The sequence below is a fragment of the Camellia sinensis genome, chromosome 9, assembly GCF_055761805.1.
Source record: "Camellia sinensis isolate YWXY chromosome 9, ASM5576180v1, whole genome shotgun sequence".
In the NCBI taxonomy this organism is placed as follows: Eukaryota; Viridiplantae; Streptophyta; class Magnoliopsida; order Ericales; family Theaceae; genus Camellia; species Camellia sinensis.
The window spans coordinates 12,228,092-12,288,605 of record NC_138969.1 but is presented as its reverse complement, the minus strand read 5'-3'; the positions used below and the strand labels follow the sequence as shown (position 1 = coordinate 12,288,605).

Genomic DNA, 60,514 nt, shown 5'->3' with positions numbered 1-60,514 from the left:
GGTACTCGATGATCGAAAAGTACCCCAAATGCACTCCTCCACTTAAGCCACCCCCCTTAATTCTATAGACCACATCTGCTCTAATCTCCTTAGCCGTTGTGATAATCAATCTTAAATAACGAAAACAATTGCACATGCATCAAGTTAACACATCAAAGAAATTTTTTTTGTATTTTTATCAGAGAATTTTTTTGTATTTTTTATTAATGTCTACACTCTCCCTAACTTCGCTACACATTCCATAGACGGTAATCAAAACAATTGCACTCATGAAATAGAATGAAGTTCTTAATAACAGTAGTATACAACACGACCGAGGGAAAAGGAAAAATGCAGAAGACAAAACTTAAACGACACCAGTTTCTCATTGCCTAGAACCGGAAAAATAGGCAGTTACAACTAAGCCAAAAATTACAATCACAGTAACAAAACTACTAAGATCTGCATTCATTACCTAGTGTATATCTGGTTCGGCAGGACTGCTACAAAAATTGTAAGGAACCTTCTTGCTACATCATTTGAATGTTGTATCAGCTGTACTTTATCCCATGAGCAAAGCAAACACCTGGAGAAGATTGAAAATATTATGTTTCTGGCAAAAGCAAACTCTTCTGAATACATTAATCAAGGAGAAATAATAACAGATAATAATAATAAGATCAAAGCCACTAAGCACAAGAGAGTAAAAGAAAAAGAAATTTATGTAATTGAAACTTAAATAAATTGATTAATAAGCACGACTCTAAACAAATGTGATAACTACTGTCAACACTGCCGTTGGTGCCAGAAACTAAGAAATAAATCTCACCAATACAAGTAAAGATTGACTCTGCATATCAAAACAATGCTCTAGCAATTAGTTCCAAGCAAAGTGTGTCAATTTTATTTTCACTTACCTTATCATTCATTAATATTAGACAATCTTTGAAACATTGTTTACATAATAAGATAGCGATATATGGCAACATTTACACCAAGAATGAAGTCACGTTGTGCTAAAAATAGTAACTGCTGTGTGAAGAGTTCCTCTCAACAACACCAGCTGTAGCTAATAAAAGCCAAATCTGAATTTGTGACATTGACAGAAAATGGAGTGTTAAAGGCTACGCAGATGGTGCCTAAAAAACTTGGTAAAATTAGTGGTATAAGGCACTGTTAAAGCCACTATGTAGTTACACAACTCAGTTCAAACTATGCATATCACTTTCTGTTTATCAATTTCAAAATTCAGGACATCTACTGCCATCCCCATGATATTCTTGAGGATCTGAAGAATGGGATGCACAAACTTCTATAGTGCATAGAAGACAGATTTAGCCCCTTAGGAATTAGTGTTAATATATTAGATTCTAAATTGTATATGCCCAAAAAGATATCAGCTTCAAAAGATCTCAAGTATCTTATTTACAGAAATAATTATTTAAATACAAACAAGGTGTTAGAAAATCTAGGTGTACACAAGCAGTAGCATGAACCACTCTTTATTAAAAATACACAAACTTTTTCTTTTTTTTTTTTTGTGTGTGTGCACACGCGCGCATCAGACTAAAAAAACTGCTAAAACAGCTAATAAATTATAAACTATCATTTAAAATCCCTAAGTTCGTCCTTTATGTTTTTCTTCTGCTTCAATTTATTTGTCCTTCTATGATTGATCCTTAATCAATAATCATTCATGCAGCTGAGAAAAGAAAAATAAATGTCGCAGTTCAAGATTATTGATACCTTGAATAGCTCTCTTTACTCTGGTTTCCTTAATTCAATCATATACAGTATAACACTTGTTGAAGATTGCTTCTGGTATCCCCACAATGTCTCCATCAAATCTGGTTGACTGTCATCAGAGATATAACCAATTTGCTACTTCACAATAAAGTTTATTCACCAGCTTCAGGACCAAATCTTTGCACCAATAATTCATCAAGTTGCCCCCAATTTGGGGTACCAGATCTCATATCATCACAAGGCAACAATCGAATGCATGCAAGAATGTGTTGAACATCCCGATGGAGCCTGGCAGACACAATCAGAAAGAAAATAAATAAGAACAAAAGAAAAATGAGTCCACAGAAACAAACAGAAGGTTTCAAAAAAAATTATGGCAAATTAAAAAGGTTATACCTGTTTCTTGCTTCTGGAGTGCTAATATCTAAGCGGGAAAATGCTTCAGAAATTTGTGAGTGGAAGATTATAACAACTTGCCTACAAGTAGCACAGCATGGAGGTCATTATGTAGAAACAAATGGAAACATAAAGCATGGACTCTTTTTAATAATCTAAAAAAGAACGATAACATTAAGAGGGAGACGTGAGGTTCTTGAAGTTAAGCTTAATCTTATAAGAGAACTCTCAAAGAGGTGGGACAGCTTTAGAATAAAACAAGAAATTATCCTTCATAAACTGAATGCAATTAGCAGACCTAATAAGCAAGCAAAGAAACAGTTTGGGTCTGATACTACTTCAAACTGACGAGTTCACAAATTCTTTAACTGCATATTTAAATAACTGTTTGGGGATGTTCTGTAATAAAAGAATTTAAAATAAGTAGGACAAAACTAAATAAATTGGATGTATCTTTATTAAAAGCCGAAATACGAATGAGGGGGGTAGTTAGTATTGAAGCCAAGAAATCCCCAAGAGTACACAATTTCAATACCTAGGCTCAATTAGTCACAAAGAGGGAGACATTGGTGATGATTTTACTCAAGGACAGCTACCAGACCAAACATTTGTGCCTTCCATCAAAATCCCAAGTCAATATTTTCAAATTAAACAGATATAAGGCCAGATTAGTGTTTTTAGATACATTTTTCCATGTCATTGTTCACTTCTCCAATGCCCTTTTTTTTTTTTTCTCCATGTTTCTTTCTCTTTTTCCACTTCCTTGTTTCATTCCCATAACTTTTTTTCTCCCATCAAAATCTGCCTCTCTTCTCTTAAACAAAATATATTTTCTACATAAATACGCATCGCATGTGCACCACCTCTAGTTTCTACAAAAACCAAAGCAGCCCAGCTCAAGCTTGTCTTTGCTAAAGCACTTGCAAGTGGGGATTGAACAGCTATATGAGAAGCTAGGAGACCCCAAACCCGAATGAGATGAGCCCAAAGAGCAAAAGATCTCAGCTCAGTTCAGTTCATTTATGGCATTATTTAAAAATATTAAGTGAAGAAGCACCGTGATGGATGCAATATATGTTTTATATGATCCCCAACATTCCGTCTTATAATATATGTTGCCTGTAAGTCCTCTCAAAAGAAATTAAGGGTACATATTACAGCAAAAAAAAAAGGATACATATTACAGCAAATAAGGGAAGCCTCCCAGCTTCCCTTTTGCTTTCTTCTTTTTATATTAGAGTTACCAGACCATTTGATTGCTATTTACAAGTCAACAAGTGTCAATAGTCTTCTTCTACATTCAATTTGATGCAATGATCTAAAATTGTAAACAAACAGCTTTGCTTTCCAAAACAAATACATAAATAAACAGCTCATTTGAAATCTCCAAGTCTACAGTGTGTTAAAATTAAAATGTTAGGCCACACCTCAAAATTACGTGAACGTCAAATTCATGCAGAGTTTTGGATAAGACACGTTGAAAATAGCCAACTTCCTGCAAATGAATAAAATCATATCCAATTAAAGTCGATGCAAATTTAACTATAGAGTTGCCTACAAAGGAAGTTCTCTCCAACATACCATTCTGACTAAAATATCCCAGATAGACTTAAATTTAATTAAGACACATTGAACAAGTGTAGGACATACTTTTAGGAGTGTCCAGAGAATGTTGATATCTGACACAAGTGTCTGACACAACATGCCTTTTCGACAAAAGTGTCTGTGCTTTTTAGCTAGCATATTATTTATGAGTGGATCATTTAGAAAAAAGTTGACAACTATTAATTTAATCAGTTTTTCAATTTGTAAGTATATTTAGATTAGGCCAATGGAAGGCATTCACATTACACTGCAGTACAATGACAAAAACTCCACAAAACAGTGTAAAAGAGCAACACAAGAATAACTATACTGGTGCACAAATAAAGACAATTTTATAATTTATTACCTTCGTAAGGGACCGAGCAAACTGACTGGGCAGTGAATCAGCATCTTCTGGTCTGTTCCAACCCTCAACAATTTGTGGTAAACCACGAAGATGAACAAATAACCTTTCTCTCATTATTTGAACCAGTTTTGTATGTATCTCATCTCTGTGGATTTTATAATCCTAAAAGTTCGAAAGAAATAAAACCATGAGATACCTTGTATGAAGTGAAGCACTAAAAAATTACAGTATTTGTCATTCACTGTCAAAAACATGACGCTCATATTATAAATGGCTCAAAAAAAAAAAAAAAATTAAAGCCCAATGCTAATGCCAGCAGAAGCATAAGACATTCAACTTGTAGTTGCATCGTTTTTCTTGTCGTTACTTTTATTGTGGCTAAAGCAATATATAGTGTATTCCTTCCAAAAAAATGTCCTTTATTGAAATGGAAAATAATCAACCAATTCCATAAGAAGCAGCTAGAGATTGCAAACTAATTCTTCTATTAACCTCCATAGACTTCACACTTCTCCAATCTTCTCCAAAGGACGCACTCCACCACATGCATGAGCTGAGCCAAGCTGGCTCTCCAATAAATACTGGGTATAAAAATGCTGCTCAAGCTTAGATCATTTGAAAGGGAAAGAACCTGAACAAGCTCATAAGCAAGCTACATATGAACTTTTTATCAATTGCTCGGTTCATGTGCAGCTTCAAATAATATAATATTTAAGTTATGCAGGAACAGATGTCATTTGAATATAAAAAGTGTTAAAATATAATGTATTATTGGTAGATTGATTGTGTATATAGTACAAATGTGAGAGGCTCCTTATATAGGAGATATAGGTGTAGTAGGTGAAGTGGAGGTGGTAGTGGTGTAGGTGAAGTGGAGGTGGTAGTGGTGTAGTGGGTTAGGTTTAGTGGAGTAGGTGAGGTGGTAGTGGTGTAGGTGAAGATAAATTCTAACAGCCCCCCGCAAACTCAAGGAGGATAGAAACGAACCAACTTGAGTTTGAAGAGAGGAACAAAACAAGAAAATACATAAAAAAAAAAAAAAGGATAGGAGACACTGTATGGTCGTGTCAGACCGTTGGTGAAGACACTGTATGGTGGTGTCATAACGTTGTAGAGGACACTGTATGGGGGTGTCATAACGTGGTAGAGGACACTATATGGTGGTGTCAGACCGATGTAGAAGACAGTTTATGGGGTCATGTCGGACCGTTGTAGCAGACAGTTTACGGGGTCATGTCGGACCGTTGTAGAAGACAGTTTACGGGGTCATGTCGGACCGTTGTAGAAACTAACCGGAATCAATGTCGGGACAGTTTACAGAGTCTTGTCGGACCCTTGTAGAAACTAACCGGAATCAATGTCGGGACAGTTTACAGAGTCTTGTCGGACCCTTGAAGGAGCTAACCGGAATCAATGTCGGGACAGTTTACAGAGTCTTGTCGGACCCTTGTAGAAACTAACCGGAATCAATGTCGGGACAGTTTACAGAGTCTTGTCGGACCCTTGTAGAAACTAACCGGAATCTATGTCGGGACAGTTTACAGAGTCTTGTCGGACCCTTGTAGAAACTAACCGGAATCTATGTCGGGACAGTTTACAGAGTCTTGTCGGACCCTTAAAAAGTCGCACCCTCAAAAGGTGTGCCCAATCTTTCAAAAGGCGTGCCCACTTTATCAAAAGATGTGCCATGAAAAGGCGTGCCAGTTTGTCGGGCGTCAAGAGGCGCGCGATGCGCGTGGCTGTCTCGACTATAAGACAGAGGCGGAGGCTGAGGCAAAAAACCTGCGAGAGATATTCTGAGAGAGATTTCTGAGAGAGATTCTGTATAACACTCTGTTGCCTAGAAAATGGCTTCATCGTCTTCCCGCGGGCTGCTCACCCTCTTTCCCGACCTCAATGAGTCAACGAGAGAGAGAACTGGTACGGTGGCACTGGAACCTCAACCAAGCGCCCCGGAGTTTGCTCCGTTGAACTTTCCGATGCGGTCGGTGGAGCAAAGAATGGCAGTGCAGTCGGATGTGGAGGCCAATCAGTATACTCTGAAGGCATGTGTGGAAAGCATGACGGCGGTCACAAACTTGTCGAACCGGCTGCAGAGTAGGACAAATGAGGTGCAGCATTTAAACTCCCAGCTGGCTCTGCTCCAACGCATGTATAAGGATGCGCGAGCAGAGATAAGCATGCTAAGGGCAGAAAACAAGGAGCTGAAGCGGAAGGCCACCGTGATGTTCCGATTTGGAGGGCCGCCATATGCGGCAGTGGAGGAGCAGGGAGGAGGCAACTTGCTTGGTGGACAAGGAAACACGGAGACCGGACTGGCACGGGACACCCAAGATAAAAGTAAGAAGAAGAGACCTGCAGTAGAATAGAGAAGGGAAAAGAAAAATCCCACTGTGGGTGTGGTTGTTTTTTTTTTTTTTTTTTTTTTGTGTAAAATGGTGATCGGGGTGAGGCCCGATATGAATAAAATGAGTTTGCAGTTTGTCTTTTTCCTCTTTGTTTTTTTTTTTTTTTTTTTAATAAAAGAAATAAATAAAATAAAAGAAAAGAAAGAAAGTGGAGCAACATGGGGGAGGTGCAAAAGTGATGATAATGTTTTGTGAGTGGAGAATAAAGAAAAGAAAAGAAAGGGGTTCTGTTGTGGGGGTTGTGTATGTGCTGGGGTTGGGCTCGGAGAATCATCTCCATTTCTTGAATTTTTTCTGTGGGTTTGCTAGTCAAGGCTGAGACCCAATATTCCGCTTCCATCTGAAGCAATGGCCACAGCTGCACCCCTGAATTGGGTAAGCAAGTCCTTGTTCTGTGAAGGATCTCCATAGTTCTCAGTTCATTACGATAAGATAATGGCCATCCCAATGGCGAGAAAGCACGCAGCAGCATCAAAAGGTGCTACAGGCCCAAGATTCAAGCTATCAACTAGCAGGTTTCCGAACAACCCAGCGACAATAGCAACTAGACCATTGCCAAGAAATATTGCCTTTGAGAATGTTAGTGACAACCATTGTTGATCAAACCCAACCCTCTGTTAAAGTGTTCTGCCACAAGCCAAGAACCCACAAAAAGCACTGAGTGTCCAGAAGAGTATTGCAGGGACACCAAACTCTTGAGCAGCTTTGAGAGTGAAGTAGAGCAGGGTGTGGATGAGTATGGATGCACCACTGGTGTGGAAGTTGCCGAATTCAACGGATCTGCTCCGCCCCGGGACTTGAAACAGCAGCCCCGGCGATAGCAGGACGAAGAGTACCACCGCCACGAACACCGGGCCCCAGTCCGACATCTCTCTCTCTCTCTCTCTCTCTCTCTCTATAAGTGGGTGTATATACGTTTGTGTGTGGGTATGTTTTTGTGAGGCTCGATCGGGCTAATTGAAGTTGATGATGGGAAGGGTATGAAGTGAAATGGGGTGAAAGGAGAGAGGAGGGATGTCTTGGGTGGAGTCGGCTTCTGAAGGAGGGAGGCCATTGGGGATGGTTTCGAACTGGAAGTCCGGCAACCCGTGGACCGCGTTGGTACCTCTGGACCTGAGTAGTTTGCATCTTTTCCAAGCTGAGTCCAGAAGCATCAGACTGGAAAGACGCTTGCAGAGCAGGAGGGTATTCTGAAGCAAGGTGACTAATCAGCTGGGTCTGTGGAAGAGTAAGTAAAGGTACACTATATTCTTCTTTTGGAGGTCTCAAATTGGTTGAGGTCCGGCGGGCGGTCAAGGCAAAGTTGCCGCCCGCCGGAAGGCGAAGAATATCAAGAGCTTAACCTATAGCTCTGATACCATGTTAAAATATAATGTATTATTGGTAGATTGATTGTGTATATAGTACAAATGTGAGAGGCTCCTTATATAGGAGATATAGGTGTAGTAGGTGAAGTGGAGGTGGTAGTGGTGCAGGTGAAGTGGAGGTGGTAGTGGTGTAGTGGGTTAGGTTTAGTGGAGTAGGTGAGGTGGTAGTGGTGTAGGTGAAGATAAATTCTAACAAAAAGAATAAAATAAAAAAAGTAGCAAGTTATTTTACCAGAGCTACTCGATCAATCTCAGACAGTAGCAATGCCTTTCGTGTCTCAAGTACTTTCATGAAGAGAATCCTCCGGATTTCTTAGTTCCACATGCAAAAACAAAATGTCAGCAAACTATTTTGGAAATTCAGCAATTACAAATCATACATGTAGAACACAGTTTCTATGTGCACTATATTTTGACTTTTTAATCAACATATATATAGCCTACATCAAGTAAAAGGATAGAAGATAGGAGAGTATGCAGAGCGACAACTAAAAAATGATACAAAAGATTCATGATGCCATCCCCAAGCAAACGAGAGAGAGAGAGAGGGGCCGGGGGGGGGGGGAGCACCTCAAATGAGGTCATTATTATTATGCTTTCTAGGTACAAAACTATCACTGACTGAATGATTTCAGGATTCATCGTATTCTGAGTCATAGCATTTCCATTATTGCACATGAAGTTTGTTCTAGGGGAAACCAATCCAAGAATGTTGATGTTTATTCAAGAGGCAATCAAAGTGTGGACGGTTGTTCCATGGGCCACCCAGGTGAAAAAGGTAAGTAGTAGTATCCAAGCTAACAAATGATAGGCGATAATACTCGTTACATGACAATTGTTCACATGGAAGGGAATTGCATGGCCTCTTTTTTTTTGCCAAAATTGCATGGCATCTTGAATGATGTTAAATTGTTCTAGTATTGAGATGCATTCTAAAAATTTTCAAAAAAAATAAATATAAAGAAAGAAATGATTGAGGCCAAGCATATGCGAGTACTAGAAAGATGAAAATATCAACCATAAATAGAAATCATTAAGAACTACTCTCAGAAAGAATATCCAATTTCAAATCCATCAATGACAAGCAAAACCAACCATAAACTTGTTCTACCATAATGACTATGTCCAAATTTGATAGGATTATAGCAAGACACTATAAAATAACTAACAATTACAAGACTAGAATTCAGAAAAAGTTGGAAATGAAAAAATAAAATCTGCAACTTGTCACATGGATGAACCGTGTTTAATGTTAAAGCTTAAAAGTAGTTAAGTCAGTATATTGTGATAGCATATTTACAAACATTCACATAAGACTACATGAAACAACTCTATGGCAATAGCAGAATTTTTATGTCTCGTCACCTACCAGGAATAATACCATCCATAAAACTGATAACCTGACTTGCCAATGCCAAGTGCTTAGAAGTAATGGATTTCAAACCAGCCACCTGCAGTTTCATGCAGACAACACATGACTAACAGATACTCATTCATAATTTTCTCTTTAAAATAAAAAACAAAATAAAAAAAATCCAACACAAAACAGAACAAAAATAAATAGAAGTATGGAGTAGAGTAACATTATGTACAAGAGGATGTTTGATTTGAATACTCATAAAACAGTTAACAGGTGTTCTTTCTCTAGGATTAATGAGTATCTCAGTGTTTTAGCATCAACTAACAACTTAAGAAGCATGTATCCATCAATTACAGTCTGAAAACAAATACCTGCAAGGCACCAGTACCAAGAACAAGCTGACAAGTCCTTGTATTGAAAAACTTCAAGATTTCAACAACACGATGCACAACTTCTGAAGACAGTGCTGGCAAATTATTATTAATATCAATGTACTCAGACAACATCTTCAGCAAAATCAAGCCACTGAAAAAAGCAAGAAACAGCCCCAAAATTAGTTTAGTTCAACTAACTCCCTTATTTCCAAGTGAAGCTAGAGTCATGGAGACAAATATTGGGTTAGAATTTCCAAGAGATGAGTCCGTAAACACCGTAACAGATAAGCCAATTATTAGATCATAAAAAAACTCTAATGAAAACCAAAAAGCTCTAAACATGGGAACAATCAATCAGGAAGAAAAAAAAAAAAAAGACCCATAAAAATCAAATTTTATGACCTAGAAGTACCAACTGCTCTGGAAATCAAGGTTTCCAGAGGAGAGCAAGGGAAGGTGGAGAGGACAGATAGGAAAAATAATGACTGAAATGAAACCCAAAAGAACAATAAAGTAATAAAAATAGAAAACTAACCAGTTTACCATGTGATAATGAACACCTGCGAACTTGAGTGTTTTAGTGGAAGCATTCCCGCGTTCATTATTGTTAGCATTGTTGCTCTGAGCTGGAGAAGTTATAGCATCAGATTTTTATTATCAATTGGTCATACCAAAGGTGAAGATTTTACATGTGCAGCACTACGCTTCATGGACTCAAGTACAGTTGTAGAGTGAGGGCATTTGTCTAAGTGTCAGATTCATCTAATCTCCTGCCCAAGGGACATTGGAACTCAGCCAAATTTCATATTTTTCAAATACATCTTTTATTAATATTTAAGGTAAACAATTTTTACAAATTAACATAGTGCTTTGTATGGCATATGATAGAAGACTTATGCAGAGTTTTGTAGGGTGTATATCCAACTCAACATGCCGGACACATATCTCATATTAGCTTCCATATCAAAGTAGCATTTGGTAACATTACCAATTTCCTATTTTCTATTTAAAAAATATGTTTTGCTTTTTGCTTTTATTATTTAAAAACAAACAGATACAAATAATATGTTTGGTACAAAACATATATATATTTTTTAAGTGTTTTGATGAGTTGGAGGAGGGGGCCCGAGGGTGGGGGTGGCCAGAGGTTTTGTCCAGAAGGTAGAGGTAGCCGGAGGGGAGGTGGTGGCCAAAATCTGTGGCTGGAGGGTGGGGATGGCCGCAGAGGTGGAGGGAGGGAGGGAGGGAGGGAGGGAGGGAGGAGGAAATGAAACCTTATTTTCCAAAAATGAGAAAACACCTTTTTCTTATTCCTCAAATTTTGAAAATTGTTGCCATTTTTTGAAAGTAAAAACAGTTGCCATTCGGTAGCATTGCCAATTTCATTATTTTTTATTTTTTACAAAAACATGGTAAGTGAAGGTGGTTGGAGAGGGAGGACGAATTGAAAGCCTATTTTGAAAACACCTTTTTCTTGTTTCCTCAAAATTTTACTGTGAATCTTTTTTTTTTTTTTTGGAAATGAAATAAATCCCCAATTGTTTTTTTATTTTTTAACTAACGTATTTTGTTTCCAATTTTCAATATTTTAAAAAACAAAAACATTAGCAAACAGGCTCAGTGTCCGACACAGGTACTTGACAGCCCACGTAAACTAGGACTGCACCATTATCTGCATATACTTTAACAGTATCAAATCGCTAAATATGCTACTCAGAGTTTGTTAGTACAGCATCTGCCATGAGTGAAGCATCACAGCTCGAGACCACTACACTGTAGCCTGTTGCAACATTACCTTGAGCGTCATCTGTATGCCCAGTAATTAATGGCTCAGAACAAAACAGAGAACTGACGATGGCCTGAAATTCCTCAGCCACGTGTACTTCAACCCAAGTTTCTCGGTCAAGCACTCCCCTGATTTTTGCCATCTACAAGAACCAGTAAAACACTAAGTCGAGTAACCAGATGTGTAGGCTGGTAAAAACAAGTTAAATACAGCAGAAAGGAAACTTACTTGGGATTCATGCTGGAAATCAACAAAGCCCTTGGCCTGTGATTGTAGTGTCCCCCGAATGCTGTATCCCAACCTTCCACCAATCTGTTTATGTTAGCATAGTTTGGCATCATAACCACAAAGGGAAAGTAATGTTTACAGGGAAAAATAAAAAATAAAAAGAAACAAATAATCCTATAATAAAAATAAAGGCAACAGCAACACCTATTGAAAACAAAAACCATAAAGACAACCTCTAACAACATCAGCAATAATACCTTCTCTGTAGCACTTATGAACTCCTGGGTGATGTTATATATCCGTAAAAACTCCTGAAATCTCAACCTAGGATGAAGTAGAGCACGCACCCCAAGAAGCTTTGCCCATCTTCCGTGAGCAGAATCACAAGCTGCGAAGACAGCTTCTGTATTTTCCCGCAATACATCCACTCTGTCAAGGAACACATTGTCAGATAGTTCCAAGTATTTGGCAGCACACAAAGATATTGCAAACAAGATGCTAGAACAATCCTGTGACATGAAAGCCATTAACCAAAAAAGAAACATTCGATGCAATTGGTCAATTTTCAAAAGGCATATTTACTAGCAAAATATAAAAAAGAAGACAAACTCTGTGGATAGTACATTTAGAAGTTCTGTTATCAATATTGTTAGAATTTACCATAATATATCATCACCTACCACCTCCACTCAACTCACCTACCACACACACTCACCTACTCCCCAATCCTCTCCTATATAATTAGTACCTCACCATCTGTAATTTACACCACAATCAATTGTAATATATCTACATCAATCAATAATACATACATAAATTACATAAATTCTTACATGGTATCAAAGCAAGGTTGAGAAGCTAATAATTCTGCTTCACCGGCGGGCGGCAGCCTCGCCTTGGCCGCCCGCCGGACCTCTACCCATACCTTCACTCCGCTGCTCTCTCTCTCTCTCTCAAAATTTCAAAACTTCAATTGATGAGTTCTGCTCCAATGCTCAGATCCGAATTGACGACGTCGTCTCGTTCCGGCGACGGAGATGTTAGATCAGCGCCGTCGGGTTCCCTGCGATTCCGCCACTGTCGTCTTGCTTCCTCATCTCTCTCTCTCGTTTCCGACGCCGCCTCAACTCTTTATACTCATCTGTTGGTGGCTCCGCTAGATCTAAGAAGATCTGACCACCGTAGGCCCACACACATCCGTCGCAATCCTCGATCTAATGTTTGTCCTCCACAATGGACGACAACCCCATGCCATCTCTCGCTCTTCTTCCCTCAACTCTCGCGCCCACATCGAGGAAGAACTCCAGCAAGTCTTCAACAAATTCGCCGTCAATGGTGACGGCAACCATTAATTTTCTTCTATCTTGAGTATTCCTTTTGGTTTCATAACCATGAAAAGGATGGACCTTTTCTGTGCATCTCCAGCCTCGGCTACTCCGCCACCGATGACGAACTCCAGACCATGATCCGTGAGGTCGATTCTGATGGCGATGGAGTCATCGATTTGGACGAGTTCATCGAGCTCAACACCAAGGACATCACTCAGAATGTGCTGAGTAGCATCACTCCAGAAAAGTGGAGACCCAAACACCACTCAAGAAAATCAACTTCTCTGTGGACCTCTCGGCATCAACCTCTCTCTCTATCCCTCTTTTTCTTATGACCCAAACATTTTTATGTTTTTATAAATATTTGCAAAGCTTTACCGGAAACCCTTTTTCTTTTATTTATTTAACCCCACACACACCCCACTTCTTCTCTCTCTCCTCTGTTTCAAACCCACAAATTCTTTTTGACAAAAGTGGGGCAGTGGCCAGACAAAAAAAAAAAAAAAGACAAAAAAAAAAAAAAAAGTGGGCTCTTAGATGCTTTGCTTCACGAGGCGCACACACATTTCATCATTACATTTCAAATTTTGCACACCAACCTGTTCCCCCATTGATTTTATAATTTCATTTATTTTATCACATATCTATTTAAACATTCATAAAAAAAAAAAAAAAAAAAAAAACAACCAAATCATAAACCAAAACACACCACACATCGTTTTATTCATGACCGGGTATTAACCCCCATCACATTTCTACAAAAAAAAAAAAAAAAAAAAAAAAACCACATCCACAGGTGGGATTTTTCTTCTCTACTCTGCCGCCGGTCTCTTCTTTTTGCCTCCGTCCTGGGCGGCCCTTGACGGTACTGCCTCCGTGCTTCCTCGACCACCAAGCCAGTTGCCTCCTCTCTGCTCCTCCACTCCCGCATCTGGTGGCCCTCCAAATCGGAACATCACGGTGGCCTTCCGCTTCAGCTCCTTGTTTTCTGCCCTTAGCACGCTTATCTCTGCTCGCGCATCCTTATACATGCGTTGGAGCAGAGCCAGCTGGGAGTTTAAATGCTGCACCTCATTTGTCCTACTCTGCAGCCGGTTCGACAAATTTGTGACCGCCGTCATGCTTTCCACACATGCCTTCAAAGTATACTGATTGGCCTCCACATCCGACTGCACCGCCATTTTTTGCTCCACCGACCGCATCGGAAAGTTCAACGGAGCAAACACCGAGGTGTTTGGTTGAGGTTCACTGGTCTCCGCCCCAGTTCTCTCTCTTGTTGACTCGTTCAGTTCGGGAAAGAGAGTAAGCAGACCACGGGAAGCAGAGGAAGAAGAGGCCATTGTCTGGGCAACTGAGTGTTACAGACTCTCTCTCTCAGCACAACGAAGAGTTTTTCAGAATCTCTCTCTCAGCCAAACGAAGAATTTTTCAGAGGTTTCTCTCAGTTTTTCTGTCTCAGCTTCTGCCTCAGCCTCAGCCTCAGCCTTCGTCTTATAGCCGAGGTAGCCACGCGCATCGCGCGCCTCTTGCCACCAGCCGACAAACGGGCACGCAAGCCAAGGCGCCCACGTGCCTCGCCATCATGTCCGGCACACCTTTTGATGAATTGGGCACGCCTTTTGATGGCACGCCTTTTGATAAAATTGGGCACGCCTTTTGAGGGTGCAACTTTTCCATCGGTCCGACATGACCCCATAAACTGTTCCGACATTTGATTCCGGTTAGCATCTCCAACGGTCCGACATGACCCCATAAACTGTCCCGACATTTGATTCCGGTTAGCATCTCCAACGGTCCGACATGACCCTATAAACTGTCCCGACATTGATTCCGGTTAGCATCCAGTGTCCTCTACACCGTTATGACACCCCCATACAGTGTCCTCTACACCGTTATGACACCCCCTTCAGTGTCCTCTACACCGTTATGGCACACCCATCCAGTGTCCTCTACTACGTTATGGCACCACCTTTCAGTGTCTTCACCAACGGTCTGACACGACCATACAGTGTCTCCTATCTTTGTTTTTATTTTATTTTTATTTTTATGTATTTTCTTGTTTTGTTCCTCTCTCCAAACTCAAGTTGGTTAGTTCCTATCCTCCTTGAGTTTGCGGGAGGCTGTTAGAATTTACCATAATATATCATCACCTACCACCTCCACTCAACTCACCTACCACACACACTCACCTACTCCCCAATCCTCTCCTATATAATTAGTACCTCACCATCTGTAATTTACACCACAATCAATTGTAATATATCTACATCAATCAATAATACATACATAAATTACATAAATTCTTACAAATATTGAATGTTTCTCAAATTGTGTCGTGTCTGTGCTTCTTAGCCAAGAAGGAACGAGAGATCACCTAAAATTTCTTGAAATATTTGATGAACTAGTCACATCATTTTCCTTTGCCTGCAACGAAGGCACCTTGAGAGTATTCCTATGAGAAGAATATGACAGAGGGGAAGCAGTTTGGTCATTAGCCTCTTCAGAAGTATGTGCAATAGCAGAAACAGAATCAGTAACATAGTGAATATCAAGGTTGCAAATAATCCACTCAATGGCCTTTTTTACTTCGGCAGCCCGAACCAAGTGTGCCTGCATTCACTAAAAGAAAATAATCAAATTACATCTTACCAAAATTCTAATTGAATTAATGGAAGTGCAAATGAAATCTACCATCGTACTAGTACAAGAATTATGCATCTGAATTCAGCAATAAAAGGTAAACTAATAAGTTGATGGCCCCAGACAGGGCTGAAAGACGTAATGATGTGGACGAGCCCAAAGAGGCTTTTGAGTTGTAGAAAACATACATTCAGAAGACCTTTTAGATCCTTGTAGTTTCCACTTTGCAGATATTGTTGTGGCCATTCATACCTAACCCTTTCATCGCAGATACAGAACTTTCCAAAAATAACTATCTACATAAAAGAGTGACTCGCACGACACTCAGCAGCCTTAAATTGGCAATTTATACCATTAGTAGCAGCTGCAGTACCAAAGTGGGTCATAAATTGGAGAATTAACTTCATAGAGGTTCTGTTTGGTGCAGAAGAACAAAATTATACTTTACATTACTTCTTCCCTTTTGAACGGTCCTCCCTCCCACTCTTTCTCTAAAACAAAGATGTATCGGGAGATGGAGAGAGCCAGTCCAACAATCATAAGTTACAAAATTTTTCATACTTTTAACCTTTTCGGGATTGCTGCATAGTTTATTGGAGGATCTCAACATTATATAAGGGATCCCCCACTCTTCAACAATGCACTTCTTTAAGAAGAGTTGGTATTCTATATAATTAGGAACCAGATCACCTAATATGTCAAGCGTGTAACTTTGTTCTAACCAGATAATCCTAAATGGGAAACCCTAGATGTTGGATACGCTTGATGTATTATACTACTGTCAAACTGTCAAGGCAAGGCCTTCTCCAAAGCATTTTCCATTTGAATCTGTGTTCAAATCACTTTTTATTTTTATTTTTTATTTTTTTACATCTGTTGCTAAATCACCAGCCAGATCAGTGGCAGACCAAGGCAGTCATTTGTCTAAGAAAATAACTCTTTTAAAGCATAATTCCTCAATTATGTGAGGCATCTTTCCTTCAATTTGGGTTACCTAGGTTCTCTCTCCTCTTTTTCTTCCTCTTTCTTCTTCTTCTCCTCATGACATCTTTTACTTTGAAATCATTTAAACCATCCAATGACCATACTATGCTTCCATCGATACCCTAAACGAACCTTAAAAAGGTTAGCCCACCCTCCTTAAAGCATCCACTCAAAATTCAAAACATACAAAATAATCCAAACCAAGCCAAGGTATTGTTCACAACCCCCAAAACTTCTTTTCTTTGTTTAATCAGATCCTCAATTCGTTATCCCTTCCATACACCATTACAAAACATTAAGACCTTACTGTTGTGCCTACTATTAACCACAAAAGATGACTGAAATCTGCCCCTAAAGGGCTACTGACTGACCTTAATTCTAATTTAGTGCTGAAATTCAACGAGACTCCACATCAGCCAGTAAAAAAATGGTGTACTTATAATGAATTGCAATCTAATTGCTGATAAGACACTTCTATTTATCCAAAAAAAAAAAAACTGATAAGACACTTTTCAAGAAAATGTTAAGGAAAAGGGTATAGTACATCAAACACTAAACTTAATCACGATAAAACTCTATTTTTCACATGGTTAGTTCCAACATAATAAATTTCAAAATATAAAAATAAAGTTTATCTATTTTAACAGTAATTTGTTTTATTACACCTAATTTGGAAAAAAATCACACCCATCTGTAGAGACATCTCAACAACATACAACACCATGCTAGCAATACAAGCCTATCCCTCAGGTTCGTGTGCAATCCAATTAACTTTGGTAAGTATCCAAAGAAACTTCAAGAAGTAAATTCAAGACGGTATAAAAGGAATATTGACATACGCATTACCCGTACAATACAGAAAATAGCCTCCAAAAGTCGAACAAAACTTTCAGATGACAAGCTTCTTAATTTGCTAGCAAGCGATGAGCCTCCTGTAGAAAAACAAAAAATAAATAATAAAAAGGACAAAAGCATAGCATTCATGCCGTATAAAATGTAATAAAGAGATTCACACTAGAAAACAAAAATAGTTGATTTGATATAATATTCGCGTCAAATACATGACTGCTGGAAATTTGTGTTAATGTATATAATAAGATAGTGGCATATGATAGTGGTGTTGGTGGCATGTATAGAATATGATAGTGGTAGATAGTGGTAATATATAATATGTAAGTGGCATATAATGGATTATAATGATGTTTGTAATATCTCCTATATAAGGAGTGTCATTTGATCTTGTAAGATAAGAAATTTTGAATATAACAGAAATATATTCCTTCTTCTTCATATTTTCGGAGTTCTTCTTCCTCATATTTTCTAAGTTGGTATCAGAGCAACAAAAAACACAGCAGCCCTAAAACCGTCATAGCCATGTCGGAAGTCACGTCCGAAACCATTTCAACCCCTGCCGCTGTCATTCCGGTGAAAACGTCCAACTCTCACTCTGTCCAAATCACCACCATCCGCCTAAATGGTGATAATTTTCTCCGCTAGTCACAATCTGTCCGGATGTATATCCGTGGGCAAGGAAAGATCGGTTACATCACTGGTGACAAGAAGGCTCCTGCTGTTAATGATCCGCTGTTCGACAGTTGGGACGCTGAAAACTCCATGGTTATAACATGGTTGGTCAATTCCATGGAGGAGGATATAAGCTCTAATTACATGTGCTATACTACTGCACAAGAATTGTGGGATAATGTTAGTCAGATGTATTCTGACCTAGGAAATCAATCTCAAGTTTTCGAATTAACTTTGAAGTTGGGAGAGATTCGTCAAGGAGATGATTCCGTCACCAAATATTTCAATTCGTTGAAAAGGTTGTGGCAGGATCTTGACATCTTCAACACATACGAATGGAAATCGGTTGACGACTGCAACCACCACAAGAAAACTGTGGAAGACAGCCGTATTTACAAGTTTCTTGCCGGCCTCAACATTGAGTTCGATGAAGTGCGAGGAAGAATTATTGGCAGACCTCCTCTCCCATCCATTGGCGAAGTATTTGCCGAAGTCAGAAGGGAAGAGAGCCGAAGGAGCGTCATTCTTAAGAAAAAAGGTACTGGTGAATCAATTGAAATTTCTGCTTTAATTAGCGATGCTGCGGCCAACAAGGCTGCAAATTACCAGCGCAGGTTTGATGATAAGCCACGGGTCTGGTGTGATTTTTTGCAACAAGCCTCGCCATACACGCGAAACGTGTTGGAAGATCCATGGCAAACCTGTCAACTGGAAAAGTAGCAAACAAGGAGAAAAGAATCGTGGCTTTCCTACCGCTAATGAAACCGATTCAGGTCCCTTCAACAAAGAGCAGATTGATCAACTCTTAAAGCTGATAAAATCCAACTCCTCATCCGGTACTCCTAGTGTTTTGTTGGCACAAACAGGTAGAAATCCTAAAGCCTTCTCTTGCCTAAACTTTTCTCCGTGGATCATAGATTCCGGTGCCTCCGATCACATGACTAGTTTTTCCCATTTATTTAGTACCTATTTCCCTTGTTCTGGTCATGACAAAATCAGAATATCCGATGGTAGTTTTTCACCTATTGCAGGAAAATGATTTATTAAACTAACTGAGAAAATTAATCTCAATGTTGTTCTTCACGTCCCCAACTTAGCCTGTAACCTTTTGTCTGTCAGTAAACTATCTAAGGATTCTAATTGTCGTGTTACATTTTTTGAATCCCATTGTGAATTTCAGGACCAGAACTCGGGGATGATGATTGGGCGTGCTAGGATGCTTGAAGGTCTTTACTACTTTGATGAAGTACCTGTTAGTAATAAAAAAGCTCAGAGCTTTAATAGTACTAGTTCAATCTCTGTTCGAGAAAAAATAATGCTATGGCACTATAGGCTAGGACATCCTAGTTTTCTTTATCTGAAACATTTATTTCCAGAATTATTTCAAGGGATTGATTGTTCTTCTTTTCATTGTGAAAGTTGCATTTTTGCAAAATTTCATCGCTCTAGTTATTTGCCAAAACCTTACCAGGCTTCCAAACCTTTTTATTTGATTCATAGTGATGTTTGGGGCCCTTCTAAAATCACTACTCTTTCTGGTAAAAGATGGTTTGTTACATTTATTGATGACCATACCCGCTTATGTTGGATTTATTTGATGAATAAAAAATCTGACGTGAAAAATTTATTCACAAATTTTTACAATATGATTGAAAACCAATTTCAAACCAAAATTGGTATTTTACATTTTGATAATGGAACAGAATATTTCAATGAGCAGTTGGGTGAGTTTTTGGAAAAAAAGGGGATTTTTCATCAATCTACATGTCGGGATACCCCTCAACAAAATGGCATTGCAGAACGAAAAAATAAACATCTATTTGAAGTAGCACGTGCTATAATGTTTTACATGCATGTTCCTAAATATTTATGGGGTGAAGCAATTTTAACAGCCTCTTATTTGATAAACAGGATGCCTACAAAGGTGTTAACATACAAAACACCTTTTGATTGTCTCAAAAAAAAATTTCCTGACACGAGGTTGTTTTCTGATTTACCCGCCAAAGTTTTTGGATGTACTGCCTATGTTCATGTTCCCAGTCAATTTCGTTCAAAACTTGACCCCCGTGCTATAAAATGTGTTTTTTTGGGTTATTTCTCAAACAAAAAGGGGTATAAGTGTTTCGATCCTCAAACCAAGAAATTTCATGTGAGTATGGATGTGTCATTTGTGGAAACAAAATCCTATTTCCCCAACACTTCTCTTCAGGGGGAGACAAGTGGAGTAGAAAATCGTTTTTGGGATATTTCTATCCCGCTCCCCAATGTCATTTATCCTACACAAACACCACATCTGTCTGATAATGATCACTTAGAAGAACCAAGTTCTATGGTGCCTAGTCAAGAAGATTCTTGTTTAGGGGGAGAAGTACTACAAAATGATCTAAATCCTGAGCTTCAGGTTTATACTAGGAAGCGATTTCATCTGAGGAATAATGACCCGAATGTCCATCCTAATGACCCGAATGTCCACCCGAGTTCTGGCATCGAAATTTTAGGTAATCCTATTCCTTCTATTTCCGACCTTAATGTTCCTATAGCAATTAGGAAAGGTGTCCGAAATTGCATTAAACATCCTATTGCAAATTACCTCTCCTATCAAAGACTGTCTAAAACCCATAGAGCTTTCACATCTAGGATTTCGCACTTGTTTGTTCCAAAGAATATACAGGAAGCATTGGATGATCCGAATTGAAAATTAGCAGTCATGGAGGAGATGAATGCTTTAAGGAGAAGTGGTACTTTGGAGATAGTTGATCTACCCAAAGACAAGAAAACAGTTGGGTGTAAATGGGTGTTTACGATAAAATGTAACGCAGATGGAAGCGTTGAGAGATACAAGGCGAGACTGGTGGCTAAAGGCTTCACTCAAACTTATGGGATCGACTATCAGGAGACGTTTGCTCCTGTTGCTAAAATAAATTCCATCCGAGTACTGTTATCTCTTGCAGTAAATTCAGATTGGCCTCTACATCAACTTGACATTAAAAATGCATTTCTCAATGGTGATCTTGAAGAGGAGGTGTTCATGAGCCTACCGCCGGGATTTGAGCAGAGACTTGGAAGCGACAGAGTATGCCGATTGAACAAGTCATTATACGGACTCAAACAATTACCAAGAGCGTGGTTTGAACGCTTTGGGAAGGCAGTTATCAGTTGTGGCTTCTCGCAGAGTCAAGCAGATCACACAATATTTTATAAACATTCAAAAAACAGTAAAATTGCAATTTTGATTGTTTATGTTGATGACATCATTTTAACTGGTAATGATGAAGTAGTGTTAGCAGCCCTCAAAGAGAAACTCGCAAAAGAATTTCACATTAAGGATTTGGGAGCCCTCAAGTATTTCCTCGAAATGGAATTTGCAAGATCCAAGGAAGGTATATTCGTTAATCAGAGAAAATATGTTCTTGATCTCCTTGGAGAAACAGGTATGCTTGGTTGTAAGATGATGGAGACTCCGATCGAGCCTAACTTGAAGTTACAAGCTGCTAAGGCTGAAGAAGTCAAAGAGAGGGAACAATATCAGCGCCTTGTAGGGCAATTGATTTACTTGTCTCATACGCGGCCTAATATTGCCTTTGCAGTCAGCATGGTAAGTCAGTTCATGCACTCACCAGGGGCAGAGCACTTTGAGACCGTTTATAAGATCTTAAGATATTTGAAAGGAACTCCAGGGAGAGGCTTACTGTTCAAGAAACATGGACATCTTCAAGTTGAAGTATACACAGATGCAGTCTGGGCAGGAAGTGTTACAGACAGGAGATCAACATCCGGATACTGCTCCTTTGTAGGTGGGAACCTAGTTACATGGCGGAGTAAAAAACAGAATGTGGTAGCTAGAAGTAGTGCAGAAGCAGAGTTCAGAGCTGTTGCCCATAGAATCTGTGAAGTAATGTGGATTAAAAGAATTCTTGAAGAATTAAAGCTTTCTCACCCGACACCTATGAAGGTCTATTGTGACAACAAAGCAGCTATATCTATAGCTCATAATCCAGTTCTACATGATCGCACAAAACATATAGAAGTGGATAAACATTTCATCAAGGAGAAAATCAATGCTGGCATAATCTGTATGACCTACCTTCCAACAGGTGAACAATTAGCTGATGTGCTAACGAAGAGACTACACAAGAAGCAATTTGATAAGCTGACTAGCAAGCTGGCTATGGAAGATATCTTCAAACCAGCTTGAGGGAGAGTGCTGGAAATTTGTGTTAATGTATATAATAAGATAGTGGCATATGATAGTGGTGTTGGTGGCATGTATATAATATGATAGTGGTGTTGGTGGCATGCATATAATATGATAGTGGTGTTGGTGGCATGTATAGAATATGATAGTGGTAGATAGTGGTAATATATAATATGTAAGTGGCATATAATGGGTTATAATGATGTTTGTAATATCTCCTATATAAGGAGTGTCATTTGATCTTGTAAGACAAGAAGTTTTGAATATAACAGAAATATATTCCTTCTTCCTCATATTTTCGGAGTTCTTCTTCCTCATATTTTCTAAGTATGACAAACAGATTACAACATTTAACCTACCATCTGCATCCACAATTCGTTCTCCTGGTGCATAATCTGACTCCAAAGGTTGGGTTAGAAGAACAGGAAGAATATCAGCAACTGCAGTCTTAATAGCAGTTTTCATATGAGCAGTAAGTGTATCGCGGTATATTCTCAACACAGAGGGGAGTTTTTCCTGAAAATAACCAGTATGCCAAGAAAAATTTCATAGCAACCTCAGATAGATCATCTGAAGCAGATCGAATAATGAAATAATTTAGAAAATAGAATTGAATTCAATAAGACAGCAAGCTGTGAGCAGCCATAACCAAACTTCAAACTAGAATGTTTCTTTTTTTCCCTTTTCATTTTTTTATCAGAAGTTTGTTATAGACTCTCTGTTCCTCCCAGTGTACCCATGTCAACTCCAAACAAGAAGGTTAAGGGTATGGGATGCGTCTGACCCCTGTACCAAATTAGACCCTTGAATTCTCATAATTTTTTACAATGTTTGAGAAATAAGAAACTCACATTCAATTGTAAAGAAAAATGCCCCGTCTCTCACATGGATGGAAGATAGAAATCCCCCTTCCCCCTTAAATCTCATTTAATTTCAAGTGCATTTCTAAATAAAAACAACATTTTTTGCAGAATATAGTACAAAAATATATTTAAATGCTCAGGATGAGTCCACTCACTCATATCCAACTTTTGGATACAATACCTATAACCTAAGATTAAGGGGTTGGGGAGGTCCGATGCCTGGACACATAGTCATGCCCAATAATCATATCCAACTCTATGAATGAAACATAGATCATTCATAAAGTTCAGATACATCGACAATTGGAAGTGTCAAATATGTAGACTTGACGTTTACTCACTGTTCTCAGCAATCCAATTGTAAGAGGTAGAATTTGATCTCGAAAAATGGATGTTTCTTCTTCATCCAATTTAACCTACAAACATGCCAACTCCGGTCATTAGTTTTACAGTTCAGCAAAGGACCTGCTTTGAAATCATACACCAACTTGCACAGATTGAAGCAAAATAAAAAATTGCACACAAAAGAAGTTAAGAATATCATTCTAAACATATCACAGTAGAGGCTAAAGCAATATGGATGAACTTTTGAAACATAGAAATATAAGAGACTTAACCACCTCAATATCTTTAATCAGGCATATCAAGGAACCAAACAATTTAAGCCCCAAAATATGAAGCCAACGGATATCAAAGAGAAAACAGGCCACACAAGCTGAAACAGAAATTGATGGCCATAACTTATACATTGCTAAGTCGTAGGGCATAAGGGAAAAGAAATAGTTTGAGGATATCACAGCAGTACCATGTAGATGTTCAACAAGAAAAGAGAACACATATCATGCTTACTTCATTCTCTTCACCATTTTTGGGTAGGCTTGCCCTTGCTTTTATTTTTGACAATATTACCGCATCCATATTGCGAACACCATGTATAGATGTACGCATAAATTCTGCTGAAAGAATGCTACAAGAATGAATTTAATAAGTCACAACATATATCTATACAATAGCATTTGAAAGAAATTTCTGTAACCAAAATAAGCACATATATTAATCAGAAATAAGTTCTATAGAAAAAATTATCCAAAAAAAAAATTCTCCAACGGTTTATAACAAAAATAGACACCAAATGAAACACAACAAAGTTATAAACTTGCAACTACTAGGTTCAAGGCCTTATGATATGAGAATAGTGGTGTTGTTCCCTCGTCATTATTACTAAGTAAAAAGTTTATTGCTGAAGGGCAAATGCAACAAGTGCATGTGCATGAACACACACACCCAAAAGGGGGGAAAATCCTTGTAACTTCTAGACAGGACAAGACCCCTTGGCCAAAGCAGTGAATAATTTGTTAAATTGAAGGCCAATTGGTAGGAAAGGGTTTAGAGTTGATTTGGGCATGATTGGATAGGGTTTGGGATTGCAAAGTACATTTTTTAGGGTTATGAATAATAATCCAAAAATAGTAACTTGGATATGTGTGCACAGAAGAAGAAAGAGAAATGAAAAAGACTGAGAGAATGAAAGAGGTGCTTCAGCCTCACAAGGGATAGGTCAATTCACACAAACACAATCTCAGTTTCTCATAACTCAACTCCATCTTGAGAAGAAAGATCACATGGTTATATAAGTTGCTAGTCTTTCCTTAGTCCTACAAGAACTAGACTCAAATTTAAGAGCTAAGAATACTTGGTAACTAAAAATATTCTAGACAAACTAATAAAATTCAAATGACATTACTTGGCCCATAAGAAACACACGAGAAACCCCCTACAGCCTACGTCTTAAAAATTACAATTCAATAAGCTTCAGCCAATGTTGAAAAATCTACCATCTGTCAGTGCCAACAGGATATTTTTGTGTGTGCATATTGGTTTTTTCAAAGTTTCAAGTTTTCTTTAGTGCTGGCAACAGCTAAACAAATCTCTTTCTCTATTGCAAATTCCACATCTATACTCTTCTACCCTCATCTCAATGTATCCCTTAAGAAAATTTTCAACTGAAATTTCACATACTGTAGTACGACAATCAATCATTCCAAAGTCCCACATCACACCGCTATTGGATAAGACTAACCTGTTTATAGTATCTACTGAAGCAGCTAGATGATTTCGAAGGTGACGAAAGCAGTGTAAACCAGTCAGCTCATCACCATCCTGTCAAACATCAATGAAAAAAGAAAGAAAGATGGTAAATACAATGAAAATGTAGTCAACAGACCTTTTTCTTTCTGCTGTTGTGCTTTGACTTTTTGTGTAGCATTATACTTTGCAATCTATCAAAAACTAAGTTTGTATGAAAACTGAAACTCTCAAGAACAATTTTGAAATACAAAAGTCAATAAATAGAACATTTTTATCCATAGTTGTGAATATACCAGCAAATGCTGCAAATCATCAGTGACATCTAAGGCTCCAGCACAATCTGCAGATGCAACAAGCTGTGCATAGCAAGAAAAAAGAAGATGATCAGTTTATATCCCAGGCATCAACAAGTAGCTACTTTAATAACTGTAGCCTCTATAAATTAATAGTACAATTCTCAAAGAGAAGTTTTTAAGCATTTATTTTTTTTGCTGACAAGTAAAGCTTTCGAGCATGTCTCAAGAATTTCTTTTGATTCACGCTACAATGAGTAATTCCACATGGAAGAATATTGAGATTACCAATGAAACAAAAACAAGTACTCCACTCAAGTCATTACCGTGGTTAAGGTAACAGGAAATCAAATGGTAAATGACAAAATAAAGAAAGAGCAACAAAAAAGGGACAAGCAATCTTGGAAGGCTGACAGAGAGGAATAACCACTCTTACCAAGGTTGAGATGTTTTTTTGATCAGCACCAAGGTTGAGATGTTGTCCATCAACTAAACTACAAAGCATACCATCTATATATATATCCATAGACTATATCTACCTTTTATACTATTATTATATTATATTATATTATATATTATATTATATTATATACTGTTATAAAGAGAAGGCTGAAGTTGGTGTTTATGTCTCATTTTTTGGGTTTTCCCAAAATACCTTACAGAAGGTACATGAGCAGTGATGCCCTAAATTCAGGGTTTTTTTTTTTTTTTCAACTTCTAATCTTTCCAAATTCACTTCAATTTTCATATTTTGAATTCAATCATATAGTTTACAATCTTATTTTTTGTAAAACAAAATGATCATATGTGTTACAACATTAAAAGCTCCTTTGTCTTGGAAATTACTAGATTATCTATAGTTAGAGTTTTACATGTGATTTGAGTTTCGTACTGGAGCTCATGGAACTCTACATATCAGCTCAGCATAAGATAAATAATCGAAAACGGCACACTATACAGCTAATAGGATCATTTTTTTTTTTTTTTTTTTTTTTTAAAGCAATGGGATTAAGAAGAATACCAATTTAAGAGCCGAAAGAGCTTGGTTGACATACAATATAAGCCTCAATTTCTGTTGCAAACCCAATAAATCATTTCTTGTCCCATTCAACTCTTGAATTTGTCGCCCCGAATCCACCAAATTTGAATCCACGAGCCTTATAATCTCCTTAAATTCCCGAATCCTACCACAACCTTCCACAATCTTCAAATTCAAATCTTCCAGTTGTCTCTGTGCCTCGAAAAACGAATTCGACCTCAGCGAAATCTCCTTCACCAAATGTAATTCAACCACATCCAAATTCTGAGAAAGCTTCTCTTGCAAAACCAAATTCTCATGAAACGTGGCTCTATCTTCCAAAGCAAAGTCCTCTTTGAAATACATTGCTGGTACTTCACGAAGACACAAGACCAATGCTTCACCTTGACCTCCATTGCTCTCCAAATCCTCCAAACTCTCTTTCTTGCTATGACTCCGAATGTCCTCGAATCTTCCATAGGGTTCCGAGATCGAAACCAAGTAGGGTTTAAAATCGGATCGTTTGAGTTCTGAACCGGCTTTGTTCCCCGCCAGTGGAGCGAATTCAGGGGGAGCCACGGCGGTGGACGAGGACCACCACCCGATCCACGAGGCGTCGCCGCCGTGAGGGTTGTTGAGGATGGAAGCTAAGCTTTGGCTACTAGAATTGGAGATTGATTTGGACAACCTTCCCAATTGGGAAGGCTGCGAATCCATTTTTTACGATCTAGGTAGCTTGAATTGTCATGAAAATGATCAAACTTTGATGTAATTGCTTAAACCCTGGAATTAGAGAAGTGGGTTTCGATGAGAAATCATAGAATTGTGATCTGCGATCCGTGGGAAAAAAAGCAGGGCAGAGAGAGATCGATCTACATGACGACGAAGAAAAAACGGTTGTGAATCGATCTAGACCAGCCAAAATCGTAACCGTTCAATCTGATTTGCTTTATAGTGACGGTTTGGTTTTCTTGAGGAACGGTGGAAGTGGGATGCTGCTGCGCGGCAAAATGGATCCATCTCCGAGTCCATTTTAATAATTCCAACAGTTTATATTTTAAAATATATTAAGTAGCATACATTTATAAAAAATTAAGTTAATCAATATTATTTACTTATTTATCTACTTACATTTATATTTTTAATACTTTAAATTATAATTATTATTTATTTTTGTAGATATAAATGTGTATCGATAAATAAGTAAGCAATATCCGATTAATTTAAATTTTTACAGACATATTCTATATAATATATTCTAAAATGTTAACGGTTGAGATTATTAAAATCAATCCCATTTCGTAGCTCGAAATGGCGTGGGTCGAAAGGCCCGAATTGCTTTGTACACCCACCCATTTTCTTTGTACACCCACCCTCCCTCTGTTCATCCCCTCCCTCTGGAAAACTCTCACACACACACACACAGAGCTCCGTTCATCCCCTCCCTTTGGTGTCATTTTTTTTTTTTTTCAGAAGAAGTAGAAAATCAGAGGAGGAGGAGGAGGAAGAAAGGAGGAGGAGGAGAAGGACTGGAGGGGGCCCAATTATTAGGGCTGGAGGCGGAGGCACGATCGGGGCTGAGGCAACGAGCTGCAACGGCAGGCGGAGGCGACGAACGAGCTGCGAGCTGCGACGAGGACGACGGGCGGAGGCGACGAGCTCCTCGCGGCGAAGGCACTGGCCATTCCTCTCCTCTCTCTTTCTCCCTCTCTCCTCCTCTTCCCCTCTATTCTTCTGTGTTCAACGAAGTTCAACGAAGAAAAAAAAGAAAATCGCAAAACGACGTGGTTTTCAAATTTTGGGCCATTCGACCCTCACCCATTTCAAGCTACCACCTATTTTTCTATTAAAATGAGCTCTGAAATGGACCTATATTTTTGCACAGCAACTTTTTTTTCTTGGTATGTTTTATTGAAGGAATGGTTATCCCAATAAAATGTAGGAATGTTTTTTCCTTAAACCAACCTAAAGAATGATTATTTTATTTTATTATTAAATTATTATAAATTTTACAATAATGCTTGAGGCCTCAAATTCGAGGCCTCAAATACCTTCTTCTTTTTTTTTCTTTTTTCTTTTTTTTGGCTGTGTTAGTTTGGTCTTCTTTTTTTAAAATAAATAAATAAAAAATTTCCACTCCTTTCTTTTTTTTTTGCAAAAGTGGTTATGTGTAAAAGTATACTAAAAATTAGACATCACGCACTAACTCAACTTGTATGGTTTGATAAGGTGAGTGAGTTGGGTCACTTACCTTATCAAACCACGTAGGTTGAGTTGTTTTGTTTTTCTTCTATTTGTTGGGCTGTGTTGGTTTGTTGTTTTTTTTTAATGTAATTTAATTTTATTTGTTGGGTTGTGTTGATTTGGTTTTTTTTTTTAAAAAAAATTTGGTTATGTGTAGGGATAAGCCAAAAAATTAGACATCCCGCACCAACTCATTGAATAAAATTATATAGAATTAACAAATTTTAATTAGCAACCTAACTGATCACTCAATTAGTTTGGACTGGTTGAGTGATAAAATTGACTGATCAGTTAGCTTGTTAGTTAAAGTTTGTTAATTTCATATAATTTTGTACGATGAATTGGTGCGAAATGTCTAATTTTTTGGCACAACACATAACCACCCTTAAAAAAAATAATAATAATAATAATTAACACAGACAAAAAAAATAAATAAATAAAGCCAAATTCGAGGCCTCAAGCATTGCAGTAAATTTTATAGTTATTTTTTTATTGACACCTAAAAAAAGTAGTATTTATTTTTTTTAATAAATAAGAAAATATATTAAAAATTTTATTATTCAGTTATTACTACCATTTCGTTCTCCTACCCTCATTCCACCGCCTTACTACCACTGTCACAGCCACCTTCACCTCATTGCCACCACTACCATCATTACCATGGTCACCGCCACAGCCACCACACCATCGTATTACTGATGTCACCACCACTACTACCATTATCACCATTACCATTGCAATCACAACGTCACTTTGCCTCTACCATTACAATCACAACAATCTACTACCACCATACTCCTATCATTGATATCACTACCACTGATGTTGCCACCACCACTACCATCACCACTATTACGACTTACATCATCACTTTCACAACTATCAATATTATCATGATAACACTTTAATGCATTAAAAACAAGCATAAAAAAATTCTTTGAAATCCAACACATGAATTTCTTGAAAAGTCCCAACACATATGATTATTATCCCTCATAATAACACTTTAATGCATTAAGAACATGCATAAAAAAAATTCTTAAAAATCCAACACATATGATTATTATCAAAATATTAAACTTTAATATAATATAAAAAAACGAAAAAAAAAAAGACATTTAGATATGCGTCAGGATCCTCTGAAGTGAAAATCCTGAAGTCATCTCCTAGAGTGATCCATCCAACGACTGAAATTAAATCTCACCAAAACGACGTCGTTTTGGTGAGTAATTTGAAAAGAAAAAAAAATTCAGCTTTTGTTCAAAAGATCAAGGTTCTGCAAATATGAAGCATTAGAGATAGAGATAGAGAGAGAGAGGCTGAGAGGAAGGAGGAACCCTACCCACCCCCGACGCGCCACCGCCGCCGCCGCTTAATTTTTGAAGCAGCTCCTTTTCTCCTCAATAGCATCATCTTCCAAGAATTTTCCCAATTTCTCAACAATCTCACCTACTTCAGTCAGCCATCTCTCAACATCTGATTCAATGAGTTCCCCATTTCTTTTGGCTACATACCCTTCTTCAACCCTAGATTTCTTATCTTGCAATTTCTCAAGTAATTTTCTGATGTTTTTCACATTTTTATTATAGTGAAGTAGATAACCAAATTGATTGGTGATGGGAGGGAATATGAAATCCAATAGTTTCGAAGCAACTGGAGCAATCATGGAAGTATAACTCATTTTTCTCTCTTATTTTCACTTTTCTTCAGATCATCAAAATGACAATATAAAGAGCAAAATCAAAGAGTATGTGATAGGAGCTTTTAAAGCTTACCTATCTCTCTTGCTTTGCTTTTGCTTTCCTTCCCAAATGAAAAAGTTTCAATCCGTTGGAGTATGGCGTGACAGCGGCGGCAGCAGTGGCGCGTCAGAAGTGGGAGGGGCTCCTCCTCTCAGCCCTTCTCTCTCTCTCTAATGCTTCATAGTTGCAGAACCCTTGACGTTTTGAACCAAAATTGATTTTTTTTTTTTTTTTTCAAATTACTTATCAAAACGACATTGTTTTGGTGAGGTTAATTTCAACCGTTAGATGGATCACTCTAGGAGATGACTTCAGGATTTTCACTTCAGAGGATCCTGACGTTTTAGATATATGATAGAATTATATGTTATGATATGTATGATTTGTTGATTTGTTATACAACCAATAATGTCGACTCCAATTTTGTTATCATATCATTTTGGGTGAATTTGTGAGTTTTAAATATTTCTTCCGAATTCATAAAAAAAAAAAAAAATTACAATGTGTAGTTGTTTTCAACAGATAAATATAAAACAAATACTAAGATAATTCTCTCATCTAAAAAAAATATTAAGATAAGTCACTGAACTAATGAAGAAGCAGAAGAAAATACCTATATATACAAATGACTAATTTTATTAATACATAAATCATACTCTCACAACAACTGATCAATTTTATTAATAAGTAAATCATTAAGTAAATTAATAATTTTTAATGATATGAAAAAAGATTTCAGTTAACCATTTTGTTAATAAATAAATTATTAAGTCAATTAATAATTTTTTAATGATATGAGAAATATTTTTCAATAAACAATTTTGATAATTTATTATTGCAAAAGAGAAATTTTTTCTTTCTTTCTTTATTTTCCTTGAGTATTGTTTTAAATTAAAATTTATCACAAATGATAGTTGTAATTTCTACTATTATATGACCAATTCATATTTTAAATAAATTTTATGGTATATTTGTAATTTGTTAAAAAATAAAAGATTTATATTTCATAATTAACCAAGAATATCTCAATCTAAATTTTCTGATTTTTTGATTTAAAAAAAAAAAACTTAGCATTTATTGACTTCTCCCAAACCCCAAGTCTTACCCTCATAATAACACTTTAATGCATTAAGAACAAGCATAATTTTTTTTTTTTTAAATCCAACACATATGAATTCCTTGAAAAGTCCCAACACATACGATTATTATCCCTCATAATAACACTTTAATGCATTAAGAACAAGCATAAAAAAAATTTCTTAAAAAGTCCAACACATATGATTATTATCAAAATATTAAACTTTAATATAATATAATAATAATAAAAAGGCATTTAATTCCTTGAAAAGTCTAACACATATGATTATTATCAAAATATTAAACTTTAATATAATATAAAAAAGGAAAAAAAAGAAGACATTTAAAATAAAATAAAAAAAGACTTTTAAAAATACCAATTCACATACATAGATAATTGTAAACACAATCCGTGCATAGCACGGGTGATATACTAGTATCTATACTATATATTAAGCAAAAGGAGGTTTTTAACCCCAAGGCCTGTGAGAGCTTCAATATTCCAATCTGAATTTTCTAAATTTTTTTTATTAAAATAAAAAAAATTAACATTTATTGATTTGGTCAAAATCCCCCGATCAGCATTTATTAACTTTTTTCAATCCACATGTCTTTTCACATGCCTGCATTTATTGATTTGGTCAAAATTCCCTTGATCAGTATTTAAAATCCCCTCATACAAATAATTATAGATACAATCTGTGTACAGTTACTACAGCACCCTTTTCAACTTCTCTCATACACTATGATTAGTAATAAGATTGTTAAATTATTTTTATAAAAAATCTTAAAAAACATAATTTATATATTAAAAAAAATATAAAACAAATGTAAATATCTATAATTATCCCGTGCATGGCACGGATGATAAGCTAGTCTATACTATATATTAAGCAAAAGGGGGTTTTTAACCCCAAGGTTTGTGGAAGCTCCAATCTCCTAATCCTAATTTTCTAAATTTTTGATTTAAAAAAAAAAATATCAGCATTTATTGACTTCTCCCAACCCACAATCCCTTTTAACTTCTCTCATAATTATTGCAACACCCTTTTCAATTTCTCCCCTACACTATGGTTACACACAAAAATAAAAAAAAATAAAAAGATAAGAATTTAGCTATAGATCTCAAAAAGATATAACATCTAAATTTGAATTATGATTTAATAATATAATTATGTATTTTTTATTATGTATATCTATCAAAATTTTAAATCACTTAATGGGACAAATTAATCAATTTTTCAAAATTATTGATTTTTAATTTACAAAATAAATTAAAAAAACTATTGACTGATTTATTTATTTAATAACAAAAATATTTCATAATCTCTCCCTCCTAATCTCTCTCACAAATTTTCAAAAAAAAATATTAAAACTTGCATTCCTTTTCTCTTCCCCAAAAAATCAGATAATATTTTTTGTTAAAGTTGTAGATATCTACCTATATTTTATATATTATATTATAACATAACAAAAAAAACTAAAAAACTAAAAAAAATCTTTAAAGTTTATCTAAATAAACTTTAAATAAATAAAACTCACATATCTATCACATATCTAACTCACATCATAATTTACCTAAAGAATAATAATTAAAAACAAATGGAAACCACTGATAAATTAAATTTAAAAAAAAAAAAGATACCCACAACTCCATCTTAAATAAATTGAAAAAAAAATATCCGAATAGAAACCACACAAAAATAAAAATAAAAAGATCTATTTATCTATCTATCTATATCTATACTATATATTAAGCAAAAGGGGATTTTTAACCCCAAGCATTGTGGGAGTTCCAATCTCTCAATCTAAATTTTTTGATTTTTTGATTTAAAAAAAAAAATTTAGAATTTGTTAACTTCTCCCAACTTCCAAGTCTTACCCTCATAATAACACTTTAATGCATTAAGAACAAGTATAAAAAAAATTCTTTGAAATCCAATACATACGAATTCCTTGAAAAGTCCAAACAGATATGATTATTATTCCTCATAATAACACTTTAATACATTAAAAACAAATATAAAAAAAAATTCTTGAAAAGTCCAACACATATGATTATTATCAAAATATTAAACTTTAATATAATATAAAAAAGGGAAAAAAAAGACATTTAAAATAAAATAAAAAAGAAAGCATTTAAAAATCACAATTCACATATATAGATAATTGTAAACACAATCCGTGCATAGCACAGGTGATATGCTAGTCTATACTATATATTAAGCAAAAGGGGGTTTTTAACCTCCAAGACTTGTGGGAGCTCCAATATCCCAATTCTAATTTTCTAATTTTTTGATTAAAAAAAAAACTTCAGCATTTATTAATTTCTCCCAATCCCCATGTCTTTTGGGAGATTTGGTCAAAACCCCCTCATAATTAAACTTTAATGCATTAAAGACTAGCATAAACAAAATTCCTTAAAAATATCAACACATCTGTCTATCTATATTATCTATATCTATATCTATATCTATATCTATACTATATGTTAAGCAAGAGGGGGTTTTTAACCCCCAAGGCCTGTGGGAATTTCAATATTCCAATCTGAATTTTTTAAATTTTTTATTAAAAAAAAAAACTCAGTATTTATTGATTTGGTCAAAATCCCCTGATCAGCTTTTATTAACTTTTTTCAATCCACATGTCTTTCCACATGCCTACATTTATTGATACAATCTCCTAATCAGCATTTAAAATCTCCTCATACAAATAATTATAGATATAATTTGTGTATAGTTACTGCAGTACCCTTTTTAACTTCTCTTATACACTATGGTTAGTGATAAGATTGTTAAATTATTTTTATAAAAAATCTTAAAAAACATAATTTATATATTAATTTTTTTTTAAATAACTATAAATATCCATAATTATCCCGTGCATAGTACGGGTGACAGGCTAGTCTATACTATATAAGGAGATTTTTAACCCCAAGCCTTGTGGGAGCTCCAATCTCCCAATCTAAATTTTTTGATTTTTTAATTTTTTTTTTTAAAAAAAACCTCATAATTTATTAACTTTTCCCAACCCCCAAGTCTTACCTTCATAATAACACTTTAATGTATCAAGAACAAGTATAAAAAAAATTCTTTGAAATCCAACACATATGAATTCCTTGAAAAGTCCCAACACATATGATTATTATCCCTCATAATAACACTTTAATGCATTAAGAACAAGCATAAAAAAAATTCTTGAAAAGTCCAACACATATAATTATTATCAAAATATTAAACTTTAATATAATATAATAAAAAAAGAAGACATTTAATTCCATGAAAAGTCCAACACATATGATTATTATCAAAATATTAAACTTTAATATAATATAAAAAAGGGAAAAAAAAGAAGATATTTAAAAAAAAAAAGACATTTAAAAATCGCAATTCACATATATAGATAATCTATACTATATATTAAGCAAAATGGGGTTTTTAACCCCAAGCCTTGTGGGAGCTTTAATCTCTTAATCTTAATTTTTAAAATTTTTGATTTAAAAAAAAAAACTCAGCATTTATTGATTTGGTCAAAATCCCCCAATCATTATTTATTAACTTTTTTCAATCCATATGCCTGCATTTATTGATTTGGTCAAAATCCCTGATTAGCATTTAAAATCCCCTCATACAAATAATTATAGATACGGCCCGTGCATAGTTACTGCAGTAGCCTTTTAATTTCTCCTGTACACTATGGTTAGTGATAAGATTGTTAAATTATTTTTATAAAAAATCTTAAAAAACATAATTATATATTAAAAAAATTAAAACAAATATAAATATTTATAATTATCTCATACATAACACGGATGATAAGTTAGTATATATTAAAGAAAATTAGGTTTTCAACCCATAAAGTTTCAAGAGTTCCAATATCCTAATTTTAATTTTCTAATTTTTTGATTAGAAAAAACTCCCACTCACCCTTCAATTTCAGTCTTTTTGAATTTAAAAAAATCCTAAACCCTATCCATCGATTTTTTCCTCTTGACCTGTACAGTAGCATTTTCTTTTTTTATTCTCACCTCTACTATCACAATCTTCAATTGAAACCTCCAGTGGCAATCTTCAATTGAACAACCTGTATGTAATTTTTTCATTTATTTTTTTAATGCTTGCTTTTCTTCTTTTTATTTATTTTTTTATTATGAGCAAAAATATGGTTGTGTTTTTTAATTTATTGTGTTTTTTTACACTCCATTTTAAATACACGATAATTGTATTTTTTAACTGATTGTATTTTTTTACACTCTATTTTGATCACATTGTGAGAAAAAAAATTTGTGATTGAGTTTTTTAACTCATTGCGTTTTTTAAAGAAAAAAATGATTGTATTTTTTAACTATAGACATTTAAAAAATAAAGACTATCTTTTTTTTTAACTATAGACATTTAAAATGATTGTATTTTTTTAACTGTCATTTTTATAAAAAAAAAGACATTTAAAAATTACAATTCACATATATAGATAATCTATACTATATATTAAGCAAAATAAGATTTTTAACTCCAAGCCTTGTGGGAGTTTCAATCTCTCAATCTTAATTTTCTAAATTTTTTATTTAAAAAAAAAACTCAGCATTTATTGATTTGGTCAAAATCCCTGATCAGTATTTATTAACTTTTTTCAATCCACATGCCTGCATTTATTGATTTGGTCAAAATCTCCGATTAGCATTTAAAATCCCCTCATACAAATAATTATAGATACAACTCGTGCGTAGTTACTGCAGTAGCCTTTTTAATTTCTTCTGTATATTATGGTTAGTGATAAGATTGTTAAATTATTTTTATAAAAAATCTAAAAAAACCATAATTTATATATTAAAAAAAATTAAAACAAATATAAATATTTATAATTATCCCGTGCATAACACAGGTAATAGGCTAATCTATACTATATATATTAAGTAAAAGGGGGTTTTTAACCCCAAGACATGTAGGAGCTTCAATATGTTAATCCTAATGTTCTAATTTTTTATTTTTTATTTTTAAAAAAAATTAACCTCAGCATTTATTAACTTCTCTCAATCTACAAGACTTTTTGACTTCTCTCATAATTACTGCAGTACCTTTTCCAAAACAAATCATTTGTATATTAAAAAAAATTAAAACAAATATAAATATTTATATCTATATCTATATCTATCTATTTATTTATATATATCTCTAATCCACAAGTTTTGTGGGAGTTCCAATATTTGAACCTTAATTTATTGATTTTTTTGAAAACGTAGCACTTATTAAATTCTTTCAAGTCTTTTTTACTTCTCCAATACGCACACTCTTTTTAACTTTTCACATACCTATTGCAAACAGTGAGTCTCCTTTTTGTTTTTTCCTTATTGACTTCTTACTTCTACACTTTCAATTTCAGTGACCACGTATACAAACAGTAAGTCTTCTTTTTGTTTTCTCCTTCTTGACTTTTCCTTTTGTTTACTGTTTTAATATTGTAGTTAGATAGCGCATAAAAATATTTGTGATTTGTCTAGCAAATAAAAAATTGTAATTTGATTTTTTAATATTATTGAAATTAGATAAGTATAAACCCTTACAAAGAGAAAAATATTATTATAATTAGTTGAATGATTTTTTTTTTTTTTTAATGTGATTGTAGTTAGTTTAATAGTTCTTTTTTTTTTTATTTATTTTATTATGTGAAGAATGTGATGTGATTGTAATTTGTTCAATGACTCTTTTTTTAATATGATTGTTGTAGTTAGTTCAATGATTTTATTTTTTAATGTTATATAATCTTCTTATTTACTATTTTAATTTAATTTTTGATTTTTTAATATGATTGAACTTAGATAAATATAAACCATCACAAAAAGAAAAATGTGATTATAATTAGTTGAATGATTCTTTTTTTTTTAATGTGATTGTAGTTAGTTTAATAGTTTTTTTTTTCATTTATTTATTTTATTATGGAAAAAATGTGATGTGATTGTAGTTTGTTCAAGGGCTTTTTTTTAATATGATTGTTGTAGTTAGTCCAATGATTTTTTTTATAATGTTATTTAATCTTTTTATTTACTATTTTAATTTTATTTTTAATATTATTGAAGGTAGACAAACATAAACACTCACAAAGAAAAAAATATGATTGTAGTTAGTTCAATGGGTTTTTTTTTTAATGTGATTGTAGTTAGTCAATGGTTCTTTTTTTCATTTATTTGTTTTTTTTATTATGAGAAAAATGTGATGTGATTGTAGTTTGTTCAATGGTTTTTTTTTAATGTGATTTAATCTTTTATTTACTATTTTAATGGTTTTTTTTTTACAATCTATCTATCTTTATCTATATCTATACTTCTATACTATATATTAAGTAAAAGGGGGTTTTTAACCCCAAGGTCTGTGGGAGTTTCAATATCCCAATCTGAATATTCTAAATTTTTTATTTTTTATTTTAAAAAAAACTCAGTATTTGTTAATTTGGTCAAAATTTCCTGATCAGCATTTATTAAATTTTTTAAATCCACATGTCTTTCCACATGCCTACATTTATTGATTTGGTCAAAATCCACTAATTAGCATTTAAAATCCCCTCATACAAATAATTATAGATACAATCTGTGTATAGTTACTACAGTACCCTTTTCAACTTTTCCCATATAGTTAGTGATAAGATTGTTAAATTATTTTTATAAACAATCTTAAAAAACATAATTTATATATTAAAAAAAATCTAAAACAAATATAAATATCTATAATTATCCCGTGCTATGCACGGGTGATAGGCTAGTTATTATATACGCAAAAAGGAGTTTCTAACCCACAAGCTTTGTGGGAACTCTAATATCCCAATTTTAATTTTTGAAATTTTTGATTTTTTTAAAAAAAAAAAAACCTCAACATTTATTAACTTTTTCCAATCCACATGTCTTTTAAGAGATTTGGTCAAAATCCCCTCATTAGTATCAAAATATATATACAAATAATTATAAATACGTGAAACACTAGTATATATCTATATCTATACCTATACTATATATTAAGCAAAATGGGGTTTTTAACCTGAAGCCTTGTAAGAGCTCCAATCTCCCAATCTAGATTTCCTGATTTTTTTATTTAAAAAAAAATAAAAATCTTAGTATTTATTAACTTCTCCCAACTCTCTAGTCTTACCATCATGATAACATTTTAATGCATTAAGAACAAGGATAAAAAAAATTCTTTAAAATCCAACACATATGAATTCCTTGAAAAGTCCCAACACATATGATTATTATCCCTTATAATAACATTTTAATGCATTAAGAACAAGTATAAAAAAAAAATTCTTGAAAAGTTCAACACATATGATTATTATCAAAATATTAAACTTTAATATGATATAATAACTAACCTATCACCCGTGCTATGCACGGAATAATTATAGATATTTATATTTATTTTTATTTTTTTAATATATAAATTATGTTTTTTAAGATTTTTTATAAAAATAATTTAACAATCTTATCACTAACCATAGTGTAGAGGAGAAATTAAAAAAACTACTGTAGTAACAATGCATGGGCTGTATCTATAATTATTTGTATGAGTAATCAGGGATTTTGACCAAATCAATAAATGCAGGCATGTGGATTCGAAAAAGTTAATAAATGCTGATCAAGAGATTTTGATCAAATCAATAAATACTGAGTTTTTTTTTTAAATCAAAAATTTAGAAAATTAAGATTGAGATATTGGAGCTCCCACAAGGCTTGGGGTTTAGAAACCCCCTTTTTCTTAATATATTTACAATTATCTATATATGTGAATTGCGATTTTTAAATGTCTTTTTTTATTTTATTTTTAAATGTCTTCTTTTTTTCCTTTTTTATATTATATTATAATTTAATATTTTGATAATAATTATATGTGTTGGACTTTTCAAGAAATATTTTTTATGCTTGTTCTTAATGAATTAAAATGTTATTATGAGGGATAATAATCATATGTGTTGGAACTTTTCAAGGAATTCATATGTGTTAAATTTCAAAGAATATTTTTTATGCTTGTTCTTAATGCATTAAAGTGTTATTATGAGGGTAAGACTTGGGGGTTGGGAGAAGTTAATAAATGTTAAGGTTTTTTTTTTTAAATTAAAAAATTAGAAAATTTAGATTGGGAGATTGGAGCTCTCACAAGACTTGGGGTTAAAAACCCTTTTTTGCTTAATATATAGTACTAGCCTATCACCCGTGCTATGCACGGGATAACTATAGATATTTATATTTGTTTTAATTTTTTTTAATATATAAATTATGTTTTTTAAGATTTTTTATAAAAATAATTTAACAATTTTATCACTAACCATAGTGTACAGGAGAAATTAAGAAAGCTACTGCAGTAACTATGCACGGGCTGTATATATAATTATTTGTATAAGGAGATTTTAAATGCTAATCAGGGATTTTAAACAAATCAATAAATGCAGACATGTGGATTGGAAAAAATTAATAAATACTAATAAGGAGATTTTGACCAAATCAATAAATGCTGAAGTTTTTTTTTTTGAATAAAAAATTTAGAAAATTAAGATTGGAATATTGGAGCTCCCACAAGGCTTGGGGTTTAGAAATCCCCTTTTTCCTTAATATATTTACAATCTATACTATATATTAAGCAAAAGGGGATTTTTAACCCCAAGCCTTGTGGGAGTTCCAACCTCCCAATCTAAATTTCCTGATTTTTTGATTTTAAAAAAAAAAATCTTAGCATTTATTAACTTCTGCATTTATTAACTTCTCTCAACTCTAAAGTCTTACCCTCGTAATAACACTAAAAAAAATTCTTTGAAATCCAACACATACGAATTCTTTAAAAAGTCCCAACACATATGATTATTATCTTTCATAATAATACTTTAATGTATTAAAAACAAGTATAAAAAAAATTATTGAAAAGCCTAACACATATGATTATTATCAAAATATTAAATTTTAATATAATATAATAAAAAAAAAGATATTTAATTCCTTGAAAAGTCTAACACATATGATTATTATCAAAATATTAAACTTTAATATAATATAAAAAAAGAAAAAAAGAAGACATTTAAAAAAAAACATTTAAAAATCACAATTCACATATATAGATAATTGTAAACACAATCCGTGCATAGCACGGGTGATATTCTAGTTATCTATATATGTGAATTGTGATTTTTAAATATCTTTTTTTTTAAATGTATTCTTTTTTTCCTATTTTATATTATATTAAAGTTTAATATTTTGATAATAATCATGTGTTGGACTTTTCAATGAATTAAATGTCTTCTTTTTTGTATTATATTATATTAAAATTTAATATTTTGATAATAATCATACGTGTTTTTCAAGAAATTTTTTTTATACTTGTTCTTAATGCATTAAAGTATTATTATGGGGGATAATAATCATATGTGTTGAGACTTTTCAATAAATTCATATATGTTGGATTTTAAAGAATTTTTTTTATGATTGTTCTTAGTACATTAAAGTGTTATTATGAGGGTAAGACTTGGGGTTGGGAGAAGTTAATAAATGTTAAGGTTTTTTTTTTTAAAAAAAATCAAAAAATTAAGAAATTTAGATTGGGAGATTGGAGCTCCCACAAGGCTTGGGGTTAAAACTCCATTTTGCTTAATATATAGTATAGATGCACGAAATAATTATAGATATTTATTTTTATTTTTATTTTTTTTAATATATAAATTATGTTTTTTAAGATTTTTTATAAAAATAATTTAACAATCTTATCACTAACCATAGTGTAAAGGAGAAATTAAAAAAACTACTGTAATAACTATGCATGGGCTGTATCTATAATTATTTGTATGAGTGCATTTTAAATGCTAATCAGGGATTTTGACCAAATCAATAAATGCAGGCATGTGGATTCGAAAAAGTTAATATATGCTGATCAAGAGATTTTGATCAAATCAATAAATACTGAGTTTTTTTTTTTAAATCAAAAATTTAGAAAATTAAGGTTGAGATATTGGAGCTCCCACAAGGCTTGGGGTTTAGAAACCCCATTTTTCTTAATATATTTACAATTATCTATATATGTGAATTGCGATTTTTAAATGTCTTTTTTTTATTTTATTTTTAAATGTCTTCTTTTTTTCCTTTTTTATATTATATTATAGTTTAATATTTTGATAATAATTATATGTGTTGGACTTTTCAAGAAATATTTTTTATGTTTGTTCTTAATGAATTAAAGTGTTATTATGAGGGATAATAATCATATGTGTTGGGACTTTTCAAGGAATTCATATGTGTTGGATTTCAAAGAATTTTTTTTATGCTTGTTCTTAATGCATTAAAGTGTTATTATGAGGGTAAGACTTGGGGGTTGGGAGAAGTTAATAAATGTTAAGTTTTTTTTTTTAAAAAATCAAAAAATTAGAAAATTTAGATTGGGAAATTGGAGCTCTCACAAGACTTGGGGTTAAAAATCCTTTTTTGCTTAATATATAGTACTAGCCTATCACCCGTGCTATGCACGGGATAATTATAGATATTTATATTTGTTTTAATTTTTTTAATATATAAATTATGTTTTTTAAGATTTTTTATAAAAATAATTTAACAATTTTATCACTAACCATAGTGTACAGGAGAAATTAAGAAAGCTACTGCAGTAACTATGCACGGGCTGTATCTATAATTATTTGTATAAGGGGATTTTAAATACTAATCAGGGATTTTGTCCAAATCAATAAATGCAGACATATGGATTGGCAAAAATTAATAAATACTGATAAAGAGATTTTGACCAAATCAATAAATGCTGAAATTTTTTTTTTTAAATCAAAAATTTAGAAAATTAAGATTGGAAGATTGGAGCTCCCACAAGGCTTGGGGTTTAGAAACCCCCCTTTTCCTTAATATATTTCCAATTATCTATATATGTGAATTGTGATTTTTAAATATCTTTTTTTTTTAAAATGTATTCTTTTTTTCCTATTTTATATTATATTAAAGTTTAATATTTTGATAATAATTATGTGTTGAAATTTTCAAGGAATTAAATGTCTTCTTTTTTTTATTATATTATATTAAAATTTAATATTTTAATAATAATCATATGTGTTTGTCAAGAAATTTTTTTCATACTTGTTCTTAATGCATTAAAGTATTATTATGAGGGATAATAATCATATGTGTTGAGACTTTTCAATAAATTCATATATGTTGGATTTTAAAGAATTTTTTTTATGATTGTTCTTAATACATTAAAGTGTTATTATGAGAGTAAAACTTGGGGTTGGGAGAAGTTAATAAATGCTAAGGTTTTTTTTTTTTTTAAATCAAAAAATTAAGAAATTTATATTAGGAGATTGGAGCTCCCACAAGGCTTGGGGTTAAAACCCCCTTTTGCTTAATATATAGTACTAGCATATCACCCGTGCTAAGCACGGGATTAAATTTTAAAAAAAAACTATTTATATTATGTCAAACCTATTTATAAATTGTTAGCATAAAATATATGTAATTTTAAAAGAAAATGTTGACATTGCATAATTAAAGTAATAAAAATAAGAATTTATTACATTTGTTCGAAATTCACTGAATAAGTAAAACAAAAAAATAACTAAAATCTAAATTGTTGTGAGCATTCCATCAGCATTCCTGCATTTTCAACATGATAGTTAGGTGGTTTTTGGTTATCATATTTGGCTAAATAATCACAAAAAGACAAAAAAAAAAAAATTCAAAAAATCACAGAAAACCAAAAATCACAAAAAGAGAAAAAAAATCCACTATTCCAAAGCTAAAAAGCCAAAAATCCAATCAAGAATACCAAACGAACAAAAAAATCTCAGGCTAAAAAAGTCAAAAAGGCTAAAAAGCCAACTAAAAAAGTCATTGACAAACAAAGGCTTAGTATTATAATTAATGAACAATATATATATTATGTATTTATAAAATGTTATAAAGTAAAAATGTTATACTTACATATTTTTTTTTTAACCTTCTGAAATGTATAGACATTCTTCTGACCAATCTAATTTTAAAAAAATAACCGTTGAACTAACTACAATCAAATTTTTCTCTTTGTGAGTGTTTATATTTATCTAACTTCAATCATATTAAAAAATCAAATTATAATTTTTTTTTTGGCTAGACCAAGTACAAATAAAAAAAAAAGTGAGACAACTTCAATCATACAAATCACAAATATTTTTATGCTATCTAACTACAATCATATTTTTTTCATAATAAAAAAATAATTATAAAGAAGAACCATTAAAGCAGTAAATAAAATGATTAAATCATGTTTAAAAAAAATCATTGAACAAACTACAATCAGATCACATTTTCTCTCATAATAAAAAAAAAAAGAACCACTGAACTAACTACAATACAATCACATTAAAAAAAAGACCCATTGAAAAAACTACAATCATATCACATTTTTCTCATAATAAAAAAATAAATGAAAAAAAAGAACCATTAAACTAATTACAATACAATCACATTAAAAAAAAAAAAACCATTGAACTAACTATAATCACATTAAAAAAAAAAAACCATTGAACTAACTACAATCACATTTTTCTCTTTGTGAGTGTTTATATTTATCTAACTTCAATCATATTAAAAAATCAAATTATAATTTTTTTTTAGCTAGACCAAATACAAATAAAAAAAGGAGATAACTTCAATCATACAAATCACAAATATTTTTATGCTATCTAACTACAGTCATATTTTTTTCATAATAAAAAAAAAATAATTGCAAAGAAGAACCATTAAAACAGTAAATAAAACAATTAAATCTCATTAAAAAAAACCATTGAATAAACTACAATCACATCACATTTTTCTCATAATAAAAAAAAGTAAATGAAAAAAAAAGAACCATTGAACTAACTACAATACAATCACATTAAAAAATAGAACTATTGAACAAACTACAATCACATCACATTTGTCTCATAATAAAAAAAAAAAGAAAAAAAAAGAACCATTAAACTAATTACAATACAATCTCATTAAAAAAAAAAAATCATTGAACTAACTACAACCACATTAAAAAAAAAAAAAAAAACTGTTGAACTAATTACAATCACATTTTTCTCTTTGTGAGTATTTATATTTATCTAACTTCAATCATATAAAAAAATTAAATTATAAATTTTTTTTTTTACAAATCACAAAAGGAGATAACTTCAATCAAAAGAACCATTAAAAGAACTATTAAAATAGTACACAAAAGAAAAAATTGCTAAACCAAATACAAATTATAATTTTTTTTTTGGCTAGACCAAATACATCAAAAAAGGAGATAACTTCAATCATACAAATCGCAAATATTTTTATGCTATCTAATTACAATCATATTTTTTTCATAATTAAAAAAATAATTGTAAAGAAGAACAATTAAAATAGTAAATAAAACGATTAAATAATTATGAGGGGGTTTTAACCAAATCTCCCAAGAGGCATGGGGATTGAGAGAAATTAATAAATGCTGAGTGTTTTTTTTTAAATCAAAAAATTAGAAAATTAGGATTGAGATATTGAAACTCCCACAAGACTTGTGAGTTAAAAATCCCATTTTACTTAATATATAGTATAGATAGATAGATAGATATATAGATATAGATAGATAGATAGATAGATATATAGATATAGATATAGATATAGATAATATAATATAGATAGATAGATGTGTTGAAATTTTCAAGAAATTTTGTTTATGCTGGTCTTTAATGCATTAAAGTTTAATTATGAGGGAGTTTTGACAAAATCTCTCAAAAGACATAGGGATTGGAAGAAATTAATAAATACTGAGTTTTTTTTTTTTAAAACCAAAAAATTAAAAAATTAGGATTGGGATATTGGAGCTCCTACAAAGCTTGTGGGTTAAATATATAGATATATAGATATAGATATAGATATAGATATAGATAATATAATATAAATAGATAGATGTGTTGAAAATTTCAAGAAATTTTGTTTATGCTGGTCATTAATGCATTAAAGTTTAATTATGAGGGAGTTTTGACCAAATCTCCCAAAATACATAGGGATTGGAAGAAATTAATAAATACTGAGGTTTTTTTTTTAAATAAAAAAATTAGAAAATTAGGATTGGAATATTGGAGCTCCCACAAAGCTTGTGGGTTAAAAATCCCTTTTTGTTTAATATATAGTATAGATAGATAGATAGATAGACATAGATATTTCTATTTGTTTTAGATATTTTTTTAATATGCATATTATTTTTTTAGATTTTTTATAAAAATAATTTAGCAATCTCATTACTAATCATAGTGTATGGGAAAAGTAGAAAATAGTGCTGCAATAAATATGAAAGAAGTCAAAAATGCTTATAGGTTGAGAGAAGTCAATAAATGTTAAAGTTTTTTTATAAAAAAAATCAAAAAATTAAAAAATTAAGATTGGGATATTGGAGCTCCCACAAGACTTATGAGTTAGAAACTCCATTTTCTTTATATAATACTAGCATATCACCCGTGCTATGCACGGATTATGTTTACAATTATCTATATATGTGAATTGTAATTTTTAAATATATATATATTTTTTAAATGTCTTCTTTTTTTTCTTTTTTATATTATATTAAAGTTTAATATTTTGATAATAATCATATGTGTTGGACTTTTCAATAAATTTTTTTTTTATGTTTGTTCTTAATGCATTAAAGTGTTATTATGAGAGATAATAATCATATGTGTTGGGACTTTTCAATGAATTCATATGTGTTGGATTTCAAATAAATTTTTTTATACTTATTCTTAATGCATTAAAGTGTTATTACGAGGATAAGACTTGAAAGTTGAGAAAAGTTAATAAATGTTAAGATTTTTTTTTTTTTTAAATCAAGAAATTTAGATTTGGAGATTGGAGCTCCCACAAAGTTTGGGGTTAAAAACCCCCTTTTACTTAATATATAGTATAGACTAGTATATCACCCGTGCTATGCACGGATTGTGTTTACAATTATCTATATATGTGAATTGTGATTTTTAAATGTTTTTTTTTATTTTTTAAAATGTCTTTTTTTTTTCCTTTTTTATATTATATTAAAGTTTAATATTTTGATAATAATCATATGTGTTGGACTTTTCAAATAATTAAATGTGTTGAACTTTTGATTATTATGAAAAGTTCAACACATATGATTATTATCAAAATATTAAACTTTAATATAATATAAAAAAAGAAAAAAAGAAGACATTTAAAAAAAAAAACATTTAAAATCACAATTCACATATATAGATAACTAGTATATCGCCCGTGCTATGCACAGATTGTGTTTATAATTATCTATATATGTAAATTGTAATTTTTAAATGGGTGACTGGTGGGTGGTGGTAGCGAGTAGGTGGGTGGTGGTAGCGAGTAGGTGGGTGGTGGTTGGTGGTGGCGGTTGGGTGATAGGTGACTGGTGGTGGTGGATGGTGGTGGCAGGTAGGTGGTGAGTGGTGGTGGCAAGTAGGTGGCGGGTGGTGGTAGTGGCGGCGGCGACGACGGCGACGGGTGGGTGGTGGTGGCGAGTAGGGGGGTGGTGGTTGGTGGCGGTTGGTAGCTAGTGGGTGGTGGTAGCGGGTGGCTGGTGGCTGGTGGGTAGTAGTGGCAGGTGAATGGTGAGTGGTGGTGGCAGGTGGTGGTGGCGGGTGGTGGGTGGTGGGTGGTGGTGGCGGAAGACGGTAGTGGAAAATGGTGGCGGGTGGTGGGTAGTAGTGGCAGGTGAATGGTGAGTGGTGGTGGCAGGTGGTGGTGGCGGGTGGTGGGTGGTGGTGGCGGAAGACGGTAGTGGAAAATGGTGGCGGGTGGTGACTAGTGTTGGGTGATTAAAAAAAAAAAAAAAACTCAAAACGAAAACACATTTTTTGTTTTTTCAGTTTTTGGCCAAATTTATAAACTGAGACCACTGATTTATAAATCAAAAATTTTACCAAACAAGTTTTTATTTAAATTTTTAAAATTTTTATAAATATAAACAAAAAACTGAAAACGTAAGTGTTACCAAACGACACCTTTGTAGTTACTTTTAAACACAGGTAATACTAAGAATACAAAATTAAAATAGGGAATGGGTCATAGAAAATGCGATGGTGAACTAAGATCTATTTTGACGGTAAATTATTTTTTAATTATTTTAATCTCAGCATTTCATTGCAATTTTTTTTAAACTACAATATTCTTTACGCTTAACATTACTCTTTGAACCCGTGACTCAACAAAACAATGTTTAGCACAACTAAGGATATAAAATTCTGTTTATAAATTAATTTGTTCCTCTATTTTGATGGTTTTTTAACCATACAATCATATTTAGGCCAAGTTTAGCATAATTAAAAAAAGACAAAAAGTCATCTTGTTTAAATCACATCATCTTATTTAAATCACATCACCTTTCTAATACATCACTTCAAACCTAATCCAAATACAATTTATATTTTATAAAAAATTTTTTAAACTACAATTTATATTTTTTTGTTGTCGGCACCAAAGGAGGCCCGCTTGGTGCTTGGGTAACATTTACTGGTGGCGTGACAAGATTAGGTACGGGCAGAGCTCCCTTTTGCGCCATCACGCTCCTTATGTTTTCCTGGACACCAGCAGTCGTTGGAGTGCCATTCATTATACCAGAAACTCCCCTAGTCACCATTGGATCTTGGCTCGGCACGCCATGGAGCCCGGGTATGGGCAAACTGCCGCCGCCTACTGTGGTTTGAGCATGTGTTACTGTGGCCGTGTTGCCATGAGCCATAGGCTGATTGGGGCCTACTTCTCCTTGGATTTGATTTTGCGCTCCGGCGGGAATAACTCCACCACCAGTTTGATTTCCGTTTGGCTCCGGTGCAAAGTTAGAACTCATCACCAACATGGTGTGAGTGAGATTCTGAAGAGTGGTAAGAATCTCTTGCTGAGTATTCTGAAGTCCTTGAATGGCTTCAAGCAAAAGTGGTTGATCTGGAGCCATGGTTCTGTCATCACCACCATTAGAGGATCCTTGTTGGTGAACTTCATCTTCTCCCGCCATCCTTGTTGGAGTTGTGTGGATTCCAGATCTCGTTGAGACCATTAACCAATCCGCCTCCCCAGCAGAGTCGCCAAAATGTAAAAGAGGGTTCAAGAAAGGAGTTGGAAAATTCGAAGATCTTCAAAGATCCTTGAAGAACAACTTCGAATTCTCTAGAATATGATGAGAGGCTTAGATTCTTCAATAATCTCAACTTAGGAACACAACAACAAAGGAGATGATGGAGATAAGAGATTGGGTGAAGAAGAAGGCAAAATGGCTAGAGAATAGAATAATGGCAAGGCTCTCCCATTGATCTCCCACTTTCACTCTCAAGGTTGATAATGGAGAAGGGAAATTAGTTCTTTCCCAAGAGTTAAAAATCTCCAAAATCCATCCCTTGTAAAGCTATGGGTGGGTGCTATTTATAGGCACCTCATGATGTAGGATGGAGCCCATGTGCAAGGCACATGGGGGATATTCTCTCTAACCACCTTGTCCGAGGAGGTGACCTCTCCGAGGAGGTGACTTCTCCGAGGATGAGAAAACCCCGAAGAGGAGATCAATCCCTCGGCGAACCCTTCTTCTTAGCCACACCTAACCAATGATCCCCAATCATCCCAAAGGGTCAGGGGTAGTCCCAGAGGACGTCCTACCGCAAAATATTGCCGAGTCTCATGGACCCCCCGGGGTCGTGCCACCTCGACCCGGGTATAGGCTAGTTTAACTGAAGAGTGAATTTATCTCCACTCACCGTCCTCGGGATCGGGTCCTTTGTTCGAACTCCATTACGCCCATGGTTCTGGTGCGTAGATCCCGGAAAGCTCCGAGCCCGCAAGTGTTCTGGGACTCATTAACGGAGCAACTTCTAGATTGCGTCTGAATCCGTTCGAAGCCAAGTACTTCGGATCTCTAGATTCGTGGGTCCGAATCCTTTCGAGTCCGAGTGCCTCGGATCTCTAGGCTTGCTTAATACCCTTTCGAGTCCGGACCCGAGTAAGTCTCTAGGTTCGTGGACCCGAACCCTTTCGAGGCTTACAGCGATTCAATCCGTTTGATGGCGATAAATCTAGGCCCTGCCAGTCTTGGACTTGCGATAAATTTGGGCCCACTAATCTTGGGCTATTGGGCCTAAATAATTTAGTGGGCTCAAATTAGCCCCTCTTACACTTCAATTCCTTTACTGTGAATAACTTATTCGCCTCAACATTACCATTATTTGATGATAACTATTGCTGTAATAATAAACCACCATTTCATTTGAAGAACTTTCCCTTGAGCTTAGTTTGCTTTCTACTATTTAGGCCAAGTTTGGCTATCCTAAATAAATACACACTTTTTATCTTTTTATTTTTTTTCCATCACATCATCTCTTTACTTTTCTACACATCTTTTCGTAAAAAGATAAAAAACGCACTTATTTAGGTCATCCCAAACAACCCCTTAGTATTTTGCACAACCACCGTACATAGATAAGTAAACATAACACTCCAAGACTGGAGCTAGTTCCTGCCAAACATAAACAAATAGAAATGGCTCATTTCATAAAACTAAACATTGAGTTCTTGAACACAGAAGATCGTAGTATACTAAATATTTTTTTTTTTTCAGCTAGTGCACTAAATACTTTCAAAGGTCAAATTTAGGTTTAGCCCTATTACTGATCTTTTCAAATCCCATCAACTCACCCCCCCCCCCCCCCCAAAAAAAAAAAAAAAAAAAAAAAAAAAAAAAGAAAAAAAAGAAAACTCATTCTTGCGTTCACTTGTTAATTTCTTGAAAAAAGTATAAAGCAATATGCTTGAGGAACCCAATGGATGTGCAACATTTTATGAGTGCGGAAACAAATTTAAACTGGGGGCATATAAACAAACCGTATTGAAGCAGAACATTTTCCTTAAATTCCTTTTGGTGTCATAATAGAAGAGTTCATACTACATATTTCCTTCATTTTATTCAATTCCTTGAAATCCTTAACCACTAAAACCTTGCACACTAAATTTCGGATCATTCATTAAGTGGAATCCACATAAATGGATGACATAGATCACTTTGTGGTAATGTCATTCCACATATATTTAAAATATTTGATAAAATTTTAGTAAGATTTTTGAAGTAGCAGTATTCATAATTTTTTGACATTCACCGTGTGTGTGGAGTTAGAAAAGAGCTTAGCCATGAATATCCACTTTCATGTGAGAGTTGCTATTGTTGGGCATTTTGTAGTAACCATGTGATGAAATTTGGATATATCCAGCTGGACAAGAGCAATTGTATCCCCCAGCCAGGCGTATTCACACATAATTTCTGACACCTATATATTGAGACTAGGGTTTGCACATTCATCAATATTTGACATTCAATTACCATGGATAGATATATGCTTTTCATAGTTGACTTTTACAAAAGACAATAAATAAATAAAGGGAAATTACCTCTCAATGGGAGAAAAAAAAAATTATACAAATATGAAAGGGTGCAAGTTACACTTGTACCTACATATCCTTTTATTTGTATCCATCACAAAATTACTTACACCTCATATATTTTTGAATTTTTTTTTTTTATCTATCCCACTATGGTGAAATTCGTCCATAAATAAATTTCACTTTGTACATCAAATCCTACAATAAGACTAGGGAGCCTCCCCAATTTATCCAAATACATGGCAGCCCACCTCAAAGTGAAGACTTTTAAGCAAAAAATAACATTCTAATTAATTAAGTTATCAATAATTCATAAACCCTTGAATGAAATAATTAATAATTAAATTAGACTAGGGAGACTCCTAGATTTATGGCAAATCAATTAGTACTAGCGTAATATCCGTGTTATACACGGTTTTAAATAAAATTAATTAAATTTTAATTATTTTTATCACAATTTCGCTTATGATTTTTCTTTTTTATCCTCCTACCATTAATGCTATGTTTTAAGTTCTGAATAACAATAACATGAATCATAATGTAATTAGCAAAAATTAAACAAAAATTATGATAAATTATAAAATTACACTTTTTAATTTTTATTTTTAAGAACAAAAACTACACCTGTGATAAAATATAAATACATTATTATTTTCTAAGGGTTTCATAATTTTAATTTGCCATATATTAGATGATATTGTAAATTATGTGAAACTCAATAATTATTATTATTATTATTATTTACTAATTATATTTTCTTAGTATGCCATATAATAGTAATAATAATAATAATTTTTTTGTAAAACTCCAATCTAGCAAAATTTGTTTAAATCAAAAAATTGAATAACAAAATAAAAATGACAAACAATGAATTACTAATGACCCTTATCCTCTTATCTTTCCTGAAATCAGTATTTACCCCAAGTATAACTTTTAGATTTTCTCACAATCGCTAGTTTTGACATCTCACATTGGTCATTTTCTTATTCTTCTCACTCACTCACCTTTGCTTAACGGAACTTCATAGCATGGGTGTAATTTTTAAAATTATTTTAGAAACCATAATACTTGTGCTATGCATGTATTTAAATAAATAATTAAAATTTAATTTTGAAATTAAATAATAACATAAAATTTATTTATAAGAAATAAATAAACTATGGTGGAATGTATTTTTAAAAAAGTGCAATAAAATTACAAAAATTATTTTTACAATGAAATATAAATGCATTTTGTCTTATAAGTTTTGCAATTTAGTTTATTTTATGTCAAAAATAGCCCAATCATATAATAAATTATATTTGTCAATTTATTAACTACCGATTGTCTATTTTGTAAAAGTTTAAAAATATGTCTATTTAGCCATAAAATTGTAGTTTCTCCCATGCCATAATTCATGAGTACAAAAGAATAAGAGTTGGCTTGAGGATTTATGATTGTGCTAGACACTAAAAGTGACATAATTTAATTGACTCAACATTTATCTCTACTTGGCCATGATCTAATTCTATATGCCTCAACATGAACCACTTAACCCATTTATTGATTAAATTGGTGGATAAATATATGTTACTATTTTTTATAATAAATATGTACATGTTTATGGATATTTATTAAAAAAATTAAAACTTTGATATAATTTTATATTTATATTTAAAATTATCGAGGATTTACAGTTGTCTTAGACACTAAAAGTGACATAATTTAATTGACTCAATATTTATCTCAACTTGGCCATGCCCTAATTATTAGAGAAATGTCTTAGTCTATACCTAAGTATGAACCACTTAACTCATTTATTTATTAAATTGGAAAATAAATATACGTTAGTATTTTTGAATAATAAAATATGTAAGAGTTGGCTTGAGAATTTATAATTGTGCTAGACTCTAACAGTTCTAACAGTGATATAATCTAATTGACTCAATATATGTATTTCAACTTGGCCATGACGTAATCATTAAAGAATTGTCTTAATTTATACCTAAACATGAACCGCTTAACTCATTTATTTATTAAATTGGTACATAAATATATGTTAGTATTTTTTATAATAAAATAATAAATATGTACATGTATATGCATAGTTATTAAAAAAAATTAAAACTTTGATAAATTTTTATATTTATATTTAAAATTATTGAGTATTTGTAGTTATGCTAGACACTAAAAGTGACATAATTTAATTGACTCAATATTTATCTCAACTTGGCTATGACCTAATTATTAGAGAATTGCCTTACTTTATGCCTAAATATGAATTACTTAACTCATTTATTTATTAAATTGGTGAATAAATATATGTTAGTATTTTTGTATAATAAAATATGTAAGAGTTTGCTTGAGGATTCATAATTGTGCTAGACTCTAACAGTGACATAATCTAATTGACTCAACATTTATCTCAACTTGACCATGACCTAATCATTAGAGAATTGTCTTAATTTATTCCTAAACATGAACCACTTAACTCATTTATTTATTAAATTAGTAAATAAATATATGTTAATATTTTTTATAATAAAATAATAGATATGTACATGTTTATGCATAGTTATTAAAAAAATTAAAACTTTGATAAAATTATATATTTATATTTAAAATTATTGAAGATTTATAGCTGTGGTAAATACTAAAAGTAACATATTTAAAATACTAAAAGTAACATGATTTATAGCTGTGGTTATACCTGATATTTTGTTCAACCTGGCCATAACTTAACTATTAGTCCATTGTCTTAATCTATACCCAAGCATAAACCACTTTCATGTGTGTGGAGTTGGAAACGAGCTTACCCATGAATAACCACTTTAATGTGAGTGTTGCTATTGTTGGGCATTTTGTAGCAACCATGTGAAGAAATTTGGACATATCCAGCTGGACAAGAGCAATTGTATCCCCCAGCCAGGCGTATTCACACGTAATTTCTTACACCTATTGAGACTAGGGTTTGCAAATGAAAAATGTTAATAATTCTAAATATTTTATCAAATATTTTACTTAAGGTTTTATATGGGTATTGTACGGGGAGGAAATAATTCTCCTCGTATAATCCTGTTGACCAAGTCCACGCTCCTCCGTACGACGTCGCTTTGTTACCTGAAAACACAAACGTGAGCTAGCCGACGGGTATATGCCGGAAACCTCTCCGATGCCTAAGTCAGTAAGCTTGACAAATAGACAAAGTTTTATGTTCTCAAAAAGTATTGTGTTCAATTACCTCCTCCAAGGTGATGCTTGTGAGCTTTTATAAGTTTCCCGTGGCACAATCCTAGTAGGACTTGTATTTCTCCATGCAGAGTCCTCCTAGGATTCATTCTCCTAAGGATAATGCTTATCCTTTTACACCCTCCCCTACTGCTTAAACCAAGTGGGATGGTTTTCTTTATGGCCGAACTTCCATTTGACCGAAGTAAAATTGGCTATACCGAGCCACAGAGGGCCGAACTATCCTTAGCTCGGTCTTTTCCTCTAACTCCTTACTTCGGCTGCCCTGTTCAACCTTGATGTGCTTAGATCAAACTTCCAAGTAATAAGTTCTGACCGACCTAACCATTGTAAGTCACGACCGGACTAATTCCGAAACCGGCCTTCACAGAACATACAGCGACCGGACTAACTCTGAGACCGGCCTAACTCCGAGCTGCCTCCGGACCGGAGTAGTTTTACTCTTCCTTGGGCCGACGTAACTATCTCTGCTTGAGCCGGAGTAATCACACCTCCTTGGCCGGAGTAACTTTGCTGGAGTAACCTTGCTCTACTGGGCCGGAGTATCCTTTACGGCCTTTTTTACTCAGTCCTTCGCGTTTTGGGTCTCAAAGCCTAACTCGCAGCTCGGCCCAATTTTTTCCAAAAATTACCCTCTCAATTACCCCTTAATTCCATCTGCGCAGCATGATTGGGATTATCAGTCTACTGGCCGAGCTAGAGTTTATTAAGCCTTTCCAGCCGAGCTAAAAACCCTTTAGCCTCTCCAGCCGAGCGAATTACCCTCAGGCTCTCCAACCGAGCTAATTTTACCTCGGGTATCACTATGTCCGGTCAAAACGTCCCTTCAATCACAGCGACTGTAACGCTTCCCATTCTAGTGACACGTGGCAAGCTCTGATAAGCTGCGGCCAACTGTCATGCCGCCCTTCAGAAATTTTGTACTGTTCCCGCCTCTTTTTGCCGCCTTTTTCTCTCCCTTCTTTCACAAAATCAACCTTTCTACTTCTTGAATCACATACTCTACTGTTTTCATCTTCTTTCTGTGCCTCTACTCCTTCCATACCCAAGCTTGAGTTCTTTACTTGCTGCCACTGTTTCCGACTCCAGTCTTCTTTCTCTCTTCTCTGGTAAGAAAATCTGACCATCTTGCTTTCTATGTTTTCGTACTCTACTTTCCATGTTTTGTATGTTTTTTGTAAACATTTTTCTCCATTTGTTGCTTTACTTTCGTACTTTTATGAAAAAAAACCAGTAGAACTCCATGTGTGTATGAACTGTTATGTAGAAAACCACTTTTAGATCCAAAATCACATAGCAACCGAACTAGGATACTGTTTGTCCAATATTGGTAGATCACTTCAGCCAATAACCGAACTAGAACTTGTAGGAATATCAGTAGTTTCTTCTGAACCATTCTAGCCAAGATAAGATCACCGAACAAACGTGCACAAACCGAACTAGGTACTTCGGTCTACAACCGAGCTAAGCTTTCGGGGCCAAGCCGGCTTTCTTAGTTCTTAAACCGAACTTAGAAAGCCGCCCCTAGGGGCTCAACCGAAGTAACTTTCCTCACACTGCAACCGATTTAGGTTCTGGGACTAAACCAGCTTTCTTAGCTTTTTTAGACCGAACTCAGAAAGCTGCCCCTAGACGTTAAACCGGTCTACCGAGCAAACTGCTCAAGCCGAGCTGCCAAACCTTTAGATGAACCGAGATAGAACCAGCCAATTTGAGGCCGAAGTAGGGCTCTTATACCATGCTTTTAAATTGTAGCACGGTCCACTGATCAGTGCTTTAACCCCCTGTTTTTTACTTTGCAGACTTAGGTTACCCAAGCACTCCTGCGTGCGCTCAACCGAGCTTCTGAGCACGATTTTTGCGCCGAGATAACTTATCCGTAACTTATACAATAAATGGGTAAGTATAGGTATTTAGTTGAGACCCCAGGTGGGATGGCCGAATTCAGGAAGGACTATAACATACCGGATGATGTTCATTTGACTTTAGCAAAAAAGGACGTCATTCCATGGGACAACGAAGGTTTCGTTCCTTTTACTCTTCAATCCATAATAGAGACCGGACTACGGTTTCCCGTACAACCGTTGATCTGTGAGTTCCTTAGGCAAACTAGGTTATGCCCCACCCAACTGTCCACCAATACATACCGTATTATTATGGGAATAGCCGCACTAAACCACCAAACTGGTTTAAACCTTGGCCTTGCCGAAATACTCCATCAATATTCCATCGGCTCGAAAGATGCTGGATGGGTCTATTACCTTAGGATCCGCCGCCGCCGAGAGAAGATTGTTAAGCACACGCCGGACAAAGACCTTAATGACGATGACTTCTTCTGGGTCTCTGGGAATTTCGAGGATTTTCAAGCCCAAATTCCTGGCCGTCCTATAAATTGGAAAATGGGAGAGCCTGGTAATTTAACTTCGGTCTTGTTCCCTGTAGGTTATCTCGGTTTTTTAATCTACTGACCGAACTAACACTTCTTCTTTTTTGCAGATTTCGCCCACCTCCATTCCCTCTATAGCTATCCCAACCTTGCGGTTTTGCGAGCCGCACTACGGATTAAAGAAAGAAGTTGGGCTAAGCTTCTGAACTTCGAGCCGACCTACCGGTACAGCGGTCGCCGAAAAGCAAGGGTAACCGATTTCCTTCTTGAGGAAGCACCAGAACCGGACCCAACTTTGCCCGAAATAAGACTTGTTCCATTAACTGCTGAGGAAGAAATGGCAAAGAAGAGCAGAGTCAGGGCCCTTTTAACTTCAACGACCAGAGCCGAAGTACAGCCATCCGTCGAGGCGCAGCCTGCCGTTGTGGCCCTCCCTTCTCAGCAGCCTTCTACATCTCGCCCTTCCAAACGCGCCCGACCTACATCGACCGAACAGCAACTTGTCGATGAGGTTGAATCCATCCCCCAGAGCCCTCAACCTTCCCCTCAACCGGAACAAACTGACCGAGCTGAATCTCCGAAGTGGGCTCCGCCGCTGACCTTTAACGACCGAAACATCAAAGCCACTGACTCGGTCGTAGCTGAAAAAGACCACCAACTGGCCTTTAACCTGGCCAAAAGTGTGTGCCTCCCCAAGGACATGGAGCACCACTTGAAGCAGCTGAACACCGAAATGAAATCAATTCGGTCTGCTTCCAAGTCCATGATCTTGGTAAGTAGCTCTGTCTATTTTTTCTGTCTAAATTTTTCCAACTTTTACTTCGGCTGAGAAGAAATCTTTGTTTTGCCAGGCCTTGCAAAAGAACAATATCACTTATAGGAAAGTCCAAGAACTCCGCAAGACCACAAGGCAAGCGATGGCGGAAGCCGAAGCAAAGGCGGCCGAACTAGTGGAGGCCGAAAGGAGAATGACCGAGCTTCAAGCGGAGAACGGCCGACTTGCCGATCTGGTTAACTCGGCTGAAGCGGAGAAGCAAAAAGCGGCCATTGTAATGAAAGACAAATATCTGCGTGAGCTGCTGAAGCTTGAGAAGAGAAAAGACGCCGAAATAAACGAACTGAAAAAGAACATGGAGGCGACCGAAAAGGAGGGGTACAAGCGAGGTTTCAAGGAGGCAGAGGAGGCCTATGTCAAACAATGCGACGCCGCCAAGGAGCTTTTCTTCAAGTGCGGCTGGAGGGCGGCTGTGGAGAAGCTCGGTCATGATGAACAGACCGAGGTCTTCGACCCTCCAACGTACTTTATACCGAAGTCCCTTGCGGCGTATGCAGATGCCTTGCAACAAGAGTTCCTGGAGGACTCTGACACTGATGACTCCTCTGCTCCTGAAGACATTCCGGTGGTTGGTGCCGACCCATCACTTCAGTTGGAACCCATGGTAGAGGACCATCCTAACGAACAGCCGAATGAAGACGTGGTTCCAACCGAAGGAATCATGGCAGCCGAGAGTGAGCTTCCTCTTGAGACCGGTCTTCGAGTTAGTGATGATGCGGCTTTTGATGCTGAAATTGATGAACTTTTCTCTTAATTTTTTCTTCTCTTTGTAACCGAAGTATGCCCATGTAATGACTTCTCTATGAATGAAAATTTTACGCAACTCTTATTCCGGTTGTTGTGTGTATGCTTGCATTTGTAATGTCTTCTATTACTCTAATTTCTATTTCGGTTTTGGCTTTTTAAACTATGCTTACCAGCCAACCACTCCTTAGCCGATATGCTTACTTCGGCTGAGGAGTACAAAGTGTTTGGTTTATTCCAGCCAACCACTCTTCAGTCATACACTTACTTCGGCTGAAGAGTAACAAGTGTTGGGTTATTCCAGCCAACCACTCTTCAGCCTTACACTTACTTCGGCTGAAGAGTAACAAGTGTTGGGTTATTCCAGCCAACCACTCTTCAGCCTTGCACTTACTTCGGCTGAAGAGTAACAAGTGTTGGTTTATTCCAGCCAACCACTCTTCAGTCTTGCACTTACTTCGGCTGAAGAGTAACAAGTGTTGGTTTATTCCAGCCAACCACTCTTCAGCCTTGCACTTACTTCGGCTGAAGAGTAACAGGTGTTGGTTTATTCCAGCCAACCACTCTTCAGCCTTGCACTTACTTCGGCTGAAGAGTAACAAGTGTTGGTTTATTCCAGCCAACCACTCTTCAGTCTTGCACTTACTTCGGCTGAAGAGTAACAAGTGTTGGTTTATTCCAGCCAACTATTGAAGTTAGTTTTTCCAGCTAACTTATAGTATTTGGTTATTCCGACCAAATGTCCTGCAGCCTGGATCCTTATCCTGGGCTTAGGAAGGGTGTTGGTTTAATCCAGCCAACCTCTAAGTTAGTTTTTCCAGCTAACTTAGAATAGAATGCTTGCAATATACTTAGTCTTTCAAGCTAACTTTTACAAAGAATAATTCGTGCTAAAAAGAATTTCTCATTTTATTGAAGGAAGAAAAAAATTACATATGTTTGAAAAAAGAGGAGCTAAAAGTAAAATAACTTGAGATTGGCCGTATTCCATGGCCTAGGGATTGCCTTGCCATCCTTGTCTTCTAGGTGGTATGCCCCTTTGCCTGCTAACCCAACCACCTTATAAGGACCTTCCCAATTTGGGCCTAACTTGCCGTCTCCTGGGATCAGGGTGTTTCCCATCACTTTGCGTAGTACCCAATCCCCAATCTTGAATTGTCTTGGATGTACCTTTTTGCTGTATTTTCTGATTAACTCTCGTTGGTATGAGGCGATGTGGACCAACGCTCTTTCTCTTCTTTCTTCTGCAAGGTTGAGTTCTAAGGCTATGGCTTCTCCATTTAAGTCTGGATCAAAATTTTCGCTTCGAATTGTGGGGAGGCCAACTTCTAGTGGGATCACTGCTTCCATGCCATAGGCTAAGGAAAATGGTGTTTCTCCAGTTGATCGCCGAGGTGTGGTGCGGTAAGCCCATAAGACGTGAGGAAGTTCATCCGCCCACTTGCCTTTTGCTTTCTCTAGCCTTTTCTTTAGTCCATCCAAGACGACTTTATTCGATGCTTCAGCTTGTCCATTCGCTTGAGGATATGCCGGTGTGGAATTGTAGAACTCTATCTTGTATTCTTCACAAAAGCTTCTGAAGATTCTGCCGTCGAACTGAGTACCATTGTCTGAGATGAGTGCTTTTGGTATGCCAAACCGAGTGATGATATTCTGCCAAACAAACTTTTTCACATCTTTTTCTTTGATTGACGCCAATGCTTCTGCTTCCACCCACTTTGTGAAGTAGTCTGTTGCTGCGAGAAAGAATTTTCTGCCGCCGGGCGCTGTTGGAAGTGGTCCTACTATGTCCAAGCCCCACAATGCGAAAGGCCATGGGCTAGTTAAGGGTAGGAGTTCTCTTGCTGGTTGATGTATTTGGTGTGCGAATTTCTGGCATTTTTCACACTTCTTCACATATTTCTCTGAGTCTGCTTGCATATATGGCCACCAATATCCTTGCGAAATAGCCCTGTAAGCGAGCGACCTTCCCCCTTGATGACTTCCACACACCCCTTCGTGTATTTCAAACAGGAATGCTTCTACTTTGCTGGGATGAACGCACTTGAGGTAAGGCCCAGAGAACGACTTCTTGTATAATGCCAAAGATGGAGATAGCCAAAACCGCTGCGACTTTGCCCTTATTCTGTTGGCTTCTTTTTTCTCTTCTGGTAGGATGCCGTCTTTTAGGAACAGGATGATGGGATCCATCCAAGAAGGGCCTAATTCTGTGCAACATACTTCTTCTGCTTCGGGGTCTTCTATGCTTGGTCTTGGTAAGAAGTCGATGAGTAATGGATGAGGGATTGATGTATCTGCCATTGAGGCCAGGCCTGCTAG

General features: G+C 34.5%; 1 protein-coding gene across 4 annotated transcripts; it reads right to left on the bottom strand.

The window, feature by feature from the left end:
* Positions 1 to 244: 244 nt before the first annotated feature.
* Positions 245 to 27,552, bottom strand: LOC114265856 (vacuolar protein sorting-associated protein 54, chloroplastic). 4 transcript variants are annotated; one of them, XM_082886175.1, is made up of 21 exons: positions 26,532 to 27,552; positions 25,511 to 25,573; positions 25,210 to 25,289; positions 23,979 to 24,096; positions 23,471 to 23,545; positions 22,626 to 22,782; positions 17,394 to 17,479; positions 15,298 to 15,533; positions 11,853 to 12,024; positions 11,596 to 11,679; positions 11,377 to 11,509; positions 10,117 to 10,207; positions 9,579 to 9,732; positions 9,217 to 9,298; positions 8,080 to 8,159; positions 4,565 to 4,653; positions 4,073 to 4,234; positions 3,549 to 3,616; positions 2,122 to 2,202; positions 1,726 to 2,013; positions 245 to 565 (listed from the first exon to the last, which is right to left on the bottom strand). In XM_082886175.1, the coding sequence occupies exons 1-16, from the start codon at positions 27,243 to 27,245 to the stop codon at positions 4,576 to 4,578; spliced, it is 2,403 nt and encodes an 800-aa protein (XP_082742301.1). In that variant the 5' UTR covers positions 27,246 to 27,552; the 3' UTR covers positions 245 to 565; positions 1,726 to 2,013; positions 2,122 to 2,202; positions 3,549 to 3,616; positions 4,073 to 4,234; positions 4,565 to 4,575. The 4 variants fall into 4 exon arrangements, with proteins under 4 accessions (XP_082742301.1, XP_082742302.1, XP_082742299.1 ...); XM_082886176.1 differs by lacking the exon at positions 3,549 to 3,616; XM_082886173.1 differs by lacking the exon at positions 4,565 to 4,653.
* Between the last annotated feature and the right edge of the window lie 32,962 nt (positions 27,553 to 60,514).

What these genes read in the sequence shown, in the direction of transcription:
- LOC114265856 (XM_082886173.1), bottom strand. Translation starts at nt 27,245, where the DNA reads ATGGATTCGCAGCCTTCCCAATTGGGAAGGTTGTCCAAATCAATCTCC. An exon ending in TTGGTACTGGTGCCTTGCAG is followed by an intron (nt 9,299 to 9,578) that starts GTATTTGTTTTC and finishes ATGAAACTGCAG; the next exon opens with GTGGCTGGTTTGAAATCCAT. An exon ending in GACGTTCACGTAATTTTGAG is followed by an intron (nt 2,203 to 3,548) that starts GTGTGGCCTAAC and finishes TGCTACTTGTAG; the next exon opens with GCAAGTTGTTATAATCTTCC.